General features: G+C 47.0%; 1 protein-coding gene across 1 annotated transcript; it reads right to left on the bottom strand.

The window, feature by feature from the left end:
• Nucleotides 1–31,542: 31,542 nt before the first annotated feature.
• STK35 (serine/threonine kinase 35) lies at nucleotides 31,543–47,016 on the bottom strand. Its single transcript, XM_065893339.1, has 3 exons — nucleotides 46,711–47,016; nucleotides 45,520–46,120; nucleotides 31,543–32,581 (listed from the first exon to the last, which is right to left on the bottom strand). The coding sequence occupies exons 1-3, from the start codon at nucleotides 47,014–47,016 to the stop codon at nucleotides 31,869–31,871; spliced, it is 1,620 nt and encodes a 539-aa protein (XP_065749411.1). The 3' UTR covers nucleotides 31,543–31,868.
• Nucleotides 47,017–71,864: the final 24,848 nt, after the last annotated feature.

The following is a 71,864-nucleotide window of genomic DNA, read 5'->3' on the forward strand; positions in this document are numbered from 1 at the left end:
CCTCAGCAGTTATTAGAAAAAAAAAACGTACTTGTGGGTTGTTCTCCTGGCTCCAGGCTACTGCCCAGGCTAAGCACAGAAGTATCCTTTGCCAGAAGCTTCATCCCCAGCAGCCACTGGACACCAAAGCCCGGGCCTGGAATGCAGCCTGTTCACTTTCAGATTAGGCAGGGAGCCCCGTCTTATCTTCTCCTCTAAACCTACATTCCAAAGTCCTGACTCTGTCCTCCTGCAGCTCTGTTATTCCTGGGCTCACCAAGTCTCCTCCGGAAGAGCCCAGGTGGTGGGTCCCACGTCAAACACCAACCCTTTCCAGACTTTTAAGCTTTACTGAGGCGGTGCAGTGCCAGGAGTCAGGGTCTGGAGTTCAGCAGCCTCCGGGAGAATCCCAAACCTGTCTCTTTGGGAAAAGCAACTATGGAACCATTTGTTGAGAGCCTACTAAGTGCTGGGCCCAATACTAGGTTTTTATGAGCCCTCAGCTGCTCTGAAGGTAGTTATCACCCACCACCACTGTACACGGGTACACGAGGAAAGGGACATGCAGCCAGGCTGAACCGCCTGTCCCAGCCGGCACGTGGCATGTGGCTTTTCCTGGTGCACCAAGCACTCAACAGTCTGGATTTCTCTGGGCTTTAGTTTTCTCCTCAGCGAAGGGGCACACACACCTACCACACAGGCCAGCGAAGGTAACAGAAGTGCCTGACTTTTAATAAAAGCCAGTCCTCACTCCGTATGGAATGTGGTTTCTGCTGGCCAGGCGGAGGGAGATAGATGGGCTATGTGCTCTGCCCCGCGCCCCTCCCCCACCCCCCGGCCAATCACTGGTCCACGGACACGAGTGCTACCCCCTCACCTACAGAGCTGTTTCGTCCAGCTCCTTTGAGAGCCTGGCTCCTAGCTGAGCTTTCCAAAAATGTCCCCTTCCCCTTGCTGTCACGGTTGGGAGACTCATCTCTACATTAAAAATCCCTGAGGGCAGAACTTGCAGAAGCACAGAGCTGGGGCTTGGAAGGGCCTTTGGATGTCTGGGGGGCTGGCAATGCTGGCTGGGCCCTGGGCCCCTGGGGAGAGCAGACCAGGCCTGGTGTGGCTTCCTGTCCCAGGTGTGGATGGGGAGGATGACCCAAGGCCACCAGGCGTCTTCTCATCAAGCAGCCGAGTGTCCTCTTCTCCTGCCGCTCACGCAACCAGGACCCAAACAAGCTCCTCCAAACAGGAGGCGACAAAACCACAAAGCACTTCTTTTCAAATCACATATGGCTTCTTTGACCCCGTCAAATAACTTTATTCACACAAACGTCCCTTAATTTACAAAGCCTCAGTCATTCATACACATTAGGGGGATCCACAGTGTTCAAGGAACTTAAATATAATGTATCATACCAACCCAAGTAAACCAAGTACAAAAAATATTCATATATAAAGTTGTTCACACGTAGGTCCTAGATTACCAGCTTCTGTGCAAAAAAAGAAAATAAAGGAAATAGATTTATTAACTAGTCTTTGAAACTAACCTTGTGCCTGGGTTAAACCCTCCCTCACACCCAAGTCGGCCCCACGCGAATATGAACCATTGCAGCAACATTCTCCTGTTGATGGAAGAGGCGCCTGGCACACAAAACGATTTCTTTCAAATGTCCCTGAAGGAACTCCCTTCCTCCTGCGGCCTCTCAGGGAAAAAGACGTGGGGGCCTCCTTCTCATTGCCCCCAGTCTAAGGACTCCTGGAGCTGCTGGCAGTGGACTCATCCCTCGGCTATGGATGCTGACATCAGCCAACCTCACGGCACATCCTGCTCCCCCGCCTCCCAGGGCATCCCTCCAGACAGGAGCCCTGGCCATCTAAGCCTGGCAGGGCAGGACCAGAGACGGTCCGCGCTGTCCCGAAGGCTGTGCCTCAGCCACAAGCCAGGGGCCTGGAGAGCGGAGCGCTGTAAGCTCAGCTCTTCTCAGGTTGCCAGGTCCTATGAGACTGCAGCAGCTGGGCCCCCAGACAGGCCCAGGACAGGGAAGGAGCAAGAACCCGAGCCCCACTTGGAGGCAGAGCCACCAGTGCCCCCAAGACGGGCAGGGAGGGAGCGGCACACGAGGAGCAAAGGTGGGTGGTGCACTTGGTGGGTAGGGCTGGGAGCCCGGGCGGCGGAGCCAAGAGTTAGGGGTGGAGGCCCGACTCCTACCTCTCCAAGCTTCCTAAGGCTGAAACCCAGACATCCACCCAAGTAAGATCTGTCTTCTAAGAAGGTGAGCAGCCAACAGCAGGAAAAGAAAGAAGATTCCCACAATGCCCGCTCTTTTCCTTTTCTTAGAAAAAGACTCAAGCAAAAAAAAATTATCTTATTGCTCCAAACACTGGTTTTCTAGGAGACGCCTAAGTTAAGGAGCGAGATCCCGGAGGAAGAGAATGAGGGGCGGGGAATGAGGCTGTGAGGAAGGTGGTGAGTGGTCTTAGCACCGCAGGGTCGGGGGCAGAGGGGGTGCAGGGCCTGTGCCCCGGTCCCCTGCCTTCATTCGCTCTGGGGTCACCACTGGCAGTGCCATAAAGGAGCCAGGCGCCGTCCAGAGAGTCAAATCTCCACCCAGCATGGGGCACGTTTCTCCTCCAGCTGTAAACATGGTATTTCTTAAGTAAACATTTAATACACTCCCTCAGAAAGGCAGCCATGGGGGCACGAACCACATGTGGGTGAGAGGAAAGAATTCCATTCTCTTGTCCCAGTGCCTCTGGGATGAGAGGGTGCTAAGGCCTGCGACCTTAGTCCTGGGGCCCAGGAGGGGGTCAGATGGAGCTGGTCTCCAGGGAAGAGACTGCATCCTCCGGGCCGGAGGTAAGAGGCGGGACGTGCTGGGGAGGAGGTGGCCGAGAGTGCACCTGTCTGCAGCACAGCCCTGTCCTCAGCAGAAGCTGCTAGTGAGCGCCCTGTGGTGGCTGGGGGTCACGTGCCTGGCTGCAGCTCTTAGGAAGGGATGGGGCAAAGACCGGGGCGTCCATCCTCCCACGAGGCTATCTGTGGGCGGGGGGTGAGAGTTTGAGTGGCAGATGAACACCGAGAGGGAGAAAGAAGCCTTGTCCTGCCAACTGAGCCAGGCGGCCGGGCGGGGAGGGCAATGGAATAAGGCACTATGATCTGTCTTGCTGATTCTTCTCACTGAGGGGGAACGGAGCTCAGATCCATAGGGCTGAGGCCCAGATCCTCCCTCCAAAGGCTATCCTTTTCACAGATCCCAGGAGACAAGAATAACTGACTGCTATTTTAAGGGTTGGAAACTCCTAGAACTTGGACAGGACTAACAAATTGGTGGCGCTGAGATGATGCTCCCCAGGGCGGTTGCCAGGCCTGAGACCCAGGTGAAAGGCAGGAAGAGACGACGAGGCTGACTCCAGTGGGAAGAGGTGAACAGTGGCTAAGGGAGAGGACGGCTACCTGGGCCTAACCGGGGCTAGTCTGCCGACTGGGCAGAGCCAGCCTTGACTTCGGGCTGACTTCCACCCGGGTGCTGGGTGTCCAAGGTGGATGAAGTGGAGAACAGGGGAGGGAGAAGAGAGACAGGCACTTGGGGCTAACAAGGTGGGCCTCAGGAGCTAGGGAAGGAGGTCCTGCCACCAAGCAAGGACGGGCTGGGAGTCCTGCAAGACAAGGGTACGTGGAGGCTGCCCACCTCACCCGAAAGGTATGGCCACCTGTGACCTACAGCTCCAAGACCTTAGTCAGAGCTAAGAGACCTGGGGAGGGCAGAAGGGAAGGATAAGCAAAAGGTAAGTAACCTGTTAGGCTTGAACCCTCACTAGGACTTCAGAGTGTGGGCTGCGGCCAGGGACAGGTGAGCGTGCCGAGTCCGGGGACTGTTTTTCCCACGTGCTCATGGACAGACAGACAGCTGCCCCAGAGGGAAGGCGGGGAGGTGGGGCAGAGAAGGGGTGCACACTGCAGTTAGGGGATGTGCTCTCCCAGCTGCAGCTCAGAGTAGACTCTAGGTTGTCTGAGAAGTCAGAGGGAAGAGACAAGAGACAGGTGATGACAAAGAATTCCGGCTGAGGGAGAGGAGGGAAGGGCCTGGTCACCTCCTGCTGCCCTGCTGGATCCTGCTAAGCACAGCTAGCCATCTGCCCAGGAGGAGGAAGAGGACTTGAGAAAAGGCGGAAAGAATGTGAGCAAACATATTGCTGAGTTTGCAAGTCCGGGCTGATGCTGTGCTGGTCTCTCCTAAACTCCCAGGGCCGAAGGGCTGCGGCTCTGGGGGGAAGCCCTCCTTGGTCACATACCAACTTAAATGCCCTCCAACATCTCCCCTATCCATCCTATGCTGGTTTAGAGAAAACAAACAAAAACAACTAAACACAAAAGAATTCCTTTTCCCTTCCTTGCTTTGCTGTAATGGGGTGAGAAGCCAGGTGAGGGGCAACAGGGACAGCTCTCCTTCTCCTGGCAAGGGGAGAGGACACCCCGCTTCAGAAGCCCAGGAGTAGGGAGGTTGCAAGAGTCGTTGGAGAACAGAAGAAAGGCTACAGACAGACACTGGAGGTGGGGTCACGGGGTCACAGCCAACAAGCCCACAGGCACCTAATGGCCGTGGTCCACCCCATCAGCCAGGTCCATCCTTTCCCATCAGACATTTATACTGAGGGTAGCCCCTAACAGTAAGTCCCTGCAGTGAGGGAGATGATGCTCGGCACTGTCACCGTATGTGACACCATGGGGCCGGCACACAGGGCACACCCCTCACTGTGAGGAGATGACAGTGGCAGCCGGTTCAGGACACCCTGTTCCTATGGCAATGGTCACAACTGGGTCTTGGGGACTCAGGCGGTGTCTGACGACCTGGACATCTGGCGGGTGCATCTGGGAAGACGACGATGCAGGAGGCAGGAGGTGATGGGTGCTGAGCTCACAGGAGTGACAGATGCCCGCCGAAGACCCAGCTGTGTCCCAGGCAGAGGTTTGGCACAGTTTTCTCTGGGAATCATCCTCTGGGAGGAAGATCGCTAACAGAAAGGTAGGCTTGTAGAGCTGGGGTGGGCTGGCCGTTCAAACGCCAGGAAGTACGAGATGATCACCCTCTGTCCCTTCCCCCCTCAGAACTCCTGGTTTTAAAGGGCAGTAGAGGGAATGGATTCCCTCTGTAAGTTCTGGTGTGGCCCTGGGCTTCCAACTGCTTAAAGAGGACAAACCCAAAATACAGATCTTCTTTCTCGAGCTCTCCTGGCCAAGCCCTGGTCCTCCCTTCTTGGCCTCTGATCATCTCCAAGGCCCAAGGGCCGGCCAGGAGCAGGCCACCAGGGAGTCCAGCAGTTCCTGCACCTGGTGGGGAGGCAGCACAGAGGCCTCCTTCTGGCTTCATGTCCCCCATTCCAGGAGAAATCCCCAAATTCTCCATGGAGGGGCAGGCCTTCTCTGGGGAAGTGAGGTGTTATAAGCAGAACTAAGAGATGGGTAAAAGAAAGGAGACAGGAAAAATAAAGGACAAAAACAAAATAGCTCCCTAACCCCTTATAAAAATTAAAAATGAAATTTATACATATGCTTTGTCCATACTGAGTTTCTTTAAGGAAATTGATGCCTGTCCACAGCATAGCTTCCTGTTCTTCTGAAGTCTTAATCGTTTAAATTTTTAAAAAAGGGGGGGTAGGAAGACAAAAAAATAAAAAATAAAAAAAATTAAGCAAAACTAAAAGGAGGGGGAAAACCCAAACAAAAGCTTCACATTGCTGGAGATCCAGCTGTTGGGAGATCGCCAACCGGCCAAGCCACCGCCTGTACCCTCTGCCGTCCTCTGTGCGAGACATGATGAGACTGTGGGTCCCGAGGATCAACCTGAAAGACAGAAGGCAGGGAGAGTGGACGTGGGTCAGTGGGCATGGGGCACCTCCAAGCTCCAGCGCCCCCACTAGGTACCAGCACCCAACCCCGATGAACTCTGGAGCCGTGCTGTGCTGGGAGCCGGGGGAGCTGGGTTTTAAGTGCTCTCTATGGAACGAATCCAGCCTCACTACAACCACCACGCCATGGACACGTTATCCCCCTTTTCAGATAAACTGTGGTGCGGCTTAAGCACCACGTCCCAAGTCACGTCACTGGAGGGGCAGACTCCAGCTGGAAACCCAGGCACGCTGACCCCAGCTACAAATCTGAGCACAAACCCCACCCCTCTGTCCTGGCTTCCCCGCACTGCTAGGAGGAAGATGCCCCAGGACCCAAGCGTTCTGTCCCCGCAGCCTTGGCAGCCCGAGTTCCCTCACCCCCTCCCCCTCTGTGACCAATCATGCTGCACTGGAAGTTCACAGCAACCCTCTTACCCCATTGCAGAGACAAGAAAAGTGAGGCTCAGGCCTCTGAGAACCTGCACCAGGCTACCCACCCAGGTCACAGAGGGGCCAGAGTCCCACAGGCAGGGGTAGTGTTGGTCTCTGAGCCACCCGCTGGGCCCCAGGCTGCAGGACACTGCCGTGCTTAGGAAGGAGGCTGCAGCCAGAACTGTGGTCCAGTCCACAGTCTCTGCCACTGGACTGTGGGCAAATTTGAGTTCTCTGGTTCTTTGGTCTTGTCACCTGTACCACATCACAGGTTACTACAAGGACCAAATGAACTAATACATGGAAAACTTACAACAGTGCCTGGCTGTACTGTTATTAGCTATTATTTGGGAATGGCCTTGGTGCCAGGCCTCAGAACGAGACCAGGGACCAGCCTTTCAGGGACCTGTTCTAATGGAGGCTTAGAATACAAGAACCCGCAGAGATTAGCCCTGGGCCAGCCCCCACCCTGCCCAGCCCAACTTTCCCAGTCTGAGCCTGATTAGAGCTAAGTATAGCCCTAATACTGGGCAGGCGGGCCACCCAGGGCAGCAATGCTCCGTGGCGACCCATGGTCTCATCAGAGTTTCCAAGTGCCCACTCTCATCCTGAATGACTTAATCAGATAGTCTTACTCAGTGTGTGTGAAATCCCCCCACTGGCTTCAAGGCTCAGTAAGCTCGCTGCAGCCTGACAGGTATGCCCCGCCCCCCAGCCCTGCGTCCTCCCCACCATTGCCGGTCGCCTGTACCGTCATATCACACTGGCCTGTCATCCTCAGGTCCCAGGGAGATGCCTGGCTAGTCCTCACGAGAGGCAGCAGGGTACTGCAATATTGGACAGTTTTACTTCTCCCGGTCAGCCTTCATTTCCTCCTCTGAGAAATGGGGGCTCGTTTTCAAGGTTTGAGTGGAATACCGACTGTGAAGTACCTGGCCCACGGCAGGACCCAACTCCTCGACATCCCATCCTCTCCCAGCCATTTGTCCCCAACCAGAAATTATGAATGTGTCAGGCTTAACAGGCCGTGGTCCTCAGCCAGTGAACCATCCAAACTGCTTCCAGCCGGGCGAAGGTGCCACGGCAAGGACACGCACTCCACTGGAGGAGTATGACAAAGCCTTCTAGAAAGCAATTTGGCAACGTTTTCAGAGCTTCAAGTGTATTTAGACCCTATAATTACACTTCTGGAAATCTGGTCTAACTGATTATCCTAAATACGAAAAGGACTTTATGAATAAAGATGTCCACTGAAGTAGTATTTAAATTGAGGTAATAATCGCAAATCCAAAAATAAGAGATTGAAGCAAATGACCCATCTACTCAATGATACATTACAGAGGAAATGAGAAAGCTGTGTGGCATTTTTTTTTTTTTTTTTTTTTTTGCGGTATGCGGGCCTCTCACTGTTGCGGCCTCTCCCGTTGCGGAGTACAGGCTCCGGACGCGCAGGCTCAGCGGCCATGGCTCACGGGCCCAGTCGCTCCGCGGCATGTGGGATCTTCCTGGACCGGGGCACGAACCCGCGTCCCCTGCATCAGCAGGCAGACTCTCAACCACTGCGCCACCAGGGAAGCCCTGTGTGGCATTTTGAACAATAGTATGGCAGAAGCATTTCCATGGGTTAAGTGGAAAAAAGCAGGCTATAAAGTTCTGTGACATATGACCATATCTATGTAAAAAATAAAAACCTCCAAGTATAGGAAATCTGGCAAGAAAATACATCAAAATGTTATACTTGTCATGGGTGGATTTTCCTCTTCCTCCACTCTCCCTCTGTATTTTTAATACTGAGTACACATCATATTGTCACATTTCACTTTTTTTTTTTGCGGTACGCGGGCCTCTCACTGTTGTGGCCCCTCCCGTTGTGGAGCACAGGCTCCGGACGCGCAGGCTCAGCGGCCATGGCTCACGGGCCCAGCCGCTCTGCGGCATGTGGGATCTTCCAGGACCGGGGCACAAACCCGGGTCCCCTGCATCAGCAGGCGGACTCTCAACCACTGCGCCACCAGGGAAGCCCCACACTTCACTTTTTAATGGGAAAAAAAAGTGTACTTTAATGAATAAAGAAAGCTGGCAGCCCCATGAGAAAGGTCTCTGGAGTAGCGAGGGGTCCCAGAGACCAGACCCAGGCTCTTCTTTGGCCTCTTCCACACACAGTGGACATTGGAGAATCTTCCACACCTCTCAGACGAGAGGCTAGACTGTGTGATTCTTTTCTCCACTGCACAGGTGAGGGGTGACTCAGGGTCCATGTGTGGAATCAAGTGGGGATGGATGATAAAGGCATTGGAAAAGTATTTGACCAAAGTGTTTGATCTCAGGCCCAGCCTTTTACTCTACTGCTTGTTTCCCTGCCTGTTAATTCCCCTCAACAAACATCCACTGGTGGGTCTTATATGCCAGTTTTGACTTGGAAAGATACAATCATCGTGAGCACATCCTGTGATGGTCCAGCAGCCACCTCAAACTTAGCTTTATTCAGCGGGCCTAAGGGCCTTCTCCCTGTTGCTTTCAGGAGATGAAGTAGAGCAACCAGAAGACTGGGGGAGGGAGGGCTTGGGGGAACCTCACTATCTAAGATGCTAAGTCCTTGTGAGATACAAGAAAGGCCCGGGAAGTTGTATGGTCATGTGTGATTTGCTAAGATAATCTTTGGAACCAGTTATGACCTGTTTAACACTGCTTTCCTACCTCCCCTGGTTGGACCCAAGCTGAGGACAACCTCAAACGGATGACCATCATAGCAGGAAGGTGACGCACGGCAGCAGAAAAGCAGTGTCGACAGGGAGGCAGAAGTCTCTTTACATAATAAACTAGCAGAACAGACTGTGCCTGCAAAAGGTCACACCAAGCACCCAGCGCTGCGAGAGTGCCTGACACCAGCGTCATGACCACTCTAACCCTGACTCCCCTGCCAGGAAGCAGCTGACATTTCCCACAGGCTCCTCCACACTCCCTCCCTCCAGCTTTGGCACTGGCTCTGGCCCTCCTGGTAGGACGCCTCAGGATAGGTTTGCCTCCTTCTGCCCAGTGGGCAGGGACAAGAGAAATAGGGCTCCTTCTTCCACAGAGAGAACCCCAGCTTTGCATTCCTTTCCCGTCTTCCATTAGAGAAGGTGCACCTTCCCCCAGGGAGCCAATAGCTGCGACCTCCCTGGAAAGGGGGGGTGGGGGGGGGCGGGGGGGCTTTCTACAGCCCCAGGTAGGAAGGGCTCAGACCACGTGGTTCTGGGGTAAAGCAGCAGCAGGCCCTCCCAGGCATCTGCTGGAACAATGAATGGTTTAGGTCCCAGCCCAGTGGGCCCTTGCCCTTTGTCCTAGTAGATGCCACACCTCCACTCCGACTGCCTGGGCTGTGGCTCGACTGCCTGATTGCCGGCGTCAGCCAGGACTTGCCATGTCCCTTTCAGTTGGAAGGCTGACTTCTGACCACAGAGCCCTCCTAGAGGGCAAAGCCACCCCTCTGAGCACAATGAAAAACAGTGACGTGGTTAACCTGCCGGTGACGCCTATAGCGCACTCCCATCTCTCACCTGCCTGACAAGCTCATCCAGCGAGGAGTTAACAAGTGAACAGGCCCAGAGATGGAGACACCTCGCCCACACCAGAGCAGCAGGACTGGCACTCAGCCCCATCTTCCCTGGTCTCACTGCCCACAGCCTTTCTACTACGAGCCTCCATTTAGTGCTTCCAGAGCCGGCTCCGCCGTGGTTCTAACAGCCTGCATTTGAGATGGTTCCCTGCGGGAAAGGTGTCCAGGAAGGTGCTGGCAAATGCTCCCCTTTCTTAGTTCAGCTCTCGGACTAAGTTCCCTCAGTACATCCGAGCTCCTTATTTCTCTATGATGATCGTAACAGCAATCACTTACTCAGCATTGAATATGTGCAGGCATGTTCTACAATGGATAAAGGTAGGACACTTTTATATGTAACAACTTGGTAAAGCTGTGTAGGAGGACTGACAGCCTTACCAAGTTGTTACATATAAAAGTGTCCTACCTTTATCCATAGTCTCCCAGTGAGCCATGCTCTGCTGTATCCTGGGCCTGCCGCTTGCAGCCATGAGAGCGTGTGTCCTCGTTGTGCTGCGTGGGCTGCAGGTTGGGCTCAGCTGACACACATAGAGCCCACCTCCTCTTGGTGACATTCGTCCACTTTAAGGGAGACTCAGGTTCTACTTGAAAGCCTGTAGAAGAGGGACCTCACCATCCTGCTGTTCTGTTTGGAAGGGCCCTGGTGCAGGAGCTGGAGTCGCCCTCCCACCCTAACCCCCCATCACAGCGCCCAGGCCACTTTTGCCTGGGAAGCCCGCATAGCACCCCGTGCTGCCTTCTGGTTAGGGTGTTTCCTCAATCGAGAAGGAGCCTACAAAGCTCGTCTTGATTCTCAGTACTCCTTGGGTCCTGAGAATCTGAATGTTGAGGATATTCCCCCAGAAAAACTCACGTGACTTACACACACTGAGATGCTTCCTGTGCCTTCAAGGGGATTGCTGTGTGTGCATCCTTGGAGTTAGAAGGACCCTGGGTTAGGACCCCTGGTCCCAAGCCCCTCAGCACATGAAGAAACCAGGTCCCCAGAGAAGAGTGGGGAGAGCACGATGAGACTGGAAGCCGGCTTTCCCACCTGTAGTCTCAACACTGAGCAGGCCAGTGTCTCTTTTTAACAACAACAACCACAAAATATATATATATATATATATATATATTTTTTATGTATGTATGTATGGCTGCATTGGGTCTTCGTTGCTGCGCACAGGCTTTCTCTAGTTGTGGTGAACGGGGGCTACTCTTCATTGTGGTGCACAGGCTTCTCATTGCAGTGGCTTCTCTTGTTGAGGAGCACAGGCTCTAGGCGCACGGGCTTCAGTAGTTGTGGCGCGCAGGGTTAGTTGCTCCACGGCACGTGGGATCTTCCCGGACCAGGGCTCGAACCCGTGTCCCCTGCATTGGCAGGCAGATTCTTAACCACTGAGCCACCAGGGAAGTCCCAGTGTGTCTTAAGAGGCTGCCTTGCGGGGGTACACTCCTCTGGTTGTGTCTGTGCTGTCACAGCCTGGGTGACAGTGTGCCTTTCAGAGAACTCACTGGGCACCTGCTCTGGACGAGCATAAGTAGGTGAGGAGGATGTGAAAGATGGGAGGGGTGAGTTCTCAGGCAAAGGACAAGTCCTCTGGCTGCACAAGGGCAGGTGCTTAGTTCCTCATGGGGCTGCCCTGTCCTATTGCCTGTTTCCATAGTCCATGTCCTTCCATTGTGGAGAATGGGAGGCCGCCAGGTATGAACTCCACCACCTCTTGAGCCACTTGTCAGCTAAGGAGAGTTGTTGGACATTTCTGCCATTTTGCAGATGGCTGGGTGTGGAAGGAGGCCACAGTGGTTCTTTAACATCTGGGAAGTCCAAAGAGTTGAGGCCAAACCCAAGTCTTCCAGTCTTTCTCATTAACCTCTACTGTGGCTGACTTAGACTGGGGACATTCTCTGAAGCCAGGCCGGCTCCAGCTAGCTGCAGCTGGATTTCAAGCTCCCTCTCCAGATGAAACAGTCTGTGTTTGCAGACTACGGGCTGTGTCCTTCCCCTGTGAGGGCCAACCTGCTGTGGGGAAGTGGGTACGGAGGGAGTCACGGAGGAGCCTCCTGGTTCTGTCACTGATAGGCTGTGTTGTGTCAGGAAAACCCTTCCTCCCCGTGTGCCCATTTCGCCCACTGGGCTCTGAGGGTAGGGTGGGGACACAGTGGAGCGCGGGAGAAAAATAGCGCCAGTGAAACCCCAGCCGCTCCCTTCGCAGCCACTGGGGGCTGGAGAGGTGGCCGACCTCCTGGGGTGGGCTGAGCATCCCTCTGTGCACCTGGCTTGTTGGGATGCTTGGTAGGAACTCAACCAAAGGCAGGGGTTTTATAGCCATATTTTTATGTTAAACTCCTGTCGTGCTGAATGAATGATTCCGTGAAGTTTGTGAATTAACTTTTTTTTTTTTTTGCGGTACGCGGGCCTCTCAGTGTTGTGGCCTCTCCCGTTGTGGAGCAAAGGCTCCGGGAGCGCAGGCTCCGGACGCGCAGGCTCAGCGGCCATGGCTCACGGGCCCAGCCGCTCCGCGGCATGTGGGATCTTCCCGGACCGGGGCACGAACCCGCGTCCCCTGCATCGGCAGGCGGACTCTCAACCACTGCACCACCAGGGAAGCCCGTGAATTAACTTTTTATTGCCATATGCTAACTCCCGATTCCTATCAGTCACCCAGTATTCGAGCTCCTTCTGTGCTTGGCAACCTGAGAGCCTTCAGAGGAGCAGAGGGTTGTCCCTGTACCCCAGGAAGCTTGTAGTTAGGGGGTGGTGAGAGGACACACAGCATGGTTAGTGGGGGGTCTGTGGTCTTCCTGTGCCTACTCACCAGAGAACAGAGAAGAGTCCCTACTGAGGCTGGGCCCCTGGGAATGCTTCCTGGAGGAGGTGTGCACCATCCGAGCTGACGGCAAGGGGAAGGGGGGTGCAACCAGATTCGCAGTTCCTGAGGCCCGAAGCAGGAAGGACACTGTCTCCTCCAGGGAAGACTAACATGAGGCCAATTTATCTTGTCTGGAATTTTTGCCTGAGCGAATGACTTTTGTGAGGTTTTTGGTTTTGGGGATGTGATTTAAGGCTGCCATCGCAGCGTGATTAAGTACCTCCTGGTATCTCACTGACACCGTTACACAGACTGTCACTGGGCTTCACACCCTGCAAGGTAGACATTTCCACACTGTAGGTTAAGAAAACAGACTTGATAAAGATGAGAGCTAGTAATTGGCTGAGCTGGGGTTTAAACCTTAGATCTTCCCGCTGCAAAGCCCAAGCCCTTGACAGAGCACCAGACTACCTGTGCTCTTTGAATGGTACTCCCGCCACACTGGGGACCTGCTCCTGCACTTCTGCCTTGTTTTGGTCCCCTGGTCAGGACTCAGAGACCGCAAACACAGCACCACGGCCTTCCAGGTTGTTGCCCCTATCTGCTGTGAAGCTCCTGCTGGGTAAGCTTCGGGGCTCTCTGACCTCCCATCCCTTACCCTAATGCCATTCCCCTTCTGTAGACCTGGAGACTGAAGGCACCATTATCCCATTTATAACGTCTACTTCATCTTCTTTTACCCTGATGACAGGACCTCATATGCTGTGCCACGAGCCGCCCACAGCACAGTCGTCCCTGGTTTTGCCCTACTGTGAGCACCGCTGTTGCTTAGCTGGGCCTCAGAGGAATGAAGCACCAAGCCTGGCTCCCTGGCCTCAGTCCCGCTGACAGATTAGAGCAGACAGTAGTGCCAGAGCCGCTGATTCCCCCAGGGTGGTATGTTGATATCTGAGTATGAAAAGCCAGCTGTCTGGTGTATGAAACAAATGAAAAATGACTCATTTTGAAGCTAATCTTGCTTAGAAGGAGAGGCCTGCCCTCTGTGACCCTGAGATTACCTTGCCTCTGGGCTTCTCCAGCATGATATGCTGAAAATAAATAACCTGAGCCTCAGTTTGCTCATCTGTGAAATGGGGATAATTCCTACGTGGTCCTTTGCCTGGACAAAGGAGGCTTTGCATATCAGGCCTTGCATAGTGTCTAGTTTATCACAGGCATCATCAACTACAGTGATAAGACCAGGCTGGATGTTAGGGGAGCTTAGGTAAGGGTGAGTTCTTAGCTTCCCACCCCAGTAAACCACGACTTGAGTATTGCCAGTCAGATGACTTTCTTTCCTGTTAAATAGGTGAGAGGCAGAGAGGAATAGAGAAAACTAGACTTTAGATTTGAATCCCAGTTAACCATTTACTACCCATTTAACCTTTTGCAACTTGCTAAGTAACTTCTGAGACTAAACTCCCTCATCCGTGGGGAGAGCCTTTCTCATGGATAGGCGTGTCTGTAGAAAGTCAAGAGTATTGTGAGGACTCTTGTTCAGTGCTCCTGCTTACCCTGGCACAGAGCAAAGACTCGAGTGCCACCCTGAAGCCTGCAGGAGCCCTCCTGAAGAGCACCCACCTCCTGAGTGGCCACCTGGGGAACTGGCCCGCCCTTTGAACAAGTAGCTGTGACACTTTTGTGCGAAGCCACAGAAAATTGGTCCTCTCAAACAGCCAGGTGGTATTTCTGATTTCTAGGTCCCTGGACTTCAGAAAGTCCACCTTTAGGGGACTTCCCTGGCGGTCCAGTGGTTAAGACTTCGCCTTCCAATGTCCCACATGCCTCACGGCCAAAAAACCAAAACATAAAACTGAAGCGATATTGTAACAAATTCAATAAGGATTTTAAAACTGGTCCACATCAAAAAAAAAAAAAATCCACCTTTAGGCCTGAGCAGGTCAAAAGGTGCTGAGGGTGCTTCTGCCACCACCTGGCTGTCCTGGGGGCATTCTGGTAAAGGTGTGGCAGTGGAGAGCTACCCTTCCCTTCCCCCTCCACCGTCAGCTTCACTGCCCTCATTCTTAAATCTCCCATTTTGAAAACACAGGAGTGTTTAATTCAGTTCCTGAATTAAACTTTGACTCTGGATAAGTTATACATAGTTGAGTGTGTGACCCCCCTAGAAACCAAAAAGACCATCAACACAACTAATAACAAGGTAGAGCTCCCTGACTGCCCCACTGCTGGGGATCCTCATTCCTTACAGCTGACCCCAGAGCAGAACTGGCAGCAACCCCATTTGCTAGGAAGGAAAAGGAGGCTCGGATAATGTAAACTGCTAGTGAGTGGCAGAGCTCAAATCTGAACCCAGGACTGTTCACCACAGCCTGCACTGGAGTAAAAGTGCGGAGTTAAAGCTTAGCTGTGGGATTTCCCTGGTTGCACAGTGGTTAAGAATCCACCTGCCAATGCAGGGGACACGGGTTCGAGCCCTGATCCAGGAAGATCTCACATGCCGCGGAGCGACTAAGCCCATGTGCCACAACTACTCAGCCTGCGCTCTAGAGCCCGCGAGCCACAACTACTGAGCCCGCGTGCCACCACTACTGAAGCCCACGCACCTAGAGCCTGTGCTCCACAACAAGAGAAGCCACTGCAATGAAAAGCCCTTGCACTGCAACAAAGAGTAGCCCCCGCTCGCCGCAACTAGAGAAAGCCTGCACACAGCAATGAAGACCCAATGCAGCCAAAAATAAATAACTTTAAAAAAAATAAAAATAAAATAAAGCTTAGCTGTGGCTCCCAGAGATTTTTAAATCCTGTGGTTGCCAAACTTACACATTTTGAAGGACAGTACAATTTCAAAGCCAGGGGTGGGGGTAGGAGATGGAAGAACAGTTTTTTAAACCACTCCCATATACTTTCATCGTCATTTCATCAAAGAAATGACATTTTGACCAAGGTAGGAAGGCCATACTTTTAGAATAAAGGGTAATCTTTTGTTCACCCAGCCATTCCCAGTCTGCGAGCTGAAGACATGGGGAGGGAGTTGGCCATGGGAGCCCATTGGGTCCCCAGCCCCATGGCTGCCTGCTCCCACCTCAGCTTTCCCCAGCCTCTGTTCTCCAACCTGCTGATGGCCTTAATGGGAGCAGTTTGGTTCCTCAGTCTCCTTGGACAGAAGGGACAACTGCTTGGCTGGCAGAGGAACTTGCCAGAAGGCTGCTCACCACCTGGTTGGCACTGCATCCCCCGTTGTGCTCTGGACCCCAGACCCATGCAGAGGTACCTCAGCCAAGTCTTCTGGAAGCCTTCTCTGAGGGAATCTGTTTATAGGTGAAGGGATTAAATGGGTTTTAAACTCCACTTAAGCTCTTTTTGTCTCTCTAGGAAGGGATTTTACATTACAAAGTTACATGTTAAAAGCAGGAGCTTTGGAGTGAGTCAGACCTAGGTTCAACCCTTTTCTCTACCACTTACTAGCCATGCACATCTTGTCTCTGAACTTTAATTTCCTCATCTCTAGAACTGGGGCAACAGCAGCTCCTGCCTAGTAGGGTGGTTGAGTGAGATGAGGCAGTAGATGTAAAACACTTGGGTCCATGACACAGCCCACAACTACTGAGCCTGCTCACCACAACTACTGAAGCCCGTGCTCCTAGAGCCTGTGCTCCTTAACAAGAGAAGCCACTGCAATGAGAAGCCTGTGCACCACAATGAAGAGTAGCCCCCGCTCACCACAACTAGAGAAAGCCTGCGTGCAGCAACCAAGACCCAATGCAACCAAAGATAAATATATATATATATATATATATATATATATATATATATATACAAATTTTTTTTTTTAAAGAGACACTGACCCGCCCAGTGTTGAGAGTACAGGTAGGAAAGCCGGCTTCCAGTCTCATCGAGCTCTCCCCACTCTTCTCTGGGAACCTGGTTTCTTCATGTGCTGAGGGGCTTGGGACCAGGGGTCCTAACCCAGGGTCCTTCTAACTCCAAGGATGCACACACAGCAATCCCCTTGAAGGCACAGGAAGCATCTCAGTGTGTGTAAGTCACGTGAGTTTTTCTGGGGGAATATCCTCAACATTCAGATTCTCAGGACCCAAGGAGTACTGAGAATCAAGACGAGCTTTGTAGGCTCCTTCTCGATTGAGGAAACACCCTAACCAGAAGGCAGCACGGGGGTGCTATGCGGGCTTCCCAGGCAAAAGTGGCCTGGGCGCTGTGATGGGGGGTTAGGGTGGGAAGGCGACTCCAGCTCCTGCACCAGGGCCCTTCCAAACAGAACAGCAGGATGGTGAGGTCCCTCTTCTACAGGCTTTCAAGTAGAACCTGAGTCTCCCTTAAAGTGGACGAATGTCACCAAGAGGAGGTGGGCTCTATGTGTGTCAGCTGAGCCCAACCTGCAGCCCACGCAGCACAACGAGGACACACGCTCTCATGGCTGCAAGCGGCAGGCCCAGGATACAGCAGAGCATGGCTCACTGGGAGACAGGAAGTGGACAGAGCTTAAAGCCAGGATGGCATGTGGATGCAAACACATGGCAGCTTTATCTCTAGAACGTCCCAAGTTCAGTCAGGGCAGCGACTGGTTCTATGCAAACTGCAGCAAGCAGTCACTGTGAAGCTCCTAGATAAGGAGACTCGGTCATATTTTAGCAGTGGCCGTGGTGTCACCATTGCTGACTTGCTTGATATTGTTTTAAACCTTCCGAATCCCTGAAGTGTGCTGCCCAAAATGCTAGTATTTAAGTTTGTCAAATGCACAAAAAGAAGAATCACTGGGCAAGACCTAAGATTCTGAGATTTGGAGGTCTCTGGGGATCTGCACCCTGAGTCACCATCTACGTCTGAGGATGCAGATCCAATTAAACCCGGTCTTTTTGGCCTTGGGAAGTCACCAAGCTGTCAGGGCCTGGGGGTTGGTGTGTCTCTTAACCAACTCAGTTGGTAAACAGGTATGGGTGGAACTCACTCAAGACAAACTAAGGGGGAACTTTTTGTCTCCAGAAACAGCCCTGGTAATTGGCAGTCAGTTGCGGGTATACCCTAATTCCCTTCCTCAACTTATTAAGTGTGGGGATGAAATGAAGGCTGCCAACAGCCTCAACTGGCCCCCAAAGAGACTGGGGTTCAGCTGCGGCTGCTGTGATTAGCAGAGAAAGGGCTTAGGGGGAGGCTGGGCTGCTGGGAGAGATCTCCTCCCCTCTTGGGCCCTTAGCCAGGAGGAAGATGTCTAAGGAGTTGTCAGAGCTAAAGGGGAGAGGTGGCTCCTCTATATGGGGACGGGACAATTTGTGGTTGTGAACGGCGTGGCTCAAACAAGGTCATGCCCAGAGTGGCTGGGGCCGAAGGAGACCATATGGACTCTGGTTACAGCAAGCAGTCCAAAGCCCAGTGTGCTGAGGGGAACTCACTGGGGGCACTTGCTAAGGGGTTTGGCGCTCTCTTAGGGAAAAGAAGGGCACTGCAAATTGTTAGTGAGAAGTGAAGCAGAAACGAATGATTAACCTATGAGATCCGGCAAAAATAGAACAAGGGAGCTGCACAGAGGCAGCCACCATTTTACTGAACTCCCGCTGTGTGTTAGGAGTTGCATTTTGTCCTTACAACAGCATACAGTGAGCATCACTGTTAAAGGAGCATCATTTAATGGATTAGGAAATGGGGGCCCAGAAAAGTTAGATGACTTGCCCAAGGCACCCTGCTGATAAGAGGCAGAGAGGTGATTCAAACCTAGGTTAATCGGCATATCAGATTCAAAAGCAAAAATGGAAGCACAGGGTCTGTAATTGCCCTGGTCAGTGGTGGCCCTTTCTCCCCTCCTGTGCTCGGGCAGGTGCCAGTGCAGTCTTGCACCTTCTGGAGACCGGCACTGTCAGGTGCAGCATCTTATCTCCCTCCCCTGGGGGGCTAACAGCTCTCCCCTCATTGTGACTGACTCACCTGCCAAAAATCCAGCCTTGTACATCATTGCCACCTTTTTTGTAGGATGAAGTTCACCTTTCTTAGGCTGACATTCAAGGCTCTTGGCAACTTGGCGCTACATCACTCTCCAACTTGAGCCTCTGCGTGAACCAAACCAAAGATCTGCTCTTTCCACAAATTCTCAGTGTTCTGCTTTTGCTCACATTGTGTCTCCTGCTTAGAAGACCCTTGTCTGCTCTCCATTCTTCAAGGGCCATCTCAAGTCACACGTCCTATAGGTTGCTGTTACTTACTTCTTCAACAAAAAGCCAGTACTCGGTCCTCTGAGCTCCTGGGAGCACTGAGACAGTACCGTGCTGCAACATCTTTGGAAGCTCGATGGAAAAGAGCACGGACACCCGAGCTTTAGCCTGGAGCTGGCACGCGCTAGCCACGTGGCCAGTGGGGCAAATCACTCTCTGGAGTGGGAGCGGGCGGACACCGTACCTAGGATGCACGTGAGCATTCAACGAGACAGTAAACGGGAAGAGTATGAACCTGGCAAACAACCCGGGCTCAGTAAGTTTAGGTAAGAGAAAGTTTTCCCTGGCACCTCCCCACCATGCCTTACAGATGATAAAGGCTCCAGGCTGTAGCAGGCTTGATCCTACACAGAAACAAGTGCATGCAAGACCCCCAGCAAGCTGCAAAAGCTCTCCGCAAAAGCTCTCCTTAAGCATTTGCTAAACAAGTGCAAAAGAGGACTCTCCTGAAAGGAGGTCTGGTGGAAGGCAGGTGGGGCCATCCTCCACCCCAAGGCCTATACAGAATTCAAACCAAGGCACGGCAGGACAGCTAAAGGACTGTCCTTAAGGGAAGGGCCACCCCTCTGCTCCTGGTAGAGACCTTCTCCCTCTACCTCCGTCCCCAGTACTCCTTTCCTTAACCCCAAATCGAAAGTATTTCCCAATTTACAAATTAAAGTGGCTCTCAAAATCAATTTTATAGCCAGCAATCATGGTTTTAATGTTATGTAACTATTAAAAAAAAACAAAACCAGTGAGATGCCAGCGCTAGAAAGCTGCTCTTTGGCAGAACCACCAGCCTGCCCATGTGACAGCATAGGTTTTCAGCTCTAAAAAGCAAAAGTAAATACGAAAACAAAATGCTATGTCCTTGAGACATAATTACAGCAGAATGAATATGCAAATACAGACTCAGAAGAGTAAGATACATCAGTCAACTAATGAGAAGCTGATTACAAAGGGGGTTAGAACAAAACACAGCAAGACTCAGCCATCGAATAAAGGCTGTGAAGGCAACCCTGGGTCTATGGAGGTCACTCCGTGCCCATGAAGGCGCTTTACGTTCAGTGTTTTTTTTTGGGGGGGAGGGTGGTGAGGGGGAGCCAAGAACCTGCATATATTCTGAGATACAACTTCTAGCTCTGTTACCAGCATGGCCAACAACTGGTATGAAAGAACGGCAGGACTCAACAGCTGTGGAGTACCTACTGCATACCCAGCACCCCTAGGCTAGTTTTACATGAATTTTTCATTTACTCACAAAAAGCCTACGGGTAAGTGCTGGCAACCCCACTTTATAAATGAGGACTCCAAGACTCAGAGAGATGCCTAAGGTTTAGATGGACTGAGGCCGGGAGCAATATTTAATCTCCACGGCCCACACCAGGCACACAGTAGGTACTTAATACATGCCTGGAAAGAATAAGTGAAGTTTCCCAGTTTGGTTCAAAGCCACGTCTAAGACTCCACTCAGAGACGTAAGCCCAACTCCAACCCCACTGCTTCCCCCTTTCCTATGCCTGCTGCCCCTCAACTTCCCCTGCCTCTAACAGTGACCTCCTGTCCTACCACAGCGGCCTCGCAGGGATCTGTTATGTCTCTGAATGACTCTCCGGAGGGCACCCCTACACGCTCACTGTTATCATGGCTTAGAAGCCCACTTCCCCAGGACCTGGGAAGCCCGAGGAGAAGTTCAATTGTTTTCCTCCTCCTCCTCCCCCAAGGAGCAGATGGCCACAGGGCCTCACCTCATCCTCAAGACAAATGCACAAGGCAGAAACTAAGCAAGAATTAGAGGAGTCCCCGTCCTAGAACCACACCCACTGTGGAACTCGAACGCACCGTGACTGAGGGACGAGGGGAAAGAGGACCACCTTTTATACTCCGGTTTTCTGGATGAGGAAACGACGACCTACAGGGTGTGACCTGTCCAAAGTCCCGTGCTACGTAAGTACAGAAGACAGAGCCCCAATTAGAACCTGGCAGGTCCTCCTAGTTCTCAGACCTCGATGCAAGCTTTCTAAGGGTAGAACGGTAGGATGCTAGGCAGATGGTGTCTTTACCCTCTTCTGCCAGGGCAGTTTTCAAACCTGAGCGTGCCATCAGCATCACCTGGAGGTTCCTGTTGAAACACTCACCCCCAGCTTCCAGCTCTGTAGGTCTGAGGTGGTGTCAGAAATATGTTGTTTTTTTTTTTTGCAGTACGCGGGCCTCTCACTGTTGTGGCCTCTCCCGTTGCGGAGCACAGGCTCCGGACACGCAGGCTCAGCGGCCATGGCTCACGGGCCCAGCCGCTCCACGGCATGTGGGATCCTCCCAGACCAGGGCATGAACCCGTGTCCCCTGCATTGGCAGGCGGACTCTCAACGACTGAGTCACCAGGGAAGCCCAGAAATACGTTATTTTTAAGAAGTTTCCTGGAGATGCTGCCAGTCTGGGGACCATACTTTGAGAACCAACAGTGCTGAAGTTTGTCGTGGTCACTGTGTGTGTGCTGGGGGGGGGGGGTGCGAGCTGGTGAAGGGGAGCAGGAAGGAATGTGGCAATAGCATGTTGATGTCTTCAAGGTCACAGGATAGACTCTGGATCTGTTAAGTAGAAAACTTCTTACTCCTGACACCCTCAGTTCCTTCCACTGATAAAATGGAAGCAATCTTTCTAAACTTTACCCAGGGTGTGTAACATGAGCCTGTGGATTCTGAAGAGGCACATCTGGGTCTGCCTATGTCATCACTATCGTATGACCATCTCAACGAAATTCTAAGAGTAGGTGGGAAACTGGACTTCTGGGGACAGGTGTCCCCCTGCTATAGGACTTCCAAAACACTGGGCTGGAGTGATGTGCTCCCGAAGGCTCTCCATGCTACACCTGGTTGGTGCCCATCTCGGTTCCATGCCCCGAGATGCTCAGGGTCGGGGAGGGAGGAGGCTCTCTGGATCACCTCAGTGGTGACATCTGGATTTCAGTTTAGGCAACTGGCCTAAACTCCCAAGCAATTTTTTTTTGGAAGGTGAAAGTCACCCTGTTCTTTGGTCTCGGGTGTGGTACATTCACACTCATTTCCGCTGTCCCATGAAACCAAGGGTTCCTTCCAAACATTCATCACATCCAAGCCTGCAATCTGGTTACTAACAACAAATGAGTCTTTAGTTGTCACTTCCAGCTCTCCCTATGTCTGGTACAAGGCTGGGCTGGGCTGGAAAGGCCCATGTATTCTGCCAAGATCTGACAGCACTACCCTTTTTTCAGTCCATGCCTTAGCTTTGCCCTAGACTGGAACTCTCTGGGAGGACATGCCTTAGACATGTCCGAAAAAGAAGAAAGGAAAAAAACAAAAGGGTGCTGTACATGACATTTAAGGGCTTCCTTTTTACAAAAGGATGGAAGTAAACACGGAATGAGTCAATTGGCTCACATCATCTGTGTCTTTCCCACTGGAACAGAGGGTCAATACCAAAATCCAACACGATGTACCAGAGCCCACCTGCCTTCCAGTGCCAGGCCTTGGAATTATAAAAAGCCAAGGTTACCTACCATTCATGAGATTACCTGCCCAGGCCCCACTTCTGGCTCCTTTATGCAGCCTGGGAAAATAGAAGCATTTTCATCTTCTTCATTATGCCCTAAGGTGTGCCTGGGTGGCTCTAATCCATTCCTCCTGAGTCCCTAGACATCACTTCCTTTTACAAAGAAACAAAATACAGAATTCTGACCTGTGTACAATGCAGGCTGAGTTACAGCTTTCCCCTGGCACCTGTAACTGAAAGCGTAATTCCTTTAAAGTTGGGAAATTCATTGCAGTATTTTACAGTATTGATTTATTTTAAACTTCGCTGGCAGTTTTAAGGCCTGCATGCCTCTGAATCCTAGAAATGCTGGAGGAGGTCTCCATTTCCTTTGATTTTGTAAAATCACAGAAGACTCACTAGTAGAAATGAAAAGAGTGGCTGGGAGTTTATATGTTGCTGCCCTAGTTTATCAAGACAGAACCCTGGGCATTCTCTCCAGGTCCTCATCTTGAATGCCCCTCCGACTGGGGATTTCACTACAATGACAGTCCCCTCTCCCCTTACCAGCTGAGTCCTGTACCCAACAAAGCCTCAGTGTGCCAGGGTGAGTTTCACACAATCCCTGAGATGTGACCTCCTCACTCACCACCTGGCTTACAAGGTGCCCCTAAACCTATCTTCAAGAACCAGCCCAAGGCACCACCTTCTCCAGGAAGCTTTCCCTCCACTCTCTCCAGGCTTCCTGTATTTCTACAACTAAACGTTGTCTTAGGTCCACAGCTAACCTGTGAGCTCCTAGAGGACAGCACTGGGGTCTACACTACCAAGACCACCGCTGGGCAAGCGCCAGTCATACGAGGGCTCCTGCTCACCAAATCTGACTTGGCCTCAGAATCTTTCAACACCGGGCTGCAGGCAGCCACATCAACAACAGGGACGAATCATGAAAGCCCTCGGCTTTGGTCAAGAGTCAATAAATGAGCTGGAAGATGGGTCAGGGAGAAACCCAGCAACCCTGCCATTTTGCTTTGGATCCTCATCAACCTTAAGTGTCCAGGCTAAGCTCACTCAGAACGGGCTTCTGCCAGGTCCCGGGGAACAGAGACAACAGGGTGCCTTTGGGTCACATCAGAGCCCTTCCTTGTCCTGGTGCATAGACTGTCCTGTCAGCACCCCCTCAGTGCCAGTGCTTTCCTGCTGCCCCCAAAGGGGATGCACTTTGGGTCTCCCGCTTCCCAACCTTTTGGAAATTTTAACCTCTGCCTGCTTGTGTGGCTTCTGCCACTGTCACCCGGCCCTTGGTTATGTGGGTGTCTCACCATCCCAGCCTTGCCTCGCCTGCCCATGTTTGAGGCTGTATCAGTGGGACACAAGAGGAATCAACACACAGGTGATCTCACCTGAAGGAGCAGAAGGTGGCCCTGCTGCGGTGTGCTGTGCTGAGACTGTCAGACTCTGAAAGATGCCCACGGGCAGCACCGACGCTAATACCTGGGGGCCTCTTGTGTGGAGCTAATAGGAGGGGGAACCCACCTATAAACCCATCAAAAGCTGCTTTCAAAGAAGCTGTAGGAGGCAGGATAGAACAGTGGAATTTCCAGTCAGCTATCCGGTTTCAAATCCTGCCTCTGAAAACTGTGTCAAAATGATTCTCAGCTTCCTCATCTGCACAATGATGGCAGATAACAGAACACTTACGCAGATGATGTGATAATAAGATACTCTATGTAAAAGTACTTAATTCAGGGCTGGAGATAAAAGGGCAGGGCCTCTGCCCTGCACAAGTCAGAGGGCCCCTCAAAACAGGTTTTTAGAACCAGAGCTGTTATTGTTGGAGGGAGTATCTGTCCCTAGCGTAAGAGGAAATGGGAGTTGGAAAGACCCCAACCTTCAGGCAGCTTTGCTCACAGCTGGAGGATTACAGGCGCTATTCTGATTTGCCCAAAGGGATGCTGCCTAGGCTGACAGGAGCCAAGGATGCCAGGGAGGAGGAGAATGTGAGCAACAACAGCCCTGGGGCAGGTCTGTCCCCTCATGAATGCTTTGATGTCCTGCAGAGCTTCAAGGGACAGATTATCCTTGTGGGCAACCAGCCCCATTACATAACAGACAGCTCAGTTTCCTTGTGTTGAGACAGCAGGAGTGACAGACAGAGAGGGCAACAACAGGGGCAAAAGCTGGCACCCAGGGAGCTACCTGGCCTTACAAATACCAGCCTTCCCCACCTGGGGGATCTCCCAAGAAACACCAGTAGACAGACCCAGAACCAAGGGATGGCCTGCACACCAATGGTTCCTAGAACTGCCAGGTCTTCAGTGAACGCTGAGCTTTACATTCCCAGGGAAAAGAGCAGCAAACCCACAACCCTCTGCTCTCACACAGCCCCGTGAAGTCTAGTGAGACAGGGTAAAAGCAAGGCTGGGGCCTCCAGTTATAGAGAGGGACTCAAAAGATGCTCAGCAGTTCTAGTTCTGCTTGGATCTAAGAATTAATAGTCACTGGCTAAATACCAACACCCCCGCCCCCAAATCTAACTAACACTTCCATTCTTTCCAAGGACCTAATCATCCACTTCAAGGTGAGGCTGGCACTTCCCTCTTCTGCTCCTTCTATCCTCCCTTTGGGCAGTTCAAGGCTCCACCAGACACTAAGAGGGATGAGCCTCTGGGCTGTGAGAATCAGACTTCTGACTTGGGTCTCTTCGGCAGTCACACCCTCTCCGGGAAGCCTTCTTCCATCGCTGTCCTTTGGGCTACCTAGGTGTTTACCAGCACACTCTGAATCTTCTCAGAGTAGAAGAAACAACCTCCCAACTGGAAACCGACTAAGTGCCAGGCTCCTCCCGTCCACCTTACTCAACTCAGAATGCATTTCCTGCCCCACCTAGTGCCGCGCAATATACGTGAGGCTCAACTGTTTGTTGAATTTTGAAAACATTTATAGGCAATTCCATGAGGCAATACACCATACTGGTTACAGCCATGGACTTGGGCCTGGGTTCAAATCTAGGCTTTGACCCTTACTAGCTCTGAGAGCTTCAGGAAGTTACTTGAAAAGCAGTAAATGAAATAATGGCCATAAAGCACCCAGCCCAGGGATGCCCATAAATTATCATCATCTCTGGCACTGTTGCCCTCCATCAAAGCCTTAGCCTTCTAGACTCAGGAGGTGAGGCTCCAAGTGGGGGTCCTACATTCTCAGAAGCTAGGTCTCACCCATGGTCTCATCCTGCCCCTTCCCACAGGGAGGGCAGTCCTGTGAGAGAAAGGCCTGTCTTATGTGTTCCTGGGTTAGTTCCGATGGCTAGGTCAGGAAGTCACACTCAGAGATGGGGCCCGGCGACCTCTCTAGTCTTGGGTTCCCAATTTCGCACTTAAAATCTTTTAAAAATTTACCACCACCCGCCCCCCTACCCCAGATCCTGTTTTGAAGACTCTGTTGTTTAAAACAAACCACATTAATTAAACATTTCCCCCCCCCCATTTTTAAGTTTTTAGTCTTACTTTGATTAACTCGATACCTATAATGTGACACAATTTGGGTATAATTCCAGCCGAAAGGAAGCGAACGATCTGAATTGGCTTCTACAGCTTCAGTGTAAGCATATGTGCTGCTTGCTGCCCGTGAGATGAGCTGAAAAAGCTTCTGAATCTCCAGCAGAGGGGCTCGACTAGGGGTTTAGGAATCCTCATGTTAAAAAACCTCAGATCTCATAAAACAGAAACAAAATCTGAAGCCCAGGTCAAGGGGCCAACCGGATACCCAACATGTTAGCCCAGAGCTACATCTTTGGACCCTAGGCCAGAGAATAATATATCATTTATTACTTCAACAAGAAATTAGGCCCGATTTCTTTCTGATGTTGGGCAGCTACCAAGATCGCATATGGTACAAAGAACATTCTCTATGACCCCTTAGGTCACAACAACATCTGATTTCCTTCAGCAGACCTGAGCTGCCCACTCCAAATAAACATCATTCAAGGCCCTGGCTTCAAAAGGCCCTAGGTAACTGAGGTTTGTGTATTAGACAGCAAACTTGGCCATGAATGCAGAGTCCCTTATCCCACAGCAACCTCCCCGGTAACATGTGGGCAGTGGTACCTGGAACATCAGTCTGGCTGGCTTCCTGCTTTGCATAAGGCTATTGGATGGATGGTAGGAACCATTAGGGATTATTAAACATCTTCAAAAAGTGACAAGTAAGAGAGAGCTAGGACCCCTCACCGAGTAACCTTTAAAAACAGAGACATTTTTCTGGAACAAGCAATTGCATAGAGTTGCCTTGACTATAGCTTTGTTTCAAAGAAGAAAGCGATTTGGCAATCCTCAGAAACAAGGCAACTAAAGACCACCATCTTCAGAGGAACAGAAGACAACACTTCCACCTCAAGCCCAAGCGTGCATCTAAGACTGTGCCGTCCAGCATCTCACTTAGACTGTTTCTACGGGGCACTTTCATAGCCTCTTGCAACTCCCCCAACAACCTCAATCAGATAAGTGTGATCTACTCCACTTTATGGATGATGAAACCCAGAGAGGTAAAATAACTTGCCTGAGGTCACAGAACCAGTAAAGCACAGAAGTGGGACTTGATTCTGGACAGTCCACGAGGCAACACTCCTTTCAGAGGAATCCCATGTTTCCAACCCAAAGTGCAATTCCATTCATGGTTGCAAAAAACTGAAACCATTTAGCCCCAATTTAAACATTACTCTGAAATCTACAATCCTAGATTGCTGAGGTGTTCCTTCACCATTCCTTCATCACGCTGTTACTGGGAATGACTGGGTTTCCTTTATGCAGCTGGAGTCTGACCCACGACAAAAAGTTTCATAGGAAAGCTGGCCAGGAATCAGGACACACAAGTTCTGCCCCTTCATTTGGGACCCTGAATAAGTCCCTTCTTTCTAGGTCTCTCCCTACTTCTCAGCTCCCCTTCACAGTAAAATTCCTCAGGAAGAGGCATCAAAATGTGGTTTGTAGCTCGGCAGTACACGAAGTCAAAACTTTTCATAGTTATTTGCCTTTTCCACTTTCATTCTCTCACAAGTGTACTGTGAAGTCTTCCAGAAGTTACATGATGAGTGACATAGCACCAGTTTACAAAGCAAAAGCAAATAAGAATCCAGCTGACTATCAAGGCAGTTGTTAAGATTTGCAAAAATTTAAAACAATGCCACTCTACTCATGAAATACGTTTTTGAAAAGTCATTTTTCATAAATTGTATGTTAATATGTAACTGAATTACTATTCATTTGAAAGGAACGTTTAAAACAATTCTCAGTTTTAATTTCTAATACCAATACCTGTAGATATAACCCAAAACAAAAACTCTGGAATCCTCAATTTCAGGAGTGCAATGGGGCCTTCAGACCAAAAGCTTTGAGAGTCATTGGCCTACTCTCTCATGGTCTCCAATTCCACCCCTTCATTCTCTCTGAAACCCACGCTAGTTAGGGTTCTCCTCATTATGAGCCACCAAAATTGCTCACGAACACTAATGACTTCCCAATCGCTAAATCCAATGGTCAGTGGCCAGTCTCATCTCATCTCACTCAGCCTACCTACAGAACACGCTGCGGCTGATTCCTTCCTCCTCCTGAGGTCTTTTCTCCACCTGGCTTCCAGGATACCATGCCCAGGTCTCCTATAACTCTGGCTTCCTTTCCTTCTCTCCAAGCTGTTTTGCTTTGAAATCTTCTCTATGCCCACTTTAGAACCTTGGTCATCTCAAAATTTGTACCTCTAGACCATTCTCTCCTCTGAATTCTAGACTCATACAACAGCCTACTCGACCTCTGTACTTGGTCACCAGTGATTTTTTTTCTTTTTCTGCCGAGCCGCATGGGTATGCAGGATCTTAGTTCCCTGACCAGGGATGGAACCAATGCACCCTGCAGTGGAAGTGTGGAGTCCTAACCACTGGACCACCAGGGAAGTCCCTCAATTTCTGTACTTGGATTCTAAACAGGCATTCCAAACTTTCAGATGACCAAGACCTAACTTTCTCCAGTCAAATCTGTTCTTCCCCATCTCATTTGATCCTCTCTATCCTTCCAATGGCTTCCAAGGCCAAGAACTTGTAGTCATCCTTAATTCCTCTCTCTCACATCTTATGTTCAATCTAGCATGAAACCCTGTTGGTTGACTTCAAAATTCACCCAAAATCCAATCATTACCTCCCCTGTTCCACTGTTCAAAGCCACCATTATCTCTCACCTGGGTTATCATAGTAGCCTCCCATCTTGTCCCCTCACTTGCTCCCTTCAGTTTACTTTTAGCACAGCAGGTACAGTGATCCTTTCAAAAGATCAGACATCATACAGCTGAAAACACACCAATGACCAGGAGATTAAAGGCCAAAATCCTCACAGTGGCCTACAAGGGCTATTCTAGTTGACTCCTAATTACCTCTCTAGCTTCTTTTCCTATACTCTCCTCCCTGCTCACTCTATCTAGCCTTCAAGCTATTATAATGGCTATTGCCTCTGTCTGGGATGTTCTTCCTCCAGAAATCCTCATGGTTCACTCCCTCTACTCCTTCTAACCTTTGCTCAAAGGTCACTGTCTTAAGACCAACCCTGATCTCTTCCACTTGGAAGTACACCTCCATCCCTCACCGCCCTGCATTCTGATCTCCCTTATCCTGGTCTATATCCCTCCACTAACCCACAGCTAAGTTATGTCTGTCTCCCCAGTAGATGTAACCTCTACAACTGTAAGAATTTTTGTTGGTTTTGCTCACTAATGTATCTTCTGTGCCTGAAATAGTCCCTGGAAAATAGTTTCTCAATAAATGTGTTGAATGAATATATGGAATTAGCTTCTCCATCTATAAAGCTTGATTGGGAGAGAGGGGAGTTTAGACTCAATAGTTCCTCCCAGCTCAAGCCTCTGATTCTCTAACCAGCCAAATACTCATTTATACCACAACTGATTTGAACCTTTGGCACTACAAGGCTCAGCTCCTGGTCACAAAGACCAGGGCCCTGGACCCAGCCCACAGTTCTAAGTGCCCAGCTAGGACAGGGTAGGATAGGTACCAACTGACCAAGCACTGTCCTCATTAGTTGTCAGAGTCCGGGACACTTGGCTGTAACTATGTTTCTGATCTTTTCTCATCCCAAGGTCACCTATTTCTCCTACCTGAAGCAATCACTGCTATTAAGCTTTAACTTTAACTTTGCCCTGCAACAAAGCACAAATCCCAAGTGTGGATGTCCAAGTGGGAGCCATGATTTCAATTAGTTATGACAACCCCATAATCCTAACCCAAATTCAGATCCCTCTTCCAATGACAACCTTCTTTCTACCCCAGGGCAAACTTGAATTCTAAGAGGTTTTTTTAAAGTAGAAAAGATGAGATGGAAATGGAAAGTGACAGCATGAAATACAATTAAAATACTGTCTAGCCAACCCTTTTTAGGCTCGAACATGGTACCACCCCAAACCTAGCTTTAAGAACGCTGTTCTCTTACTCACTGGGCAGTAGGACAAACTGGCCTGGCACCTGGAAGATCATGTTTGTGGAATGGAAGAATTAAACCTGAAGTGACTCATTTGAGAAGTTCGTCCACTGAATACTGAAGCAGAACCAGGTTCAAATCAGCATTAACCAATACCAACCAGAAATGTGAGGGTGACGAAGGGAAAGAAGGGACTAAGAACCCACCTAGGTAATGGAGGGCTCTGTGCCCCAGGTGCTGAGGCTCCTTCCTCATGACCACTGGGATCTGCTTCCACTCCCTAGCACCTCCTCTCAAGCCTTCAGCAAAATCTAAGTCTAGCTTATTTCCAGCTTGCCATCTTGATGCTAAGAAAAAAGGGGCTGGGGGGAGAAGGAACATGAGTTAAGATATACCTGCCCTTAAATTAGTAGGATCGTGGGTAAATGACTTAACCCTTGCAGGGTTGCAAAGGTGAAACAAAATGGTACATGTGAAAATACCTAGCATTCATGGTAGGTATTCAATGTTCTTTTCTTTCCCATTCCCTTTAAGGAAAATGAATCAAATCTGACCAATACGCTAGCCAGCATGTATATCTACTGACATTAATCTCCCAACATCTATTACTTCCTTCTACTTCAATATTGGCCAGTTGCCTTGCCAATTCTGCCCCAAAGATCCAAGCACTCCTCTATCCTCAGTGCTACTACATTCAGGTTCAACAACATCCCTTACTAGCGTGAATCAAATAATTGGTCCAACTGGTCTCCCAATCTCCGGTTCAAATCAGCTTACACATGCTGAAGCTCTTAATGCTGCATTGCTCTGCTCTGCTTTGCATATGGCTCCCAAATGCCTACTAAGTCAAGGTCAAATTCCAGGGTCCCATGTTTCACCTTATTTCTAGTCTTATTTCCCTTGCTCACATCTCAGACTCTGGTCCAACTGAACTACCAGTGCTGTTCCTGGTACACACTTTTGGATTATCCACCTCAGCTCTACCCACGCTCCAGCAGGCCACTGTCCTCCCCAACTACCACCTGTCTACTACATCCTTCACTACTCCAAACTGCTGGAGGCTCTCCAATATGCTAGGCTCCCACTGGCTTCAGGTCCCTTGCAGAGGCTAGGCCTTTTACCTGGGATGCTCCCCTCTGCTTCCAATTCCCTACTCTTGCTTCTGGGCACTATTCCCTGAAAGGTCAATTTCCTTAACGTTCGTTGTAAAGCAACTATGATAAATACTGATTTAATGTTTCTCTCCTTGACTAAGCCGCAGAAGTCATGAGGATGGGGCATGTTTTCTGATTTTGCTTACCACTGTTATCCCAGAGCCTAGCACGGTACTTGACAAATGAAAGCCCACAATCAATCTGTTAAATAAGCAAAGATTTCTCTAAAAGAATAGTCACTCACACACTGTTTATATAGTATCTAAAATGGAGAAATGGACATGTGCTATCTGAAGTGGGAGAATGGTTACGTTACTGTACCTATAATAGAATGTCAATTATTGAAGGCCACGCTTTCAAAGTATGACATGGAAAATGCTTGGGTTAGAGCTGAATGGAAGAGCAGGAAACTAAACCTAAAAGAGCATGATCTAAACTATGCAGAATTGGATGTGCGAGTAGGAAGGATACAAATTGGGGACAGTGTTTATATGCTGAAAAAAATGTCCGTACTTCTTTTGCACATTTTCTACAGTAAGCATTTATTAATTGATGAGAAAGTATTTCTAAAAAACTTAAGAGACTCAGCTCAAATGCAATGTCTACTCAAAACTTCCCTAGACTTTCTCATTTGTACTCAAATAATCCCTCAATTTCCTCCTTGAGACTTGGGAGGAATCTTTGGTAACCAGCACTTAGTTCTCTTCAACGCTGCATTTGTCCCCAACTCCATACCCCCCGCTTCCCTGGGCTCAGACTGAAGAATCCAGTAGTCCAGGAAGTGTGCATGCAGAACAAAAAGAAGTACACTCACCTAGTTTAAGAACACCCAAGATGCTCTGCCCTGAATTTTAAGCAGCACATGTGACCTGGTCCATTCTGGTTTCAAGTTCAAAGGCATCAGGCCGGTCCTGTGGGTTAGCAGCTAACATATCTTTCAAGAGCTGCTTGATCCCCTCAGACATGGAAGTCCTGCGTTTCTGGGGGATGTGCAACTCCATCTTTGGGTTTTCTAGCAGCGCCTCACCAACAGGGACGATCTCAGTCCCCTGTTTGATATAGGTCCCCAGGAGCTCCTTCTTGGTCTCAGAGTCAATGAAAGTGATTCTTTCTATCATTGCCCAGATGATAATGCCCAGGGCAAAGATGTCAGCCTTGGCTGTGTAGTGTCCCTCCCAGACTTCAGGGGCCATGTAGAAGTCTGAGCCACAGGCTGAGGACAGCCAGTATTTATTCACATTCACATTTTTGTTGTCTTGATTGCCCTCTTTACCTCGGGGGGCCAGCCCAGCACAGACCTTGCTTAGTCCAAAGTCTGCCACCTTGAGGATGGGGGTGCCAGACCGCTCTGTGATGAGGATGTTGTCTGGCTTTAGGTCCCTGTGCACGATGTGGTTTTTGTGCAGGAAGGCAATGGCGCTCGTGAGCTGTAGCATGAAGCTCTTGTTGGTGGCTGGGTCCGGCCTCCGGGACAGGACATACTGATTCAGGTCTCCACCTTCACAGAATTCCATGACAAACCAGAGATAGCAGGGCTCCTCAGCATAACCCAGGATCCTTTCTCCTAAATCAAGGGAAGACCAGAAAGAGCCCAAGTGAGATGGACACAGTCACACCACTTGTAGACTAAAGGGCTGTAGCATATTAGAGTAGGAGTGACAGTGATGACGATCGCTCCAATCCAAGAGGACCAGCATAACTGGCACGGAGCCAACTCTACACAACAAGGCCCATCTCTACTCATACAGGGTGAGTCAAGTGATAACAAGATAAGGGAACCCTGGTTTACTGATGATTAGCCAGGAGGCAACTTAGTTCACCTTTCCCAGTTTCCACTTCTGCTTCTTCACCTGTAAATGGCCATGTGTAACACAGAGTACCGACACTGGCACCTGACGTTCAATTTAATATTTACTACCACCCTAGGAGGTAGGAAGAAATAGCCCCATCTAATAAAATGAAGAACCCGAGGCTCACAGCGACTTAAGAGTTAACAGACTCAAATCCATGACTGCAGCGCCACTGTGTTTCATTATACTGTCTCCAAACAGGCAGCACCATACCACCCACATCTCCCAGGGCTGCTGCTGAGATGAGGGAAAATATGTGAGAAGACCGTCAAATGTCTGTTACTTCACGCTAAGCCAAAGACCTTCCCTCCCTTCCTTCCTTCCTGCCTTGTGCAGGGATTCTTGCCGATGCAACTAGAATGGCACTACAAGTTCATTTCAGACACACTCCAACTCAGTGTCTTCTGGTAGCCCACCACATGCCTAGCACAAGTTAGGTAAGTGAGAGGCCCATCTCTATGAAGTTTAGTTTGAAGGAGATAACGGATGTTTAAAACAGCAAGCATCACTAGCTGTGCATCTGCATCAAGGTCAAGTTTGACGAACAGTGAAGGGTGGGTAGGAGTCACCAGATCTAACGAAGTCCGAAGGGGCAGGAGTTGAGTGACCCCTAAGAGACAGGCAGTAAATCAGCAGGGAGAAGCCAGAAGGAAACTCCAGGCTGAGGTGGGATGGATAACGAGGCACAGGAATAAACAGACCAGAGAGGTGTACATAGGAAGTCTGAAGTGGATGTAAGATGTCATCAAGTAATGTGGAAACCTGAAACTCCAGCTCTGCCTTCCTCAGAAAGTCTTTCCTTTTGAACCACAGAAACTCCAGGAAAGCCGCTGACTGGCATCTCCAAACAAATCCCAATACACTTTATAAAGCAATTAACGGTACACTGAAGCCTTAGCATGAAGTTATTTGGTGACTGCAAGAGCCCAAAAAGCTTGAGCCTAAGCAGGCAGGTGTCTCACCTTGCTGATGAGTCTGGGTCAGCCTCGGGTGGTCACATGGATCATTCGTGACTGAGCCAGACCCTGAGGAAAAGTCCTCTGATCCCCTGTACAGTGTCTCCATTCTACCAAAGATGAAGGCTGCAACCCCTCACACAGCCTCTGCCAGAGGGTTTCTTTCACTAGTCATTTACTTTATTACAAAGAGAATGGGTGATCCAGATGAGATGTTCCTAAGCCCCGAAATTACCAAGGAACATAGCCTACAAAAAGCCAGTGGTCTGGAAGTTCTAGGTTGATCCAAGAAGATGACTAGACGGACAAGGCAAAAGCTTTAGGCTTTTCTGTTTTGTTTTGTTTTTTTGTGGTACGCGGGCCTCTCATTGTTGTGGCCTCTCCCGTTGCGGAGCACAGGCTCCGGACGCACAGGCCCAGCGGCCATGGCTCACGGACCCAGCCGCTCCGCGGCACACGTGATCCTCCTGGGCCGGGGCACGAACCCGTGTCCCCTGCGTTGGCAGGCGGACTCTCAACCACTGTGCCACCAGGGAAGCCCAGCTTTAGGTTTTTGACCACGACCTGACAGACCACATTTCCCCTGTAATTATATAATTTGTTTATACTGCTCACAATCAAAAGTCATACAGGTAGAACTAGTTTAGGGCAGATTTTTTTTTCTTTAAATCAGTTGTTTCCCATCTCATAATCCTCTTTCTAGGTCATCTGCTCCAGTAGGCTGAGGTTCTATCTAAAAGGACCCCAGGGACTTCCCTGGTGGCACAGTGGTTAAGAATCTGCTTGCCAATTCAGGGGACACGGGTTCAAGCCCTGGTCCAGGAAGACCCCACATGCCACAGATCAACTAAGACCTTAAGCCATAACTACTGAAGCCCGCTGTGCCTAGAGCCCATGCTCTGCAACAAGAGAAGCTACCGCCATAAGAAGCCCGTGCACTGCAACGAAGAGTAACCCCCGCTCACTGCAACTAGAGAAAGCCCGCGCGCAGCAACAAAGACGCAACGCAGCCAAAAATAAATAAATAAATAAATAAATAAATAAATAAATAAATAAAAAGACTGCAAAATGAAGTGGTGATCTGAGCCCTGATCAATCAACCTAGACTCCCGAGTAAAGCCCCATAAAAAGGAGAGCAAGAAATGTTTGGGGGTGGTAGAGCCAGAAAGTAAGGCATCAAATTCCTTCTGCAAAGGCCACATCAGAAAACAGTGAAACTTCTGGTGGGGAAATAAAGGGTGGGGAATGATGATTATTTTATACACAAAGTTGGTAACTATGGCAATTGAAATAAAAAGACAACAACTCTGTAAAACAGACTACATACAAGTCCAGGTTATGAGAATCCAGGGAAAGGAAAAAAAAAAGGTAAAAAAGTGCCCTCAGTCAGTGAGTGAGTGGGTAGATGAGACCTGGGATCAAGGGACTTGCTCTGGGGAATGAGCTAAGGTCAGGAGACGCCAAAGAAGGGGGCTGTTTGTAGAGATGACAGAACTGGACAGGAAGCAAACAAAGCATCAGTGAGCATGACAGAATGGAAAGTGGGGGACGTAGCTACTTGTCCCAGAGACAAAAAGCACTTTGCACTGGGTAGGACCTTGGGCTTATTTCATGAGAAGCTGCAGTATGTGTTTTCATGAAAGAACCCTAACTGCCCACAGAAAACATAAGAGGCATGTAAGAATTCCAGCCCTTTCCTTCAAGCAGATTGTCTACTGGGCCTCTCAGCTACCTCTCATCACAGCAAGATGGAGGGAGGGAATGCGGCACTCAACGCACTGGGTGCATTTCTGTTGAGAAGCAAGTAGTAGAAGAGCACACAGTAACAGAAGGGTAATAGAAGACCAGAGGACAGTAGTCTAGGTTGAGACCCCAATTCTGCCCCCGGTTCACTGGGTGGTTTCGAGACTATGATGGGAAGATAGCTAGAACCTGGGGCAAGTCCCTGAACCTCTGAGACTCAGTCTTCTCATCCATCAAATGAGAATGACACTTACACCACATACTCCTGAGTTAAGTCACAGTCAGCAGAGTATAAGGTACTTTGGGGGAATCACATCCTTTACCATCTCCTACATCATCATTCCCACCAGACCCCAGCCAAGTCCTAGTAAGTCACGGATTTCAGTACTCTCAGTGCTGGAGGCCAGAGAATACAGCTTTCACACGTTAGGCAAAAGATGAAACAGATAAGAAAATGAAAATGGATGATGATATCACATTTCTCAGGCTGTAATAGCTAAAATCCATATTCTAGCCAGAGCAGGCCACTTTTATTTGGGGTGACCTCTCTACGTAAAAGGTGACCCCTCTCCCCAAATCTGTGCAGGTGCATCTGAACGTGTACCTTAGGACCCAGCCTGAAAGCTAACCTACTCGACATGTGCCTGATTTCCCAGGTAACTTTCCTCTTCTGACCAGCCAAAGCCCAAGTCTCATTATTTACCAGGGTGACTGCGCACTGGGGAAGGGGAAATGGTCAAACTTCCAGGGATTATCGAACACTGGTTCTAAGCTGACACAAATTCCTGGAGACTCAAAACGTCACCATGGTCCAGTCAGGGTAGGGGGCCAATAGAGGTCAGGTGACCAGTGGAGTTTCAGCTCAGGTCTGTTTCACAGCAACCCCAGTGGGTCACTGAAGCCACCCTGTGGTTAATTCCCCAGTTTTGGGATGTAAAACTGGAACAAACAGATGCAGACACTAGTAGAATCCTCACATGAAATTCAGTTTTTTGAACTGATAGAAACAAACAAAATTTACTTAAGTTTTATAATTCCCTTATTTGGTATAAATCTGACAGTCCTGTAAGACTAAAAAGGGCTGAAAATTTAGCTGCCCAGAGCTGTAGAAAAGAGAGTGTTATTTGAAGGTGATAAGGAGTTGTGGCAAATCAACCTTTGAGAGCCCACTGGGTTCCAGGAACTATTTATCACAGCCTGAGTGGTTGGTAAGGTGCGATCCTGCACAGCCACATCCCTCCACCAGAATGTGCTAACTCCCAGGTTACAGGGGGCAAAGAAATGCACTCTGATTAGAGGCAGGCCTACCTTCAGGGGCGTTTTATTAACTTTCCCAAGTCCAGTAGCCAGAAGATCACAAAATAAACTCTGTATTTCAAAACATATCCTATGCCACAGTTCACAGGGAAACAATTAAAAAAAAAAAAAATCAAGCAGGGGACTTCCCTGGTGGTCCAGTGGCTAAGACTTGGTGCTCCCAATGCAGGAGCGATCCCTGGGTTCGATCCCTGGTCAGGGAACTAGGTCCCACATGCTGTAACTAAAAGATCCCACACTCGGCAATCAAGATCCCAAGTGCTGCGACTAAGTCCCGGCGCTGCCAAATAAATAAATTAAAAAAAATAAAGTTAAAAAAAATCAAGCAGGTGCCTCGCATCTCATTACTCATGGGCACAAGCAGTGGCTGAAGTCTCCCAACAAAATGGGCTGTATTCAGAAACTTGAGGTCAGGAGGCTCAGCATGACGGTAAGTCAGTATGGGCTGTGGAAAGGCAGGCACTTCCTGGAAAGGGATACAAAATACTCAGAATTTTATAAGCCTATTTCCAAGCATCCTCCAGAAATTCGACTTTTTTTTATATTGAAATATAGTTGATTTACAACGCTGTGCCGATCTCTGCTGTACAGCAAAGTGACTCAGTTATACATGTACATATTCTTTTCCATTACGGTTTGCCACAGGACAGTGAACATAGCTCCCTGTGCTGTACAGCAGAACCTTGTTGTTTATCCCTCCCCTACATAATGGCTGGCATCTGCTATGCTCTAGTGTAAGTACACAGTTATGCTAGAGCATGCACTGCTTGGCAGACCCCAAACATGTGATGAGCAAAAGCCTCTGCCCTTATGAAGGCTTCCAGCCATTAGAAGCAGAATGACTGCAGCTATGAGAATAAGGAAGAGGAGGCAGCCCTGCCTGAGGGGTAGGGGAGGGTGGTTAGGACGAAAGAAGGGCAGGCTGAGAGTAAGCAGCTCATGCACTATTTCCTGGGGTGAAGAGAGTGAGCACACGACACAGGGGGGTGTAAGCGTGCAGCGAGGGACCCACGTAACCTGGGGTAATCACAGAAGAGATGTGGTAGGAGATGGGGAGAAATGAGGTTGGAGGTGAAGCTGGAGTCAGCTCATAATGGTATCTGGCAGACTACAAGAATGTGAACTCTAAGAAATGGGAAGTGACTAAAAGTTCTTGAAGTAGTTTAGAAAGATAAGTTGCTTATTGAAACTAAGAAGGCACCAATGTAAAGTTAGACGTACCATTTAGGTAAGACATCCAAGCTGTTGACAACACTCTGGTTTGCCACTGACTGAGTTCTGATTTCAGAGATGTTAACATGTGGAAGAACACGTCTGAGAATCGACGAAACAGGTTCCCTCCGGAGGCAAGAGGAGTTAGAAACGGAAGACAGACTAGAGGCCAAGAGATGCATCAGGAGGTCCTGAAAGCTGAAGAAGTGAGGGCTCGCCAGGGAGGAGGCAGGAAGGGGATGGGAGAAAGGTCTTGGAGGTTTAGAATCAACAGAACTGAGCAACTCATCACTTCACATGTCATGGAAGGAAGGAAGAAGCCAATCCTCTCTTCTTACTCCCAACTTGCATCTACGTACATGACCCTTTCACAAGTGAGGAAACTGAGGCTCAAAAGATTAAATAACTTGCCTTCGGTCTCACTACAGTCTCACAGAGGCAGACCCCAGAGTCTCCACAGCCTGGATTCCTAACCCTGATGCTTTACTGCTGCCTCTCACTGCCTGCAGCAGAAGTTAACACCTGGATGTTCCACTTCCCACTGTGACAGTTCCTCGTTAAGTACTCTTATGGACGCCCCCAAGGAGTTCAATGTTCCTTAAGTCTCCAGTATTGATAGGCCAACCACATAACACACTGATTCATTTTTCACAGAGGATTATGATTTTGATAAGCATGCTGAGATAAACAATTCAGCAATATTTATCACAAGTCTTCAAAATGCTCAACACGACATAAAAATCCCACTCCAGGAATTTATTCTAAGAGAAGAGTACCAGAAAGGCAAAACAAAAACAAAAACCTACCACTACCAGCAACAAAAGGGCACACCAAGCACTAAAAACACACAGAACTGGTATTCCACACAGCACAGTACAAGTAAGGAGTTAGAACAACTGTCCACGAGTAATTAATGGTTAATAATGGCATCACCACTTCGTTGAATGCTTAAAGGGCCATGTTTTACTTCAACAAAATTTACTTAAAAAGCCAAAAGAGAAGATCACATAACACACCATAAGCATGTTTAATGTGAAGTGAGACATAAGATATAAAATTTTAAAGTTATGTTTAAGAAATTATAAAGGAATCCAGAAATGAGGTTTGAATTTGTTATGACCATAGCTATCCCTGCTTCTGATTAAATAAAAATTTTAATATACAACTTTTAACTAAAGAAGTGGTTCAGAAGATCAGTCCTGAGAAGATGCTGAAGATGAGGACCATTCAGCACATTCTCCCAAAACGAGCACATAGACCAAGCCCTCCTCCCAGCCTCAATGACCTTGAGCTGTGTCACTATAAAGAGGCTGGGTCCAGTGTCAACACCACAGGGTGTGTTCAATTCAAAGTACTTCATTAATCAAATGTCTTTGCGCACTACAGAACACACCCGCTCAGGGTGGCTGCCAGGGCAAGATGCAGTGTCCTGTAGAGGCCAAGAGGCCAGTTAGGAACTCTCAGGCCCAGGGGGAAAGGAGAAGGAGCCAGCCAGGCCTGGGGTCAAAACCACCCACTCCCACACTTTCATGGCTAATGTGACCCTGGGCAAACTGCTAAAAAAGACCCCATGAATATTTCATTTTCCATAAATTGGGAAGAGACACTTACCTCAATGGGCTGTTGGGAGGCTTAACTGTGACATACGAAGCCTCTTGCAAGGTGCCTGGACACCAGAGCAGACAACTACTGGGTATTAATCATGTTAAAAATTGCAAAGAACATCTGGATGTAAACCTAGAGCCTGACCTTTCACCACTGTGGGAATGGGCAAGTTACCTGACTTAATGGATCTTGATTTTCTTGTGTGTAAAACCAGGTTACAAAAACTCCAACCTAAAGTGGAGAGGACTAAATGAGAGCATGAACCATAAAAATCTAAGGTTAGCTATTAGGACTTGGAACATTGCAAGGCTCTTGTTAAAAATGCAGATTCCACTGGCCAGGCAGACTGGGGAGTAGGGCAGTCCTGGTTGTTTCTCTCTCCATGTGCAACGGTCCTTGCCACATGCCTAGCCTTACTGCGTGCCAGGCTCACTTCTGATTTACCCTTTTACAACTCATCCTTCCCTCCTCTAAACTTAGTCCACATTCCTGCCAGCTGTCCCCCCTAAAGCACCTCTCACAGGCTGCAGTGAAGTATCTATCATTGGTTGTGCTGTGCCCACCTCCTCCCTTAGACTGGGCACCACAGTGGAATGAGACCATGTCTCTGGGCTCCCGCAATGCACCTCACACACATTGAGTAGGTGATCAACAACTGGGTGAAATGAATCAAGATGAGAACTGTTAGCTGGAGAGGCTTAAAACAGAGAAATATCAGAGAACATTCTAGTATAGGGCATGAAGAATGTTTAGATTAAGACAACTAGGTAAGCATCCAGAATCTGTGAGTTACTGAGGAGGGCCCGTGGCTAAATACCACCAAAAGCCAAGTTTGAGCTGAAAATAAACTGATGTTCTATTGGGAAGCTAAGCTCTCTTTGAGAGTGTACTTACACTGTAAAAAGCCCTACCCAATACAATGCCAATTAATCAAAGCTCTCAAGTAAGTGTTGCTTCTATCTCCTGGGGCTGGTATCTAAAACCCCCAATGCACACAGAAGGAAAGCAGTCTGTCAGTATCAAGAGAAAAGGAAAGTCTGTGCGGTTGTCCCAAGACAATCAAGAGCAGAACAGAAAGGAGGCAGAGGGTCCCTGGCAGCTGAGACCTAGGGGAGGCACCAGTAGAAATCAGCAGTGCCACAAGTACTGGTTAACACATAATTGAAAATAGATAGTAGCCATTAGCTTCTGAGTAAAATATGATTACATCCATTTAACAAGAAGAAAAACAGGAGAGCCCAGAACTTAAGCCACCTGCCCCAAGAGCGCAGCGCAGCTGTGAAGGAAAGCTGACTCAATCCAGAACGCCGGGGCTTGGAGCCTGGCTTGGTTCTGCTGAGCTGCTATACATCGGGCAACGTCACTAACCTCAGTGCCTCAAGTTGTCTCACCCGTAAAATAGGGATAATTATAGTATTGACTTCAAAAGGTGGTTACGAAGACTGAAACAGTTAAGAGGCATAAAGCCTTTAGAACAGCTCTTGGCACACAGCAATCAGTGAGTTTTAGCTTTTATTAACAGGGTGAAACTGGGACTAAGACCTTCCGACTCCCAGTCAATACCAATGTTCTACTGTATCCCATTCATTTCCAGGGACCCTAAATGCTGCCTTTATATCTATGTCAGGGTAGCCGAAGACTACCATTCAGCTCCCTGCCTCTACCCAGGGATCTCTAAACTCTGAGACCCCAAAGCTGCAGTAGAGAATTCAGAGGTGCTTTCCAGCGTCCTGGGAAGGGGGCACCCAGCTCTGAGCCCAAGATTTCCCTGGGCTCTCAATGCGCTGAGAGGAGTTTGCAGGCCAACAACCCATCCACTAAGACACTGGCTCCCCCTCAGCTTCCTGAGGTCTATCTCCTTCCTTGCTCCCCCAGGCCTCTGTGCTCCCAGAGGGAACCTCTACTGTTTTCTGGGACACCCACCACTCATGACCTTGCACGACTGTCATGGCCAAGCCTTCTGCATGCCTCGTGGAGGAAACTCTGCATAGCTTCTTCTAGTGCAGTGTATGGCTCACAGTCACACCGTGCATCGGCGTGCAGACAAGACTGCCTCCCAAGGGCCAAGATTCCCACCCATGTGAAAGCCCCTCCAGGTATCTTGAGTACAGCAAACGTCAAATAATTGGTCAAGCGGAACATGTCACGTTTTACCAAGTTGGGATAAGCTAGGTTCCTGGCTTTTCCAAACTTCTAATTATTCAGTTTTATGAGCCTTGACAGTTTGTTGTGGATTTTTTTTTTTGTCTTTATTTGCTGCTATTTGTATAAGGGTCAGTGTGCACTTTGTAGAGAGCATCAGAATTTCTGAGTTTGACAATGAGCTCAGGCATGCCTGCTGTCTAAGTGGCAGTAATCTTGAATTCAGTTTTAGGTGCAATCAGGACAGGGTCCTTTGGCAATGGAAACAAGGGGATAAAAGCAAACTGTTAACCCTTTTTTAATGAAAAGTTCTTAAAAGTTAAGCAAAGCCACCAACCCATCAACCAAATAATTTACAGGATTGTTAATCTGGTTTAAAAAAGCCTGGGAGACTGGTTTGAATACTACCACTAACTCATCTGGGGCAAGTCCTGTCTCTTCTCTGGGCTTCAATTTCCTTCCCTGTGAAACAGAAGGCCAGATCAGACATCTAAGATGGCTCACTACTGACTGTCTGAAACTTCTGTTCTCTATTTAATGCTCTGGGTAGGACTTTTTGGTCTTTGTTCAGGGAGAAAGGAAGGACATAAGACATAGAAGTCTATCTAAGTGGAGAAGATGAAGAACTGCATTAAGAAGTCCCCTTACCCCTTTTTGGATATTGGTTTATTCATACATAATTTTTTTAAACTAGAGAAATGCCTTCTGGTGGAGTTGATACTTGGAGAGGGGGGAGGAGAAAGGAGACAGACAACCATTCTCTATTTGTTCTCTATTTGGCCAAACTGTGAAATAAATAGCAGTCTCTTCTCTACCTATTCATGTGTTCCTAGGCCCCCTTCTTTCAAAGCCCACCTTCTCTGCTAACTTCTGGCTAACTCCTGATTCTCATTCTTGTTAATACGTACAACACAGAACAAAGCCATTAATGAGCCAACTTGCCTTTTCTTCCATGACCTTGATTAGCATTTGAGTCTTCTACATGTCCTCAAACTTCAAATTAATTTCCTTTGGGACAAAGAGTTTTTTTTTTCCTCTGCAAATACCACCATAGGGACCTCAGTAAAAGTTTGTGGATTTGGTTCATTGAGATTTTAAGGCAGATTAACACTTTTCAGTCTATTCAAAATTATTCTAAATTGCAGGAGTCGGGGCAAGAGGTGACCGCATCTGTTTACAGACAGAGCTGAACCAGATTACTTGCAAACTAGAAGGAATCTGCCCCGGCGGCATATCAGGACTGCTAAATTTTGGAAGCTGAAGTCAGGAGAACTTAACCTGGAGTAATTTGGATATTTGTTCTCCACTTTAATACTGATAGCAAAAAGCTTAACGCCTATTAACTGCTTGTTAAATTTACACTTGACACATAAATCTGAATATCAGTTTATAAGCAGAGGCAACATGCATTGTCTTTACTGCTCTCTCCCTAAGCCCAGAATATTAACTGACCCATAGTAGAGGCTCATATATTTAAGACTCCAAATAACTAAAAGGGACATATTAAGTATGTGGGCTAAAGCAAAATATTTCGTTTCTTTTAGGCCTCAGTTTTAGTTCACAAAGGGAGGAAGAAAATACCAGTGTTTCTGTCAACTTGGCGCTGCCTACAGTACAGGAAACAGAATGTGTTCCATGGTCAAGTTTGGGAAACTTGAACAGGAACACTGTGAATTTCGAAGGGGATGACAGTGGAAGAAGATTCAAAACGTAGCCTGAACTTACTGAAGCAGCAAATTTCTCCTCATCTGGAGCACTTGTTGACATTCCCAGGCTGCACAGCAACCCTATGACAGAGGAACCCTCACCCTATTAGTAAAGGAATGCTCCCCACAGGTTTGAAACAACTTGTCCCATGCAGTCAGCTGAGACAAACTATGACTACAAGTGAGTCTAACCCCAAAGCCTGTGTTATGCTGCCACTGTTTACTGCGGAGTTTTGACAAATTCTACAAGTGAGGAAAGTTTGAACAGTATATGTAGGGACACAAAGCAAAGACTTCCAACCCAGGTTGAAGTTTCAAAACTGGTATCAATGAGCTGAGGATAGAAGAGGATCCTTTGGAAAAGCAAACTCCTACATCCCAAGGCAGTCATGTAAGTTGGAAGTCCAGACCATTCATTAACCACAGAAAAGACAGTCTGAGAGTGAAGTGAAGAGCCTGTAGAATACAGGTAAGCTGAAAGAATCTCCTTGGAAAGTCTTTTCAAAACAAATATATTTACCCTGGAGAGAGGGTGGGCTTTTCAGGATGGATGGGGCAGGGATGGGCATAAAAAGTAGAAGCCTATTTTGAAAAAGGACCCCGGGTAATATTGAGCATGTCCTCAATCCGCTGTCAAACAACTGACCTGAAACAGGACCAGGAGTTCTCTTGGGATGGGCCTGGAGGATCTTATAGTCAGGCAAAAGCTCCCAACAAAACGCCCTATCCAACCCCACCCCAAATCCTACCTGCTGTTACTAAGGTCAGATCTAGTTCATCCTTTGGGGAGGGAGGAAACCATTACACCTTTTAAAAGGATTGAGACCTTGAATCAAGACAGATCTGAGTTCACATCGCTTAAGCTATGAAAAATTGTAAACAAACCAGGAGCACAACCATACCTCCCTTACAAGCTGATTAACCTCCATCAACTTAGGTTCGTTCACCTCTAAACCTTAGTTTCTCCACTTATAGAAAGAGAAGAGGAGTTACTTTTCAAGTTATACCTCAAGTCACTCTGTAAGAGATCTAGGGCAGAGCTGGGTCTCAGATTAGCAACTTCTCCCCTGAGGAAGTCTCCTCAGGCCTTCCTAGCCCACTGGCTCTCTCTTCTATGAACAGACCCTTGGCTACTTGTAGTCTGAACAAGGCACGTGAGCACTCAGGATGCACACACTCCCTAACTGCAGTTAAAACCCCGAAACCAGGACTAGCCCTCCCAGGACTGCAAAATCCCCTTGCTTCACTGAGCCCCATCGTCCCTATAAATAAAACCACTTGGAAGCCAGCCTCAGAGGGTGGCTGTACAAGGGAAGAAAAAGATGTTAGGTGTGTTGTGTGACAGCTCTAGACCCACCTGTGGAGTTATTATTCTGCAGGCTCCTAGAGGACCTAGGCTGAAAACCGCCGGTTTGCTTGACTGCCCTGGGATGAAGGGCTGGTGGTGGTGGGGTGGGGAGGGTCTCAGAGGAAAAGGAAGACCAGGAAACAAGAGTTAGCAGGGTGGAGCCGGAGGGTGTCAGGATTTTTGGAACCAGACAGGGAGCGGGTGTGGGTGGGTCCAGCAAAGTTTTTTTGTTTGCTTTGGGAGGGAAAGAGAAGAGGCCCTAGAGTGTGAGGGGGCTCGGCAGTTCTTCCACCGACTCTGAACCCAACGCCCTCCACTCCCAAGTCCGACCTTAAAAGTGCTACACGTTTCATAGTAATGGTTCACACTTATGGAGCACTTCCTACGACAATGGTTAGCACTTAATGAGCCCTTGTTATTAAAATACCAGCTAACATTAGTGCCGGGGACTAATCATGGATCCGGAGAGGAGAGAGCGGCCCGAACGTCTGCCCCGGAAAGGAGGGTGTGTCGGGTCCAGGGCGACAAAACCGGGACCAGGGTCTAGGGGTCAGTTTGGGCCGAGCCCAGCAGATTCGTGGGTCCAGGCCATGCGTGGCCAGGGCGGCCCTCGGCATTCCTACCTTTGAGCGAGGTTTCCACCAAACGCAGGTAAAGCTGTGAGCTCTTGTTGCCGTGGCTCATGCGCTGGGCTAGCCCGTTGCGCTGCAGGACGCACTCCTCAAACTGCACGACGTTTTGGTGGCGCCGCTTGAGGCTGGTCAGGGCCCAGAATTCGGCTAGCGCCAGCTCCACGTTCTCGGGGGCGTCGCAGCGGATCTTCTTGACCGCCACCCGGGCCCCGCTGCGCCCGGCCACTGCCTCGTACACCACGCCGTAGCTGCCGCGCCCGATCTCCGCCAAAAGGCTGTAGCGCGGCCGCGCCGACCCGCCGCCGCCCTCCGGCCGCCGCCGCGCCAGGTAGGCCTCGCCCGGGGCCTCGGCCGCCACCGGATCCATGGCCTGGGCCACCGCCGCCGGCCTCAGCTTCGCGCTGAGCGCCCGCGGCACTGGGCTTCGCCTTTTCCGCTCGGGGCTTTGTGTACCTCTGCGGGCGCCGTCCTCCTCCCCCGTTTCCATGGCTGCGGGCGGCGGGGGGAGCAGCAACGGCGCTGCCCGGGACCCCCCTGCCTCATCCCTCCGTCCGGCCCCGGGACGCGGAGGAGCGGGACCCTGGATTGTGACCTGCGGGCGAAAGAATCGGTTAAACGACCAGGCCAAGGCCGGGAGGCAGGCAGCGGAGGCCTCAGGGCGTCCCACCACCTCCTCCGGTCGCCACGGCCCCTTTAAGACGGAAGGCAGGGCTGCTGACTGAACGGGGGAGGGGAGGGGAAAGCGGGAAAGACGAAACCACGGGGCACTGGCTCAGAGGGGGAGCCGGAAAGAAAAGCAGAAACTCCCCGCCTTTTCAGTTAACTTATTGTACAGCAATACGAGAAACAAGGACTCGCAGCTTTCGTGACTTATGAAAATCGCCCTTAAGAAGAAATTCGGACTGTGGAGATCTTTTTTCCGCTTGGCTCCCTCTGGGATGCCCCTCCCCGCGTCCCGCCCTGTGTTCTCCCGGGTGTAAACAGTCCATTGAATTAAGCCGGAGCGGAGCCCAGCGGACCAACCCAAGTCCCGCCGGGCTGCGGGTGTAAGGGGTTGGCTTGAAAGTTCGGAGTCCCTGAGCGCGCCCAACCGGGGGCCCAACTGCCCTCCGCAGACGCCCGAGGCGGCGGGCGTAGTTCCAGTTTGGGTGCTAGCTTTCACTCCGCGGACCGCGCCCTTACCTGGCCTGCGCCCTTCCACTTCCGGGCAGCGCGTTTCCCCTCTAAGGCCCCCAGCTGGGGATGGTCCGCTCCAGGCCAGGGCTGCTTCGGGTACCTAGCCGGGCGAGAGATCGTGGCCCGGGTCGGGTGTGCGACAGAGCCTGTTGCTGTACGGGTGACGGCAGCGGTGCTCTCGGGGGACAACTGGGCGTCAGGGCTCCCGCGGCTCTCCACGTGTTCGCGCCAGCTGAGCCCTTTACGTAACCTTTTTATATAAGCCGCACGTCCCACCCGCACTCGGGCCAGCGGGGGCTCCTGGTGGCCCATCCCCCGGGAGGCCAGCCGAGTACTGCGCCGCCGGGGTCCTGCCAAGGTCGGCCGACCAGTAGCAGCCGGGTGAGCCCACGCGGGGCCGGGGCCCAATCACAGGCGAGAACACCCAACCAACAAAAAACTGGCGCCAAATTCCCGCGATCGGGCAGCGGCCTCCGGTCTCCGCAGCCGCCTGCGCACCGCAACCTCCTCTCTTCCTTGCCTGCGCTGCATGAAGAGGAGCTGTACCCAGTAGGCCCTAATAAATACTGATTGGTTGATTGGATTGGTCGGTTTAATTGATTCATAGGTCTTGCCTGGGAACCGCCCGCTGGGATGGAATCCACGCCCCCTCTCCTATTAAGCTCCTTGATCCTGGGTAAAACATTGCCCCACTTGGAGCCTCAGTTTCCCCTTCTGAAAAATGGGTAGACTCGGCCTTGCCTCCCAGGGTTGATAGCCCCAAATAAAAAATATATATATTATATAAAATATTAATATATAAATATTTAGATTTTGATATAAATCTAAAGTGGCTAATTGGGTGCAGGGCTGAGAGTGCTGAATGTAAGCTCCATTTAGACATGAATCTTTATTTTGTTCACTGCTTTGTACCTCAGTGCCGAGTAGGTGCTCCATATTTGTAAACTGAATCTACAGATATTGAGTGCCTGTAATGTGCTAGGCACCGTTTTTGTTCTAAATTGTTGGGGAAAGAGCGGTGAACAAGACAGTCTCTACCTTAGTTGAGGTTCTGTGCCTCGTCAAATCATATGGGTGACTTTGTGCAAATAACACTTTCTTAAGTGTCTCTTGTCCTCATCTGTAATATGGGAAGAACAGTAGTTGAAGGATTCACTGAGGTTAGACAGTTAAAGCGCTTAGAATAGGACAGGGCCTTGCACACATTAAATGTTAGATATTATTAAATAAATACATAGGATCATTTTTGACAATGTAAGTGTAATAGAGGAAAAGAATGAGCTAAAGAGTGCCTGGGGGTTGGGGACAGGCCACTTTGTTAGTGTGGTCACTAAAAACTTAACTTTTTTTGGATAAAATTTCAAATTTACATATAAATTACAAGAATAGTAAAGAATCTCATATTTTTAACCATAATAATAATTTGTTATATTTTACTACATTTGCATTATCATATTCTCTCTTGTGTATTTGTTTGTGTATGTATTGTATATAATATGTATTTGTATTTTCTTTTCCCCCAAAACCACTTTAGACTAAATTTCAGACATCATTCCCCTTTCATTCCTAAATATTTCTGTGTGTTCTTCCTAAGAACATGGATATTCTCTTGCAAAATCTCAGTACAATTATCAAAATCAAGAATTTTGACAATAATGCAATTCTTTAATATGTCTTCCATATTTAAATTTTGTTAATTGTCCCAATAATATAGCTATTCCCTACGATCCAGTCAGGATCACTTTGCATTTAGTTGTCATGACTCCAGAGTTTCCTTTACTCTAGAAAGGCAGTTAATTATTCAGCTTTTCTTTGTCCTTTATGACCTTAACTTTTTTTTTTTTTTTTTTTTTTTTTGCGGTACACGGGCGTCTCACTGTTGTGGCCTCTCTCGTTGCGGAGCACAGGCTCCGGACGCGCAGGCTCAGCGGCCATGGCTCACGGGCCTAGACGCTCTGCGGCATGTGGGATCTTCCCGGACCAGGGCACGAATCTGTGTCCCCTGCATCGGCAGGCGGACTCTCAACCACTGCGCCACCAGGGAAGCCCTGACCTTAACATTTTTGAAGAGTACTGGTGAGTCATTTTATAGATGTCCCTAAGTTTAGATTTGTCTGGTATTTTCTCATGATTAGAATTAGGTTATGCATTTTTGGTAGGAATGGCACTGAAAGGAGTTGTGTCCTCAGTGTACCACATCAGGAGGCACATGGCATATTTTTATTCCAATACTGATGATGTTCACTTTGATCATTTGGTTAAGGTGGTGTCTGCCAAGGTACTACACTGAAAAGTTACTATTTTTCCCTTTGTAATTATTAAGTGTCTTGTGGGAAGGTATTTTGAGACTACCCTGTTCTTCATCAGACTCTCACCCACTGTTTTTAGCATTCATTTATGGTTCTTGCCTGAGTCAATTACTCCCATGGTTACAAAATGCTGATTGAAAGGCCTCTGTATTAGTTTGCTAGGGCTGCCATAACAAAATACCACTGACTGGGTGGCTTAACGGAATTCATTTTCTCACAATTGTGGAGGCTAGAAGTCCAAGATCAGAGTGTTGGCAGGTTTGGTTTCTCCTGAGACCTCTGTCCTTAGTTTGCAGATGGCTGCCTTCTGGCTGTGTCCTCATAAGACATTTTCTCTGTGGGGATATCTTTTCCTTCTCTTATAAGGACACAGTCGTATTGGATTAGGGCCTACCCTAACTGGCTCATTTAACTTAATCACCCCTTTAAAGACTTTATCCCCAAATGTATTATTGATACATTCTAAGGTACTGGGGGTTGCGAATTCCACATATGATTTTGGCAAGGGTGGGAAGGGGGGAATTAAGTCTATACCAGTCTATAACAACTAAATCTATAACAGTGACATGAGCTGAGACCTCAAGCCAGCCATGCTAAAACTAGTGGAAAGGCATTTCAGGTAGAGGGAGTAAGTATAGAAGCTGTGAGGAACATGACTGATGTCAAATTTAAGCCAATGGGTGAGAATGTGACATGGTACAACCACTTTGGAGAAAAAAGGTTTGGCGGTTTCTTATAAAGTTAAATATATATCTACCCTATAGCCCAGTAATTACATGCCTAGGTATTTACCCAAGATAAATGAAAACCTGTGTTCACTAATACACTTGCATAAGGATGTTTATAGTGGCTTTTTCTATAAGTCCCAAACTGGAAAACACTCCAATGTTCATCAGTAAATGAAGGGATAACCAAATTGTGGTATTTTTGTACCAAGAAATGTTGTTCAGTGGGGGAAAAAAAAAAGGAATGAAGTATTGATACAACATGGATGAATCAAAATAATTATGCTCAGTGAAAGAAGTCAGGAACAAAAGGGTATATACTGGATGATTCTATATACAATTCTTGAAAATGCAAACGAATTTATGGTGACAGAAAGCAGATTAGTAGTTGGGGTGGCGGAGAGGGGATGGAATACAAAGGGACTTGAGAAACTTTTTGAGGGGATGGATATGTTCATTATCTTGAAATTACCTTGTGATACTTTCAAGGGGGGAATATGTTCAAAACACTTCAAAGTGTACACAGTACACTTTAAATAAGTGCAGTTTTTGTACATCATTTTTGCAGCTTTACCTCAATAAAGTTGTAAAAAAAAATGAGGAAAAAGAGTACATACTATTTGATTCCATTAATGTAAAGGCAAGCTACACTGATCTGTGGCGGCAGAAATCATATCAGTGGTCACCTTTGGGTGGGAATTACTGCTAAGGGGCAGTAATGCATACCAACTAGAAGAACATTCCATGTCAGGGGGAAGAGCAGGTGCAAAGGCCCTGAGATGTAGCACCCAAAGCGGCCAGTGTGACTGCAGCGCAGGGAATAGGGAAGAGTAGTGGAAACAGAATGGTGATGCTCCCTTCCCATCCCCGCTACTTCAGTGGGTAAGAACACCCAAGGGGCAGCTGGCCCTGGGGTGGGGGGGAGGGGTTCTCTGGGAAAGCAGTAGGCTCTGGGCTGGGAAGGAAAGGTTGGGTGAGTGGAGGAGTGTGGAAGGGATGGAAGCTGGGAGAAGGCTGAGACTACTCCAGTGGGCTGGGTCAGAGGGTAGTGGGAATGAGGAGGGGGCTTGGAAGTTGAGGGTTGGGGGCTGGAGGTGGCACTGGGCCATGGCAGAGAATCGTCTGAAATGGCGGTTGTAGCAGGGGAGCTGAGGATGGGAAGGGGTTAAGGGGAGAGAAGCTGATATGGGGTATGGGAGGAGGACCTCAGAGGGGCTGTGGATGTTCTGAAGGACAGAAGCTTGAGGTGGGTGCCTCAGTGGAGGGTGTACTCTGAGTGGGGGACGCTGGGGAGGGCTGTAGGGAGGCTATGCCATTGGCTTGAACTCCCCTCGCATGATGGAACTGGATTTCAGAGGCTCCAGGAGGGCTGTCTCCAAGAAAAACTGGAGCCTGTCATGCTTCCTAACAGCCCGAAGCTCACAACAATTACAGGGAGATACAGTTAACCCCATTTTATGAATGGGAAGATTGAACTTGGAAGCTGTCACATTACAAGCAAGTGGAATAGCTGAAATGTGATCCCCAGCAGCCTTGGGTTTTGGTGCCCAAACTCTTAACTTTTACACAAACCGGGGTTCTCCAGCTCAAGTGCACCTCAGCATCACCTAGATTGCTGGACCCCACCCCCAGAGCAGCTAACCAGTAAGTCCTGGGTAGGGCTTGATTATTTTCATGCCTCACTAGGTCCCAGGTGATGCTGATGCTAACGTTGTTGGTCTAGGAAGCACACTTTGAGAACCACTGCATTACACTATACTGCCCCTAGACTGAGCACAAAGCTGAGGCAATTGTAGAGGATTGGAGTTCTGGCAAAGAATTTGAGGATGGATTGGAGCTACTCACAGAAAACTAAGCAAATAAGCCAAGGTGATTATTAAAGCCAAAAAAACAAAGAATTTATAAGAAGAACATTGTAATCATCATAAACTACAACACTCAGCTGGAAATAATATTACACTGTCATTATAATGTAAGAACAGTACATTGATTTAACCAGAAATTATGACATAATTATTTTGGGAAAATTGGAGCAGGAGGGTATGTGTGTGTGTGTGTGTGTGTGTGTGTGTGTGTGTGTGTGTGTGTGAGAGAGAGAGAGAGAGAGAGAAGAGGGAGGGAGAGACTAAATTTTTATTCTCCATAGCTGTAAGTTAATAGAAAAGGTCTGAAATTTGAAAATCTTGAAGTGACACCATAGTCAGGTATAAAAAAGTAACCATAGAATGAGTTATTGCTTCATGGGATGGGACTTAGTGGTGAGAAAGGGGATTTTTGTTATAAGCCTTGTAATAGTATCTAACTCGTAGTAGTAATTAACTCTTAAACATTATGTATATTTATTACTTGGATTGAAATTGAAATTAAAAATAAGAGTGGGTGTGGGCTTTGGCCACCACTGAAACAGCCTGTCAGCTTGGTGGCGCTGTTCAGCTTCTGGCCATGAGGTGTTCCTCTTGTCCTTGAATCGCCTAGAAGCGATTAACAAGTGGTTAAGTACCCAAATCACACCCTGGGGACACCACACTAGAGATATTGCACCCACTGAGACTCAACAGAGAGGGCCTCTTGTTTATTTAACAAGGGTCTGAGTCACAGAAAACAAAGATGGAAGCAGATAACAGCCACCCTGTTTCCCAAACTTAAGGGATTGTTCTCATTTCACATGTTCTTCCCATCAGCCACTTCAGGGCTCTGAAATTCCAACCTCTCCTCCTCTCCCTTCTGGGAATGTCATAGAAATTCTTTGTCAGGCTATCATCTGAGTATTTGCTGCAGAAAATTGGTTGCTAAGTTCTTAGGAGTTGTTTATGGTTTTTAGAAAGGTAAAGGAATACAGTGAGCTAGCAGGGCAAAGTCCTTGATTCTATAACTACTGGGACATTCAAAATAAACTATTGGGGAATCTGGTTGAAAGGTACACAATCATAAGGCACCAAAGTACACTCATTGATCAAAGTATGAAGCATACAGCCTTTTAGGAAGGCAATTTGAAAATTTGTCATTAATATATTTAAAAATCCATACACTTTGAACCAGCAATCTCATTTCTAGGATTTATCCTATAGAAATACTTACCCATTAGTGGAAAATATATGTGCTGCAAGAATTTTTATTGTGGTCATTTGTAATAATAAAATATTAGAAATACTCAAGTGCCAGAGATGGGATTAGTTACATACAGCCACATATTTGAATATAATGTAGCCATCAAAAAGAAGGAGTTAGCTCTGTATATGCTACAGAACAAGTATTCACAACATATTGTTATATAAAAAGCAAATGTAAACTAGGATCTGTCGTATAACCTCAAATTTTGTTTAAATATGTATAAATAGTTGCTAGCCTTCATTGAGTTGTTTTTCTGTATTGGGAGCTGTCCTAAGTGCTCTGTACATATTAATTTATTTATTCCAATACACTGTAGGGTAAGTTTCATTATTATCTCCATTTTCCATAGAAACTGAGGCACAGAGAGGTTATGCGACTTTTTCAAGGCCATAGCACTAAGAAGTGATGGAGCTTGGTTTCAAACCAAGGCATACCTGATTCCAAAGCTCGTGGTACTTACATGTTACATGTACTTACGTGTTAGTTTCTACATACATAAAGGAAATATTTGGATAAATAATACTCTAGATGCCAAGAAGAATTCTCTTTAGGTGATTCTTTCAACACTTCTGTATTATTTGAACGTTTTACGTACATATTTTTGGTATTAGTTTTTAAGTACTTTTTTATAGATATGAAAAAACAATAAAATTCAGTTTAAAAAGAATGTGCAATAATGCAGACTGCATCTCATCGCCCATTTGCTCAGTGAGTACTGATTAAGTTCCTACTGTTTGCTGGATTAGAGACTGAGATGAATGAAACCCAGTTCCTGTGATGGAGGAACATAGAGTCTTGTGAGGACCGGAGAGAAGCAGCCAGTGCTCAGTCTTTTCTGGCTCTATTGCACTGTGACTTTCCTTTAGATTTTGGTTGGCCAGAGAGAAATGAGGCTGCGCCATAGGTATCAACACTCAAAATTTCCTCTTTCAACTAATGGAACCAGGTGCTATGCAGGGCCTGAACATTATACACTGTCTTTCTTCCTCTATAGAACTTACTATTATTGGTTCAACCAACATTTAGTGGGCATTAGGCCCTGTGTGTGAGTTGGGGATCCAGAGATGAATAAGACAAGTTCTCTGCTGGTAAAATCTGGTGTTGTGGGGAAAACTGCTATGTTTCTAAATAGTTATAGTTTTCCATTGGTGAAAATAATGATTCCAACAAACAATTAAGAAGTACTTACTAGGCACTGATTCATACACTTCTTACATATACTAACTTACTGAATTCTTAACCCTCTGAGATACTATTGATATTATTATCTCTGTATTATAGATGAGAAAACAGGCACAGAGAGTTTAGGCAACTTGCCCAAGATCACACAGGTAGGATGTGGATGATCAGGAAATTCCAATCCAGGTAATGCTTAGAACAGCACAACCAAACAGCCCAGCTTGTGGGAGAGCAATCGTGATAAAAATAGTATTAACAACTGTAGCAGTACCTGTCACAAACCACACAGAGCTTTGTGGGTTTTAAGTGTTTGTATATACGTGTCTCAATGTTAGATGATCCCCAATATAAAGTGGGGATATAAAATATCCTCCCATATTTCACAGTGAGAAGGTTGCAAAAAAGAAAATATTTGGAGGGCCATCTTGAATATATAAATTCTTAAGGCTGTAGATGAAATAATCAAATGTCTATGTATAATATTTAATTTATTATTTTAGGTATGCACATGCTTTCAAGATTATTAATATATTATTTAAATAGTGTTATTTAAATATATTATATATTAATAACTAATATATTAATTTAGAAATATTGGGTTTTTTCCTAATCTGACACTTTACAAAACAGCTTTATTTCATCTTGTCCTGTGCATCTTTGATCTCATATCTTTATTATCACTAGGGATAGTTTCTGAATCATCCAACTCACTTTCTAGATCACATACATTTCACTCCTAATTCGTTTGTGATCCAGCACTTTCTGAGCCTTTATATAATGCTGTCATTGAAATATTTTATCCTTAAAGTCCCAGTTCACTCAATCTTAGGACAGTATTGTTTTTCTGTTTGCCCTATTGGTTTATATTTGTGATCACAACATCCTAACATTTAATGGATTACTTTTAAAGTCCTCTTTATAAGGCTTGCATCTTTACAAGGGGTATGAGATCAGCCCCTAGTATAATGACTACATCTGTGTCAAAAACTGTTTTTTTAACCCCTTCCTTCAGGTGACTTCTATAAATTGGTCTTTTGCAAACAATACTTTGTTGTTTAAAGTTACTGAGAGAGTCTAGGGAATATGAAAGACTGTGAGGCTTCGTAAGAACTTAAATATAAGGCAACTCCCACTTTCTTCTGAGGGATAATTTTTGGGGAAAACCATCCTGCCTTATATCCAGGTGTAGATGACACATTAACCTTATCTGTTAAACTTGGCAAACTTGCCTGTACAAATCTGTATAGTGGGCACTACCCTCACTTAACACATGAGTAACTTGAAACTCAGAGGTGAGGTGACTTGCCCAAGGCACCTCACAAGTGGCAGAACTGGAACACAACTTGAACCCGTTTGTCTGATCCTCTCACCCACCCTCTCCCATTAAAGCACCAGGTAAGTTTCTAAACCACTTTCCTAATTTAGATTGCTGGCCCTGATAAGAATGTGGGGCTGTGTTGACAGAACACTAACACTGATTAATTTATTGTCCTTCTATTGCCTTATGCTTGTATAGCTGTGTGCAGTGTTTCATAAAGAGAATGGCAAAGCAATTTGCAAATATAAAACCCAGATGCTTAATTTTAATTTCTGGGTTTCTGTTTCAAATTTATTGTAAAACAAGGCAGGTTGTTTATACCGTAAATAAATGCCCCAGTGTCTATAAAGATCCCTGGAAGCTGCTCTTAGGTCCTGAAGTGGCATATTTGCTTACATTTGTTTTGTTCTTGAAAAACAACCCCTTCAGGTGTGAGGTGGGAAGAGTCAATGGTAGCTTGTTTGGGGGTGCAAGTTCCCCTACAAGGCTGTGCTGGAGCTGCTTCCCCCAGGCTCCTGAGAGCTGTTCGTGCACATCGTTCCCCAGCACTGCTCAGTGACATCACAGCAGCAGCTGGAAATCAGCCAGGCAGGGAGTATTTACACCATGGAAACTGGCAAACCTTACAAATCAAGGTTCCTTCCATCCCCCCTCGGCCCCTCCCCCAAATAATTTAACCTCCCTGTACCTTGTGAATAGCAAAAGTACTTCCCTTCTAGGTTTTCTGAAAATTTAGTGAGATAAAGCATGTAAAGCACATGGCACTGCTTCTATGTTTACTTATTTAGAAAAGTAATGCATATGCCGGGTTGAAAAAAATCAAACAAACAAAGAAGTTTACAGTAAAAAGTAAGTTTCCTTCTCAACCTGGACTTCCATTCCAATTCCTATCCTGAAAGGCAGACTGTTTCTCAGAATCTTTTCAAAGATGTGCTCTGCATATATAACCATATATACACGTATACAAATGTGTATATATATATTTAATAGGTATATTTGTTTTTAATTAATTAATTTTGGCTGTGCTGGCTCTTAGTTGTGGCATGTGGGACCTTTAGTTGGGGCACGCATGTGGGATCTAGTTTCCTGACCAGGAATTGAACCCGGGCCCCCTGCATTGGGAGTGTGGAGTAGCCTTACCCACTGGACCACCAGGGAAGTCCCACAAATGTGTATATATATAAATATATATGTAGTTATATATATACACACACACACGCATTTTTATTTTGGCTGCGTTGGGTCCTCGTAGCTGCGTGCAGGCTTTCTCTAGTTGCAGCGAGCAGGGCGACTCTTCATTGCAGTGCGTGGGCTTATTGAGGTGGCTTCTCTTGTTGTGGAGCACAGGCTCTAGGCGCATGGGCTTCAGTAGTTGCGGCACACGGGCTCAGTAGTTGTGGCTCATGGGCTCTAGAGCGCAGGTTCAGTAGTTGTGGCACACGGGCTTAGTTGCTCTGCGGCATGTGGGATCTTCCCGGACCAGGGCTTGAACCCATGTTCCTTGCATTGGCAGGCGGATTCTTAACCACTGTGCCACCAGGGAAGTCCTGTATATATTTTTAAATGGCAGCATTTTACAACAGTGTTCTGCCCCTTGACATGTGCACACACACACACACACACACACACACACACAAGAAGACATATACTTCTCTATCTCTATATCTATCTATGATTATTATAAACTGGCTTACATAGATCTAACTTGTTATTTTTTTTAATTTTTTTTGCGGTACGCAGGCCTCTCACTGTTGTGGCCTCTCCCGCTGCGGAGCACAGGCTCCGGACATGTAGGCTCAGCGGCCATGGCTCACAGGCCTAGCTGCTCCACGGCATGTGGGATCTTCCCAGACCGGGGCACGAACCCGTGTCCCCTGCATTGGCAGGCGGACTCTCAGCCACTGCACCACCAGGGAAGCCCCTAACTTGTTATTTTTAAGGGCTGCCCATTTCTCCATTTTTGGATGCACCATGGTTTATTTAACCAGCCCTCCGTGGGTGACATTCAGGTTTTTCCCCATCCCTTGCCAGCACAATGGGCATTGAATAACCTGTCTTTTGCACACAAACACGAGTGTATCTATAGACTCAATTCCTGGAAATGGAACCATTGGGTCAAAGGGTATAGGCATTTAGAGTTCTGGTTTGATTGTCACATTGCCTTTCAGGAGTTGTACCAATTTTCTCTCCAACCCATGGTGTAGGCGAGTCCATGAATCCCCACAGCCTTGGGACATGGTCCGACTTTTCAATCTGTGCCATCTGGCACCCTGGATAGGTAAATGGTCCTCATTATTATTATTGATGGAAAAACTCAGGTGTGAGAGTGGCCCTTGGGCACTGGATTTCCGTGAACTCTGCTTTGCAGGCTCTTTATCATCCCTGGTTTTCTTGAGTGAAGTTTCTCAGGAACATTAAGGATCAAGAGGGTGAGAAGCTCTAGTGCTCTGGGAAGCTCTAGTACAGCTTGTTCCCTGTCGTAACAGAATCAGCTTTTTGAAATGCAGGCCTTGTCATCTTGCTCTCCTCTCTAAAACTTTCTGTGGTTCCACATTTATCAAAGTTCTTGGACTAGCAGTGCCAGCATCCCCTCGAACTGGTTAGGAATGTACATTTTCAGGCTCCTCTGCAGACCGATTAAATCAGACACTCTGCAGGCGGGGCTAAGCTTCAACAAGCCCTCGGGTGATGCTGTTGTGCACTCAAGTTTGAAACCACTGCCTTACAGAATGAAGTGGCCCCTTTCCACCATGTGGCTCCAACCCACCTTTCCTACTATATTTCCTTCTGTGTCCCACAACTTCTAAACACACCTAGCTACTGGCTTCTCAAACCTCCCTCCACGTTCTCACCTCTATGCTTGGAACAGAAACCTCTATTTGTCCCCCAATTTCTTATAGAGCAATAGAAGTTCTCATTTTATTCTTTTTTTTTCTCTCTCTCTTTTTGGCCGCCCCATGCGGCATGTGGGATCTTAGTTCCCTGACCAGGGATCAAACCCATGCCCCCTGCAGTAGAAGCGTGGAGTCTTAACCACTGGGCCACCAGGGAAATGCCAAAGCTCGCATTTTAAAATTGCATTTCCCAGACTCCCTTGAAACTATGTTCTGGCAGATGGTTTATGAAGTGTGCAACTTCCGAATTGTACCCTCTAAAGGAAGGAGCATGCCCAGCCTTCTGCTTGCCTACTTCCACCAGCTGGAAGGCAGACCTGATGGTTCTGAACCACGAAAACAGGTGAGGGCTGGGCCTCAGGTGTGGTGGAGCATCAGGAGGGATGCGTCTGGGACCCTGACACTGTGGGGTGACCACAGAAGCCAGAAGACCACTTAGCCTAGACTGTGAAAACAGAAAAAGATAAACTTCCATTTTATTTAGCTCAGTGTTACCTGAGGTTTGCATGATCACAATTGACCATCTTACCTAACGCAATGCCTTCAGGTGTTCTGTGTTCCTCCACTTGCCTGGCAACAATCTTCTCTTTCCTTTCAAGAGACACTTTTAGCGAAGCCGTATTATTTTAATAAGAATACTGACAGGGCTTCCCTGGTGGTGCAGTGGTTGAGAGTCCACCTGCCGATGCAGGGGACACGGGTTCGTGCCCCGGTCCGGGAAGCTCCCACATGCCGCGGAGAGGCTGGGCCCGTGAGCCATGGCCGCTGAGCCTGCGCGTCTGGAGCCTGTGCTCCACAACGGGAGAGGCCACAACAGTGAGAGACCCGCGTACTGCACAAAAAAAAAAAAGTCTCTATTTTAATTTCAAATATAGTAAATACCAGTTGATATAGCCTACATAAATGAAAATCTCTGTGTGGCCCTCAGTTCTTTATTTAAACTTTTCATTTTGAGATCACTGTAGATTCACGTGCAATTATAAGAAATAATATAGAGAGATCTGTGTACCCTTCACCCCGTCTCCCCCGGTGGTAACATCATGCATAACTTTAGTACAATATCACAAAGAGGAAATTGGCAATGATACAATCCACCCATCTTATCCAGATATCACCAGTTTTACATGTATGTGTGTGTGTGTTTAATTCTGTGCAACTCTATCGCATGTGTACATTTGTGTGGCCTCTACCAGAGTCAAGATACAGAGCAGTAGTCCCCTCGCAAGGATCCCTCATGCTGCCTTCCTGTAGCCACAGCCACCTCCTTCCCTCTCCCCTCCCTAACCCCTATTCTCCCACTCTATAATTTTGTCAGTTCAAGAATATTATATAAATGGAATAATTCACTATGTAACCTTTTGAGGTTGGCCCTCTCACTCAGCATAGTTCCCTCGCGATCCATCCATGTTGTTGCATGTATCACTAGTGTGTTCCCTGCAACGGCTGAGGAGTGTTCCAGGCATGGATGCACCACCGTTTGTTTAATTGTTCTCCTGTGGAAGGACATTAGGGTTGTTTCTGATTTCTGGCTATTATGAATAAAGTTGTTATGAACATTCATGGACAGGTTTTTGTATGAATGTAAGTTTTCACTTCTCTGGGATAAATGCCCCAAAGTACAATTGCTGGGTAGTATGGTAAGCACATGCTTAATTTTGTAAGAAGTCACTGTACCTTTTCCAGAGTGGCTGAACCATTTTACATTCCTACCAGCACTTTATGAGTTTCTGGTTTCTCTGCATCCTCACCAGCATTTGGTGTTATCAGTATTTATTCTTTTACCCATTCCGATAGTTGTGTAGTGATACCTCATTGTGATTTTAATTTGCGTCTCCTGATGGTAATGATGTTGAAAATATTTTCATATGCTTGTTTGCCAGCTGTATATCCTTTTCAGTGCAGTCTGTCCATGTCTTTTGCCTATTTTCTGATTGGATTGTTTGTTTTCACTCTTGAGTGTTGAGAGTTCTTTATGTATTCTAGATACCAGGCCGTTGTCTGTTATGTGGTCTGCAAACATTTTCTCCCAGTGTTTTTGTCCTCTTCACAGGCTCTTTCTCAGAACAAAGGGTTTTCATTTTTAAATGATCCAATTTATCTTTTTTTTTTTTCCTTTATGGGTCATGCTTTTGGTATTAAGTCTAAGAACACTTCACCTAGCCCTAGGTCCTAAAGATTTTCTCCTATTTTTTTTCTCTAAAAATTTTGTAGTGTAACATTTTACATCCAATCTTTAATCCATTTTGATTAATTTTTTTGTTAAGTTGTGAGGTTTAGGTCAAGGTTCATTTGCCTATGAATGTCAATAATTTCTAAGGGATCCTGGGACCAAAGATTCAAGAACTACAATAAGGTGTATGAGGTACTCCAAGACAGGTATGTGCAAAGTGCTATGGAAAGGTTATCTTTGAGCAAGGTAGTTCTGGAAGAATTCCCAGAAGAGGTGACATTTGAGTTCTGCTTTGGAGAATGGATAGGATTTTACCAAGCAGAGGGGAAGTCTTGTTGCTTTCCTTTGTCTCCCATAGCCAGAGATATTCTCAGTGATGGGGTGAGTTTTAAAAGAGGGAAGTACGGAAAATAAAGAGAAGGACCTAAGAAATCAGGCAGACCTTGATTGAAATCCTCCTTAACTAGCTAAGTTACCTTTCCTAAGCCTCAGTTTTCTTATCTGTAAAATGGGGGGATAATTCTTTCTTTTCAGGGAAACTGAGGATTAAATGAGATGTATGTAAACTGGCAAGCAAGGTATCTGACACATGGTCGTCAGTCCATTAATTACCTCCTCCTCCCCTTTCATGATTCCGTTTACCTTTTCTTCATGTGATGGAGTTAGATCCTTCCTTTGATGTTCAGCCTATGCTTAATTTCATTCTTTCCCCCCCTTATTGCTCTAGATGAGTGATTCTCAAATTTTAACTATATATCAACCGTCACAAAACTGATACTCAATATTTAGTTACCGAGAGCCTTTTAAAACACAGATTGCAGAATTTCTGATTTAGTAGGTCTAGGGTAGGACCTGAGAATTTGCATTTCTAACAAATTTCCAAGTGATGCTGATGCTGCTGGTCTGAAGACCACACTTTGAGAACCACAGCTTTAGATATTCCCTTTAATTGTCTCAATAAACTGTATAGAAGGAACCAAAATATCCACATTCTATATGTAAGTAGATTTTCAAGGAAATGCTTGTTGTGTTTGTTTTTCAAAATTCGCAGAAAACTCAATGGGGAGACTTCTGGTTTTAAGATGGCTGACTTTTGTTTTTAATTTCGGCAAAAAAACACACAACATTAAATTTAGCATCTTCACTGTTCTTAAGTGTGTAGTTCAGTACTATTAATCATATTCAAGGGTGGCTGAGTCTTGTTTCTATCCTGTTCTCTTCTTATAAAAGCCACACCGGACACAAGGAGAACATGCAAACACCCTCTCTCTCTTTGATGAAACCAGGAGACAGCTCCAACCCTGAGACAATAAATGGAGACAGGAACTGGGTTGGGGAGTGGCAAGCGATTTGGCAAAATGGAGGAGGGTCAAACCATCCAGCGTAAGGAGGGGCATATATCGAGGAAGAGCCCATTCACCCCAGAAGCCCGGAAGGCTCAGGAGCTGGGAGAACCAGGTAGTGCAGGAGGTGGAGATGAAGCAGGAGAATTGACCCAAAGTCTCTGTTGTGGGGTATCTTGACCCCTTGCAGTCAGGCACTCACCCCTCAGAGGATACCTGGGATCGAAGCTCTAGAGAAATTGAACCCAAGAGGTCCCAGATTTAGTGGCCACCGTACAGGGAAAAGGTGGGGGCAGGGGCATGGTGGGGGCTGGACTAGACTTATGGGTTGACTAAAAAGCTGCCCCCTGAATGATGACACCCCCAGTCTGTTCCCAGCCGAGCTCCAGAATATTTACACCTAGGCTGATTAAGCAACAAGCCCTGCGCACCCCACCCCGCTGCAGCAAGCAGGGGATTTGAGCTTCACTTTATAAAGAAACCCAACTGCCCCAGAGAAAAGACTGGCTATTGTGATATTTGAGTCTTCTCGGAAAAATCTGGCTGGCCACTTACTTACCCTACAGTGAATCACATCAGTTTCATGCCCTCTTCATGCTTGCCAAGCTTTCAGTCAGCTTTCACCTGCTTCACTTTAAAATAAAGACCATTAGTCACTAGAGGTAAGTTTCCAGTCTGAACAAGAGAGACCAAAGAAAATACTGCCTGAGAGGCAGTGCTTTGCTGTGACTGCCATTTTGACATTCTCTTGGCCTGTTTGGGCATCTGTGAATGAAGGATTGACTTATGTAAAGGGTCTTAACTGGGTATCCCTGGACAGGGGGTGTCAGTGTGTGCATATGGGCTCAAGTCTGGGGTAGAACCCACCAGATCCCCTGGGGGTCTGAGATGCACTAAGAAGTGATGAGCCACTTATTGATTGGATTTCTAAGCTCTCTCGCGGCGCTCATTCATTGAGTGTGTTTTGCCCTCTCACACCTCGGGAACTCTGCCCACACAGGTACTTTGACTGGATCAACTTTTCCTTTATAGTGGAGTTAATTCCTACTCTTCCTTCTAGACTCATCAGAAACATTGGGTTTTCTAGGAAGTCTTCCCTGACCCCAACCTCCCTTCTGGGTTGGGTGATCGCTTGGTGCATCCTCAGACCTCTGTACACCTTCCTCATCTCCTTTAAAGGGATGTGTCTGCTGCCTCTGGATGCAAAGGCCCCTCTTCTCCCAACAGCCTAGCTGGAGAGCTGAGTAATAATATCCCGGCAGCACCTGCTTGCCCAGTCCCAGTATAGAGCACTTGTTAATTGGGCTGAGAGCTGGGCTGGATGAGTGCTCAGGAGTAGATCAGCTCAGGTCTTTGAGTTACACTTTAAAGCTCAGCAGAAGGCAGAGTGAGCTGGCTGGAAAAAGAAACAGGGGACGATAGGGCAATTATTAAAACTCTTTTTGCCTCTGTCCTTAGGTTACCTTCTAAGGCTCGGCTTACTGAGGCTGTTTTGAATACTGTGAACATGAACTTAAATTTGGTAAAGGGAAATCAAGATCAAGGCAACACCTCCCCCCTCTGATTCAGCACCAGATGCTAACATCTGTCAGGAGAAGGGTGTGAAGTGTCTGAGTCAGTCCAGCCCTAAGCCACATGATATGTGGAATAGACATTTTATTTTTATTTGGGGGCCACCCTGCATCTGAACCCTTTCTCTATATTTGGAGAATTTCTCATGTTTTGAGTCTTCATGGAAGGCAGAGACCACTTCATTTCTGTTACAGAGGTTTTAATCTCTAACATTTCTTTTTCATTATTTCTTAGAATTTCCATCTCTCTGCTTACATTGCCCATCTGTTCTTGCATGTGGTCTACTTTTTCCATTAGAGCCCTTAGCATATTGATCAAAGTTATTTTATATTCCCAGTCTGGCCATTCCAGCATCCCTTCTCTTCCTGAGTCTGGTTCTGACATTTTGTCTATCTCATCAAACTGTGTTTTTGCTTTTTAGTATGCCTTGTAATTTTTTTGTTGAAAGTCAGGCTGGATAAAAGGAACTCTGGTAAACAGGTTTTTAGGGAAGTGATGGTAACGTGGTAAGAGTGGAAGCATTCTATAGTCCTACAATTATGTCTCAGTCTTCTAGTGAGCCCATGTCTCTGGGCTGTGAGCTTCATAAGCGTGTCTCAGTTTTTTCCTCCCTCCCTTAGATGGGGCAGAATGTGTAGAGAGGGCTGGAGTTGGGTATTTCCCTTCCCCCACGTCAAGTAGCCTCTGATAAAACCCCGATAGGTTAGGCTCTGGTAAAATACTTTCTCTTGAAGGCTGGTCTTCTGTTAAGAAGAACAGAATGCTCTGGCATATTTTAAAATACAGTATATTTCCTCTCCCCCTGCCAGAATCATGAAGGGATTTCTCTCCCATATTCACTGAAATTCCAATATTCACTGTGAGAGCCTGGCTGAGCTCCCAGCGGTGAAACTGATAAACTGTGGGGGCTCCTCCCCTAGAGTTTGTATCTCTCAGTCTTATGCATGCTGAGCTTCCAGCAATCTGTCGATTACGGTTCAGGTTTTCCTACCCTGGCACTGGTTCTGTGGAGGTTTCTGCTCCAGTAAGTTCGACTCTCTGTATCTACCTGTCTCTCCAATTTTGGGGGCTGAAATTTGCCCTGTGACCTCATTTCTCTTACAGACCTAAGAGTCAATTTTTCAGCTTTTTACTTTCTGTTAGGACAGAGTGACAACTTTTGAGTTCCTTACATGCTGGACTGGAAACTGGAAGTCAGTGATTTTTTTTTTTTCATTGTGGTAAAATATACATAACATAGAATTTATCATTTGAACCATCCTTAAGTGTCCAATTCAGAGGCATTAAGTACATTCACATTGTCGTGCAACCATTACCACCATCCATCTTCAGAACTTTCTCATCATCCCAAACTGAAACTCTGTTTTCACTAAGCAATAACTCCCCATTATGTAAGCGCTAACTTTTATATTATTCTTGATGCTGTAGTGAATTACTATGTGTTGTTACTATGTAGTGTAGTACTATGTAGTGATACTGTTGTTATTACTATGTAGTGAACAACAGCAGTTGTTCTATTAGGATGTTAGGCATCATTCTGAAGAACATTTGGGGTGGGGCATCATAACATACTTTATGAAGGGAGCTGATGGGATCAACATGTGTGTTTTAGAAAGAAAGGGTCAGTAATTGGGAAAAATTGGGGACTGAGTGTGATGTTGACACTCCTTCAAGTCAGAGCTGAGCAAGCTGCCCTGAAAGTCTGTCCTAAATGGGAACATTTATCAGTGTAAATGTCATGGGTCCACATTAACTTCATTTCACCAGTTTTGTTTTATTGTTTCATCTGCCCAGGAATGGAACCTTGAAACTCCAGAGAGATGAGTGGGAAGATTCCATGTGCTAATCTCATTTCCAAATGTAATTGGCACCTGAACTGTGAAGCGCTCTGCTTCCGAACGCAATGTTAACAGAGCCATCCATCCTCCTTCCCATCTAGTGGGCCAGCGTGCCACTGTAATGCACGTTCATTGCTCCAGCAATGGAGACATAGTGGAGTTGGTACAACCTTTCTGGAGGGCAATTTGGCAATATGGATCAAAAAATTTTAATTTATAGAAACTTCAGCCCAGCCATTTCATATCAAGGGTTTAATTTATCTCAGAGAAGTAACTGGACAAATGTGTAAGGATGCTTGTACAAAGATGTTCAATGCAGTTTTGTTTATAATTATGAAAAATTGGAAACATTCTAAATGTCCAACGATAGAGAACAGTTTACATCCATTATGGCATACACAACGACATGTCTACTATGTAACTGTTGCCAAAAATAAAGTAGAGTTGTATGTAAGGGAAAACCTCTATAGTATTAAGGCATATCCTGCAGAATGTTTCCCTGGTTAATGTTTTCCCAGTACAATGACTCTTCATTTATAACACACAAACTTGATAGTGTCTCAATAGCAACTTTTTTTGGGCAAATGTTTGTATAGGAAGGCATTTATATTTACATCCCTAAAACTCAATAGAACATTTTAAACCAAATTACTTGGGAGACAAATGTCTCACATTTTATCCCAAATAAAATCGATAGCTCAGAATTACATGTAGAAGTATTGAAAAATCAAGCAAGTGACCCAGACCCTCTAGTACCGAGGAATTCTGGCTGATAAGTGCAGTAGAAGTCACTGTGTGAGACGCCCAGGAAGGCTTTTGTAGGGGAACAGACCCCACTTTCTTGACCTGTTTGGCCTTTTTGCCCCTTGTCCATTCTTCCTGTCTGGAACATTGACGTGTTGCCTAGAGGTACAGCAAACATCAAACAATTCTGAGGCAACAAAGCTGAAGATGAAAGTCTTTGCACTGTGACAGAGAGTAAAGAAGGAAAGAGGAGGCATACCTAGGGCTCCTTGCTACATGAGACATATAAGCCTTTCAGTTGTTCATGCCTCTTTTCTCATATTTTCTGCCATATGCTTCCGAACACAATCCCTATACAATTGTTTTCATTTCTCTCTTTCTAAAAGCAAATGATAAAAATTATGTACCAATGAAGCAAATGATAAAAATTATGTACCAGTAGATGAATCAAATAAAAGAAGATACAATAAAAAAATCAACTGAGTGATAACAAAGGGTTTGTGCACCTTGGCTGTTGGTAGCAGAGGGAGAGGCCATGTCACTATACCCTAAGCAAACGTTTAGCAACCAATTTAATTGGTTGGATGATCTGGAAGTAATGCTAAGCATCTAACAGCCTAACATATACAGTTTTAAAAAACGTGTGTGTGTGTGTATGGTGTGTGTACATTTTCCTGAGTTTTACTAAAATTTCAGGAAATTGGTTGAGGGTTTTGAGCTAATGTGTGTATAATTTTTCCTATTTAATGTAATGGGAATAGGTTTCCTTTTGGCATTTTCATAAAGAATATCTGTTTTTTAGGACCCAATTACTGATATTAAGTTGGATATGCCAGGACTGGGAGGGGACCCTGCTGCCCTGAAGCCAATTCCTATCTCCATGGGCTCTCTGGTCCCCAGTTCCAGTTTCACCCTTTCTCTCCCCCAGGGCCCTGGATTCGCCCACCTGCTGACCCTTGCAGGGGCTCTCTAGACCCTGACTTCATCTGGCACAACCACTGGACCCCTTGCTCCTACAGCTGAGCTGGGCCTTCCCTCTTAGGATCTCCCCCTCTGGCCCCCAGAACCCCCAATCTTGGGAGAGTAGCTAATTTCCAGATTCCCAGCTGGAGCCCACAACTGCCTGACCAGTTCTTAATCCTCCCTTCTAATGGATGATCCCCAGAATGGGGGGCTGGGAACAAATTAGCAAGAAATGCAAAACTGCAATAAAAGTTTTTTAAAAATCTAAGTTAAAAAGCAGGTTATAAACAGTTTTATACTGTACTAGTCAGGAAGCTTTTGGCTGTATGTAACTCAAAATGGTAGAAACATTAATGAAATCTTATTATCTCACTCAAGAAGTTGACAAGTAGAGTGTTTCCCGAGTTGGCTGATTCAGCAGCATGATGACATCAACAACAACTCAAGTCCCTTCCATAGTCCTGCTCTGCCATCTCCAGGTCATTGACTCATCCTCTTAGTCTCATTCCCCTCATGGTCCCAAGATGACAGCCATTGCTCCAGGAAAGGCACTCTGCTGTCAATGTGTAGAGGCAGAAAAGACCTTATGCATGTCCTTCTCTGAGACTGAGGAAAACTCTCCCAGAACCTCCATCAAATTTCCCCTCATTGCTCATGGCAAGAACTGGGCCATGTGCCCCATTCTTAAGCCAGTCAGTGGCAAGGGGAATGGGAGCATCACCAAGAGTTGAACCCAGTAGATCTCAGCCCCCGCTGCATGTTAGCAATACCTGCAAAGTCTTGATGCCTGAGCTCACAACAGACCAGTTGTGAGCAGTATCTCTAGGGGTAGGACCTGGGGCTTAGTATATGTTTTTGATTCCCTAGGTATTTTAAAAAATATTTAATTTATTTGTTTGTTTATTCATTCATTTGGTTGCACCAGGTCCCAGTTGTGGCAGGCGGGCTCCCTAGCTGCAGCTCGCGGGCCCCCTAGTTGCGGCTCACCAGCTCCTTAGTTGTGGCATGTGAACTCTTAGCTGCAGCATGTATGTGGGATATAGTTCCCTCACCAGGGATCGAACTCGGGGCCCCTGCATTGGGAGCACGGAATCTTAACCACTGTGCCACCAGGGAGTCCCCCCTAAGTATTTTTGATGGGCAGCAGGGGTCAGAACCACTATTTTACACTAATCATAGTTCATCTTCTGGGGCTAGGGAAGGGGCTATTTTCCCTGAAGTATCTGGTCACTAGACACCTGAAGAATATTAAGGTTCTTAGCACAGAAAATGATGGAAAGTGTTTGTTGTGTAGGCAAATGATAGTGTTTGACATATATGGTGTGCTCTTGTTTTAGGTTAAAAATTATGTAAATATATAATATAACATATATGCCAAGAAAAAATTGTGGAAGACCATGAATCAAACTTTTAATAGTTACTGTCATGGTGTGGTGAGGGGGAGAATTAGTTATAGCTGATTTCCACTCATTAATTGAAATTTTACTATGAACATTAATCACATAATCAGAAAAGCAATGAAGATACATGCATTTTGAGAAAAAAGATTTTTTTTTTTTTAAAGAATAAAAGCAGTTGTAAGGGATGAAATGCTGCTTTATCCCTGTGGGGTAACCTCTGTGGGGCAAGCCCAGTTCCTTTTCCAGGAACTCACTGCTATGAGCTTAGAATTTATTACTGACCCAGCAAGAGTTTCCTCTCTTTCCCACCTGACCAGGAGAAAGGTAAACTCTCATCTGGACAGTCCCATTTTCCTCACCAGTGATTGGGTTAAGCCAGGACATGTGATGCAATTGTGGCCAATAAGATGTCAAGAGGCATCTGCTGGGGGTGTGGTGTGTGTTTCTGGGAAATGTTTCTTTACTTTTCAAAGAGACTCAGGAGAAGAGGGTCTCCTCTTCCCCAAGACATATTCTTGACTATGTGTGATGCCTGGATATTGCAGCCGTTATTTTATGATTATATGGGGAAAATGTCCACATGCTGAGGATGACAGTGAAAATCCTTGGTAACATGTTTTTAAACCTAAGGTATAATTTCCATACAATAAAGTATGAAAATCTTAAGTGTACAGCATGGCTAAATTTTATGTATGTACACACTCATGTAAGCACTACCAGATCAAGATACAGAACATTTCCAGCACTCCAGAGGGCTCTCTCCTGCCCCTTCCCAGTCAATAGCCAATACCCACTCTTCTGATTCCTATCTCCATAAATTACTTAACTGCCCTTGAACTTCACATGAATGGATTCATACAGTACATACTGTTCTGTGTTGGGCTTCTTTGTTCAACATGTTTTCTTTGAGATTCATTCATGTTTTTATGTATATAAAAAGTTTATCAAACCAATGTATAGTGTTCCATTGGTACCACAATTTATCCATTTCCTGTTGATAGACATTTGAGTTATTTCCAGTTTTTGGCTGTTATAAAAAGAAAAGATACTATGAACATTCTATGTATCTATCTTTGGGTGGATATATGTCCTCATTTCTCTTGTGCATATACCTAGTAGTGAAATCACTGACATAGGGTGAATAGCTATTTATTTAGCTTTAGTTAGATACTGCCAAACAGTTTACCAAAGTGGTTTAACCAATTTACACTCCCACCAGAAGTGTGATATATATATATTTTAGAAGTGTGATATTTTTGATTGTTCTATATTCTCACCAACACTTGGTATTGTCAGCCTTTAATTCTGGTGGGTTAGTAGTGGTATCTGATTGTAGTTTTAGTTTGCATTTCTCTGATGACCTTTTCAAGTGCTTTTTGGTCATTTCCTCTTCTACGAGGTGCCTGTTTAAGTCTTTTTCCCTTTCTTAAAAGTGGGTTGTTTTGTCTTCTGTTATTGATTTGTAGGAGTTTGTTTACGTTTTGGATATAAGTCCTTGGTCAGATATACGAAATGCAAGTATCTCCTCTCAGTCTGTAGATTATTTCTTCACTTGCTTAATAATGTGTTCTGATGAGCATATTATATTTAATGAAGTTCAAATTATCAATGTGTTCAGCATGGTGTTTTTTGTGCTCTGTTTCGGAGATATTTGCTTACCCTCAAGATCATGGGGATATTTTCCTATCTTTTCCTTTACAAGCCTGATTCTTTTTTTTTTTTTTTTTGCGGTACGCGGGCCTCTCACTGTTGTGGCCTCTCCCGTTGCGGAGCACAGGCTCCGGACGCACAGGCTCAGCGGCCATGGCTCACGGCCTCAGCCGCTCCGCGGCATGTGGCATCCTCCCGGACTGGGACACGAACTCGTGTCCCCTGCGTCGGCAGGCAGACTCTCAACCACTGCGCCACCAGGGAAGCCCAAGCCTGATTCTTTTTAACATTTACATTTAGGTCTGTCATCCATACCACATTAATTAAGTTTTTTAAATAAATTCATTTATTTATTTTATTTATCTTTGACTTCGTTGGGTCTTCGTTGTTGCGCGCGGGCTTTCCCTAATTGCAGCAAGCGGGGGCTACTCTTCATTTCAGTGTGTGGGCTTCTCATTGCAGTGGCCTCTCACTGCGGAGCAGGGGCTCCAGGCACACAGGCCTCAGTAGTTGTGCCATGCAGGCTCAGTAGCTGTGGCTCCCGGGCTTAGTTGCTCCACGGCATGTGGGATCTACCCAGACCAGGGCTTGAACCCGCATCTCCTGCACTGGCAGGTGGGTTCCCAACCACTGCACCACCAGGGAAGCCCCAACACATTAATTTTTATGTATAGTGTTGGGTAAATATTTTTCCCCATACAGATTATTTTCCAGTTTTTCCAGCACCACTGAATTGCAGTGGCACCCTTGTTGTAAATCAAGTGAACATACATGTTTCAGTTCATTTCTGGATTCCCAATTCTGTTCCATTGGTCTATTTGTCTATCCTTGTATCAATACCACCCTGGCTTAATTACTATAGCTTGATGTTAAGCATTGATATCTGGTGGTGTATGTTCTTCGTCAAGATTGTCTAGGCTGCTCTAGGTCCATTGTATTTCCATATAAATTTTAGAATTGATTTGAAAATTTCAGTACATAAACTTAGGAATTTGATTGTGATTGTGTTAAATCTATAAGTCAATGTAAGGAGGATTGACTTAGCAATATCGTCTTCCAATCCATTTACTTAGATCTTCTTGATGGCTTGGCTGAACGTCTGATTTTATTTAATCAACCGTGGAGCTACCTTACATTTGTCTTATTATTATAAACAAGATTATATAAATGTATTACATATTTTCCTTACTGCTTAAGGCGTTTTTTTCTGGTTACTTGCAGCTAAAAACATCTCAACTGATATAACAAACTTGCCCTGTAGGGTGACGGATTAAGCAGAAGGCTTGAATCTATGCTACTCCCTGTGTGGCCACAGTAAGTCACCCAACTTCTCTGGGCCTATTTCCTTATCCATGGAAACCCCATAGGGTTGGAAAGTTCTTCTCTTTTTCATAAACCAGTGAACACTGATTCATCTTTTTTGTCTCAATTGAAGTATCATTTTCTTTGGGACGTCTCCTCTGATTCTTCCAGTAAAACCTAGATATTCTTTTTCTATTCATGCCTTTGAAAGCAATCAGTACACTGTAATGTCATTGTTTGCATGCTTGTCTCCATCAATGCCTTATTAATCAGGGAACAGAGGGTGCACTTAAAGGGCTTAATTGAAGAGAGTTTAATGAAGAGACAATTATAGAGGAATAGACAGGATTAAGGGATGATGAGGTACCCTAGGGACTAGCCATGGAGGCAAGCCATTACCATTCTTGGGTCTGAAGGATAGAGATGAAGGAAGTGTTACTGGAACACAGTGAGACCAGTAGCTGTGGAGGAGAGGCTGTCCAGCATATACTATGGGCTATAGGGGAACATAGCCATAGGGAGAACCATGGGCAGGTATGGAGGGGAGAATAAACACCCTACCCTTTTTCTTACCCTCTGATTTCCTTCAGCTCCCATTGGATCAACCCAACCAGAAGACAGATGGCAAAGGATTCCAGGTGA

This window comes from Phocoena phocoena, chromosome 15, assembly GCF_963924675.1.
Source record: "Phocoena phocoena chromosome 15, mPhoPho1.1, whole genome shotgun sequence".
NCBI lineage: Eukaryota > Metazoa > Chordata > Mammalia > Artiodactyla > Phocoenidae > Phocoena > Phocoena phocoena.

Bases quoted from the DNA above. Each gene is read 5' to 3' on its own strand.
- STK35 (XM_065893339.1), bottom strand. From the start codon at position 47,016: ATGGGCCACCAGGAGCCCCCGCTGGCCCGAGTGCGGGTGGGACGTGCG. The intron at 46,121-46,710 runs GTAAGGGCGCGG...TTTCGCCCGCAG, and splicing joins AGTGGAAGGGCGCAGGCCAG to GTCACAATCCAGGGTCCCGC. The intron at 32,582-45,519 runs GTAGGAATGCCG...CCCTTGATTTAG, and splicing joins GGTGGAAACCTCGCTCAAAG to GAGAAAGGATCCTGGGTTAT.